Raw genomic sequence first — 61,794 nt, forward strand, 5'->3', positions numbered from 1 at the left:
GGGATCACCTTCACTACAGTAGCAATCTCAATAGGGCTTATTTTCAGGGGAGGGCTTATTTTAGAGGAATCTTACACAGTAAGGGGAGGGCTTATTTTCCAGATAGGTCTTATTATCGGGGAAACACAGGTAGAATATTTGGTGCTTGCAAGCAGAGAGTTTGTTTTGCAATGGCCTTATGGGTAACATGATTTTAAGTGGGGGAAGGGTGTCGTGGAAGAAAGGGAGTGAGGGGAAAGCTAGAAACAAAATTTTATTTCTTAGGGTCAAAAGCATGGTTTAAGGTGTATGTGGAACCTTCTTTTTAGAAAACATAGAAAGTGCTCATTGACCCTGTGGGATTGGTGCAAACAAATTTCTTCTTAGGTTCTTCTAAACTGAGTTGGAAAGGTTGTATTTAATAACATTGGGAGATTAAAGTAAATTATCCTAGCATATTAGATAACTAGAGGAAGAGGCAAATGAGCTTTTAATCTTTAAAAAAGCATTTCTAGAAAACAGACTGCTTGATTATCCAGGTGAAGAGTTCATTGTTAATGGAGGTAAGAACTAATAGGTTACAGGTGGAAAGCATGATTTTTGATCTTGAGGCTTCTCTAGAGAATACCTGTGATCTGCAAAAATTAAGGCTGTAAAAGAGGATAATAAAAATTAATGGTAATTATGAGCAGAAATTAGAGCAGATGACAAAAAAATATAAAACCTCAGGCTTCTCCTATTACTACTTATGGGTGAGTAATTTCCAGGATGGTGGAGTCAGAGTACAGCTGAATTTTGAACATTAAGGAGATTGTATAATTGCAAAAGAAATTTAGACAGTAAGCCTATGTAAAACTCGGTGATCTAATGGAAATGATTACAGGTATTTATCAATTAAATAATCTTGTCATCTGGAAGAGTTTACAGAGGTCTTGATTTTGTAAAAATCAGTTGAATCAATTGGGCTTTATATATGGATGTTGCCCTTTGTCCTTTTTTAAGTGGATTAAAGTAGGAGTTCCACATATTTGACTCACATAGATGAAGTGGTTACAGCCATTTCTTCAATGGAGGACAGTAATGGAGGAGGGTGAAATTTTTTAAAGTGATGGATCTGGTAGATCAGATTTATGCTTCTTCCCTATAATCCCCTATTTCTTATGACTAGCCTGTATCATATACAATTAGATCCAACCTTTTAGATGAACCCTTAGCTATGAATCATTATTGGCCGACTGTATAGGCCTGTGCAGATCAATTAGTGAAGTTTGAGTGGGAAATGGCGTCATCCTCAGCAGCTATTTTAAAAATTGGGTCATCCACCCAAATGGCACTTTGGGTATGATAGAAGGAGGAGAGATGCTGTTGTCATATTAGGGGGGCAGAGAATCATGATATTTTCTCCCATAAGGAACTTTGGGTATAGCCTTGAAAACATTGAATAGATAAAATGATTAGTCAGCCTATAGATCATATCATACAAGGACATCAGCATGAAGGTAGTAAGTTTTCTTTAGCTCCACCAAAATTTAGGAAATTTCTAGAAGCCTATACTCCCATGCATGAGCAAAGCAGAATTGCAGTAGCGAGACATCTTCACTCCAAATGTTTATATGGATTATTTATGCGCAACCTGTGGTAAAGTTTTCCAATATTGTATTGGTCTGATTAGCCACAGTACCTAGTAAGGTCATTTTGTTACCCTTCCAAAACAAAGGACAGCAACCATACGAAATCAAATCAGTTCTCTCCCTCCTCCCCTAATTTGGTTGTTCAGAGCCAATACATCTTTGTGTATTGATTTGAAATACTATTAGAATGAGCAATGCCTTACTAGGGCAACGATAAACATTCCTTCCAGGCTGTGGCTATTTTAGTTGGAGAAACACAAAGTGACTAGAGATCACATGTCTGAATCACTGTGGTTCAGAAAGCAGAGAGAGGATGACTTTTATATACTTGGAACCAAGTTATTATTATACCAGAAGGCCCTCAACAGCTTCATAGAGTTACAAGTATTTTCACTGTAGGCCTTGGGGAAGGGTTAAATCACTGGAGAAAAGTGTCCTTACTTAGGTGGAGGTGGATAGAAGATGCCCAGGAGGAGTGTGTTATGGATGCAGATAATATGAGTTCTTTTCAATCAGAATTTAATGGTCAGGGGTGGCCAGCTGGCGCAATAAGTAACAGCGCAGGCCTCAGAGTCAGGAGGACCTGGGATTGGTTCCAGCCTCAGATACTTAACACTCACACAAAAAAAGAAATGGCCGTGTAACCTTGGGCAAGTTACTTAACCCCACTTGCTTAAAAAAAAAAAAAAACCAAAAAACTTAATGATCAGTGTTTGTGGTAGCTTCTATACCTATTATTGTGAATAACCCATTTTATAGTTCATCTTAAACAATATCAATTCCTGAGTCAGTAAGCAAAAGCTATTTCCTTCTTGGTAATGGAGATGAAGAAAATTGTGGTATGTTGTTATACAGTGTCAAGATACTATTAGGAGACACCCTGTTTTCCAGAGCTAAGGCCCAGCAAGCAAGCTGTGCCCTGAGTTTGGAATAACAACAGTCCTTTGCAATCATCCTCTGGATTATCTCAGCCACAGAAGAATCCCAAAATTGTTTCACATAATTGACCAGCACCAGGTGTTCCCTGATCTCAGATAAGTACCTGCAGTATGGTCATGAAGCCCTGCTATGAATCAGACTTGCCTCATTGTTGCTGTTACCCCTCATTGTCAGGGATACAGCTCACTGCACAGCCATTGGTATAAGTATTGAGAATTGCCAACACTAAAGCAAGTTCTCCCATGAGGTGAGGTGGTCGCACATATGTCTAATTACCCTTCTGGCTTGTAAGCCATTTAATTCACCTGGAAATTAAACTTCTGTTTGATTCTTGACTCTCCTATCTCTAGCCTGCTTTTTTTGGTTCCAGCCATCCACAGGTTAGAGGTGGGTTCGTTCCAGTAGACAATGGATATCTCCCTACCATAACACGGGGGCTGATAGTAGTTTACTAGGAAGTCATCATGCTGACTGTTGTAATAGGTCCTGACTTTGTCAGTGAGGTGATTGAGCCCAGGCTCTGGCTGGATGAGTGGCATGGAGTTATTGATCTCAACACTGGCTTCTTCTCCATTCTCATGGCTGAAATGAATCAAGAACGGTTATCTTTTACTTTGGCAGGAAGTCAGTATATTTTCATCATCCTTACTCAGAGTTATTTGAATTCTCCTTCATATGACCACAATTGGTAGATAGAGACCTAAAAGGGGCTCCACTAGATAGATACAAAGGCAAGTGGTATTCACCATTATGTTAATGGGATTAGGTCAGAGAAGGTCACAATTAGAGAGGTTCTAAATTAAATTGTGGCTCACGTGAGACATAAGGAATGAGAGATTAAGCCTAATTAATTCAGGATTTAGGCTATTTAGTAAAATTTTCAAGAACTGATTGGGTGGAAAGATTCCAGATGACGCTGGTTGCAGTCTGTAATTGACACTGTACCTATTGACACTTGTTTCCCTTCATAGACTAAAAGAGAAACCCAGAAATGTTATGGCGAACTCCTCTTCCCCACGTGGTTATTTTGATAGTACCCTATTTACTGAGTTACTTGTAAATCTGCCTCTTCTGAATGGGGACTTTAATAGCCCATAACCTTGTTGTATAATCCTCAAGAGCTCTAAAGTGAACTGTCCAACAGTGTTTCCATTTAGAGCCATATGAAACCCTGAGAAGTCTATATTCTCACAGGTTTCTTTTCATAATGACTAAGATGAATGGAGATTTTAGCAAGCACTAAAGGGTGGCTTGCCCAAATGACCATTAGGCTTCTGGATCCAGAACCTCTTTGAATGATCATTCATAATACTATATTTGAGAAAGAATCATGTTTTGGGGCCCTGGATGCTATCAAATGGGTCGTGCCAGGTCATAGTATTGCCTTTTATCTATGATTTTATCTATACTTGTCCATTTTAAATTGAGTAATGCAATATGGACCCTATAACAAGATGGATTATGATACATCCAAAATCATGCTCTAACCTTAAGTGTTAATGCCCTTTGTGAATAAATTGTGCCATTATCAGAGGCTATATCCAGTACTAGCTCCAATGTTTTGCTTCCTCAGCTAATCAAATGGGCTTCTACCTGTGAGGATCTAGCACTTGAACTTTATTTGGTTTCCTGAAGTTTTTGCCCTCTTTGAAACAGTTATTCACCATTATACTTGAGCAACTCTTCATCTAGTAACAGGAAACATCTTAGGGGATAGAGATCTTCGTAATATCCTCCCAATGGGATGAGCTGTGAATTGCATGACTAGAGTATGTAAGAGAGCTTTAAAAGATATAACAGGCAAGACTTTTATTTATTTTGATTCCTGGGCATTGATTATGGGTTTGGCTGAGTAATTCAGGACTTGGAAAAAACAGAATTGCTTAATTAAAGGCTAGTTTGGGGTTCTTTTGATGATACTTCCTACTGCATACAGTTGTGAATGCGAATGCCCTATAGAGGCATCATACTCCATTTAACTGATTAAGTTGATTCTCACAATAAAAGACGACATTAGGAATTAGATCTATCAATCTAAGGGAGCTTGCAATGCTATGTTCTAGTGAACAGGGGACCACATGATCTCCTTAATCAAGGATGATGCAGCAGCCAATTCTGCTCAGCTATGCTCTTTGTACCAATCCAAGTGTCTACCTTTGAACAATCATTATGGAATGGCCCTACATGGTTTTCTATGCCTTCTTCTGACTGGCAGATTGATTATATGACCTTTCTTCCTCCATCAGAGGGCAAGATAACTGTTCAGGATACAACTTGAAGTGACAGTTAAGTCAACTACTATAGTAGCTACTGTCAAGGCCTTTAGAGAACACAGTCATCTTCCCTATAGGCCCTCTTTAACCACCATCTGTAAAGAGAAACTCTTTTACAGCAAAGGGGTTCAGGATCAGCCTTATTGACATCATAATGAGCAATTTTCCATCTTAGGTATCATCTTTAAACTTCTGTTATGGTGAAATGCTGGAACTAACATTTAAAAATAATAGCTTTATCATAATACTCCTTATTATTCAATCATTCCTTCTCCCAGAAGCCTCTTTTTGTATCCCCAGTGGTTATCACAGTGCCTGACATGCAGTCGCTTAATAAATATTGATTGTTACCTGATTATAATTTAGAACCCCTAGATAAAGAGTGAACCCTCAGTAGAAATCTCTAAAGGGGATAAAATTTGGTTTTATCTTCCTAATGGGCTCCCATGATGGGGAAGGGGAAATATTGCTGGTGAACTAGAGAACACCAAATGGGTGACAGAATGGGGTAAATCCCAGTATCAGCTAGGAACTGAGAGGTTGCACTCTAGAGGCCTGTAACCTCCTTGCTGTTTTAATTTTAATTCAAATATTCCAGTCCATGATATGACGCAGTGGTCTATAGGAAGTATTGATATGTTTTTTCGTGTGAATTGCATGTTTCTAGTTTTGTCCCAGCCACGATGATTGCTTTAATTCTAAAAGATTTTCAGGATGTGCTCCTGACTTTTTTTCCATTTAACTTTTTTTTTTCATAAATATATGTGTACAAAAATTTTTAACACTCCTTTTTAAAAATTTTGAGTTCCAAATTGTCTCTATCTCTCCTTCCCTTCCCTACTCCTCCTTCAGAAGGTAATTATGTGCAATCATCCATAACATTTCTAGATTAAAAAACAAAAATAATAAAATTTTAAAAGTTTGATTCAGTCTTCATTAATATGCCATCAGTTCTTTCTCTGAGGTGGAAGTTATTATTTTTCATCATAAGTCTTTCAAAATTGTTTTGGATCATTGTATTGCTGAGAATAACTAAGACATTCATAGTTGATTGTCATACAATATTATTGTCACTGTGTACAATGTTGTTCTCCTGGTTCTGCTCGATTCTCTTGCATAAGTTCATGTAAGTCTTCACAAGTCTTTTTTTTTTTCTGAAAGCATCCTGCTCAACATTTCTTATAATACAATTTCATCATAATTGTATACTGTAACTTCCTCAGCCATTCCGCAATAGATTGCTATCCCTTCAATTTCCAATTCTTTGCTACCACCAGAAGACATTTTACGTAAAGTTTTTTTTTCCTTTTATCTCTTTGTGATAGAGACCTAGTGGTGATATTGCTGGGTCAAAGAGTATACACCATTTTATAGCACTTTGAGCATAGTTTCAAATTGCTCTCCACAATGGTAGAATCAGTTTGCAACTCTGCGAACAGGGTATCAGTGTCCCAATTTTTCCACACTCCCTCCAACATTTGTCATTTTCATCTTCTATCATCTTAGCCAATCTGATAGGTGTGAAGTGGTACCTCAGAGTTGTTTTAATTTGCATTTCTCTAATTAGTAGTGATTTGGAACATTTTTCTTATGACTATAAATAGCTTTGATTTCTTCTTCTGAAAACTGCCTTTCACATTGTTTGGCCATGTATTAATTGGTGAATGATTCATATTCTTATAAATTTGATTCAGTTCTCTATATTTGAGAAATGAGGCCTTTATCAAACTTGTTATAAATATTTTTCTCCAATTCCCTGCTTCCCTTCTAATTTTGACTGCACTGCCTATGTGTGTGTATGTGTGTGTGTATGTGCTTGTGTGTGTGCACGCGCAAATGCTTTTTAATTTAATGTAGTCAAAATTATCAGTTTTATATCTCTCTTTCCTTATCCTTAAATCTGATAGATACATTTTCCCTTACTCCCCTAATTGGCTTATACTATCACCCTTTATGTTTAACTCCTGTATTCATTTTGTCCTTATCTCAGTATATGATGTGAGATGTTGTTCCATACCTAGTCTATACAAACTGCTTTCCAGTTTTCCCAGCAATTTTTGTCAAACAGTGATTTCTTGTCCCAAAATCTTGGATTGGGGATTTGTCAAAAACTGGGTTACTATGGTCATTTACCATTGTCCCTTGTATACTTTATGCCACCAATTCACCACTCTATTTCTTAGATTTTGTTTTTTCAGATTGCTTTGATGATTACCACTTTATAATATAGTTTGAGATCTGATACAGCTAAACCACATTCCTTCACATTTTCCCATTGATTCCCTTAATATTCTTTACCCTTTGTTCTTCCAGATGAACTTTATTACGATGTTTTCTATCTCTTTCTCTATTTTTTTATTTGACAGGGCACTGAATAAGTGAATTAATTTAGGTATGTGTCATTTTTATTATATTGACTTTGGCATATCCTTGAACAATTAATACTTCTCCAGTTGTTTAGCTTTGATTTTATTTGTGTCAAAAATGTAATTGTATTCATACAGTTCCTGGGTTTTTCTTGGCAGTAGACTCTGAAGTATTTTAATATTGTCTGCAAGTATTTTAAATGGAATTTCTTTCTATCTTTTCCTGCTGGATTTTGTTAGTAATATATAGACATGCTGATGATTTGTGTGGGCTTACTGTAATGTTACTGAAGTTATTGATTGTTTTAACTAATTTTTAGTTGATTCTATAGGATTCTTTAAGTATACCATCATATTGTCTGCAAAGAGTTATGGTTGTTTTTCTCCTTATTGCCTATTCTTTTGGTTGTTTGGTCATCATCAGTCATGTATGACTCCCTGTGACCCCATTTTGGGATTCTCTTGGCAAAGATTACTGGAGTGCTTTGCCATTTCTTTCTCCAACTCATTTTGCAGATGAGAAAACTGAGGCAAACAAGTTAAGTGACTTACTCAGAGTCACAAAGCTAGTAAATGTCTGAGGCCAAATTTGAATTCAAGGAAATAGGTAAGTCTTCCTTATGATAGGCCCTGGCACTCTTTCACTGCACCACTGACCTCTACCCCATTACTTATTCTAATTCCTTAAATTTCTTTTTGATTTTGCTATAGCTAGCCTCTGTAGAACAATATTGAATAATAGTGGTGGTAATGGGCGTCCTTGCTTCATTCCTGAACTTATTGGAAAGGCCTCTAGCTTATTCACTTAATAGATAAATATTTGTTCATGGTGTTAGAGAAATACTACTTATTTTAAGGAAAGCTCCATTTATTCTTCTGCTTTCTAGTGTTTTAAATAGGAATGAGTGTTGTTTGTCAAAAGCTTTTTCTGCATCTATTGAGATAATCATAAGATTTTTATTGGATTTCTTATTGATATGTTCCATTTTGCTGATAATTTTCCTAATATTGAGCCAACCCTGCATTCCTGGCATAAATCCCACCTGGTCACAATGTATGATATTTGTGATATTTTGCTATAATCTCCTTGTTAATATTTTTTTAATTGCGTCAGTATTCATTAGGGAAATTGGTCTATTGTTTTCTTTCTCTGTTTTTGCTCTTCCTGGTTTAGGTATCAGCACCATATTTGTGTTATAAAAGGAATTTGATAGCACTCCTTCTTTGCCTATTTTCCCAAATAGTTTATATAGTATTGTAATTAATTGTTCTTTTTAAATGTTTGATAGAATTCACTTGTTAATCCATCTGGTCCTGGGAATTTTTTCTTAGGGAGCTCATTTATGGCTTGTTTGCCCCTAACTTTTTAAAAGAAGACTTTATATTGGGGCGGCCAGGTGGCTCAGTGAGTAATAGCACTAGCCCCAGTGTTGGGATGACCTGGGGATAGAATCCGGCCTCAGATACTTAGCACCACACCCAGGAATAACTGGTTGTGTAACCTTGAGCAAGTTACTTAACCCCAATTGCTTAAAAAAAAAGACTTTATATTATGTTTACTATATAAATTTTATGTTTTTATGTTAGAGCATTTCCTGTTGTGCTAATTTGGGTTCAAGATTTTTGTGATGGAAGGTCTCTTAAAGCATCTTAAGGAACATCCCAAATAAGTGTGGTGTTATAGGGACAATTTCTATATTATGTGGGATTAACTAATCCTTCAAGTACAATATGGCCACTTGAACAGAGTCAGATCACCGACTTCCTACATATCTATTCCACCAAACACCTGAAGCTCACATATGTTCAAATAATCGTGAAGAAATCCAATGAAAATCAATAGTGTTTTATTTGTGCCACTCTATAACTGTATAAAAAGTCAGCCACGGGTGATACAAAAAGGACCATCACCCATGCCAGCTCAAAGAACGGGTGGCTACCCAGCAGAACCAGAGATTGTGTAGATTACAAGGATTTAAATTTAATGGAAGCCATGATGCCTCCTAGACTTCCCTAGGAAAGTCCTAGGATTGTCAGAAACCTAGGACAGGAATCTTCCTCAGAAAACTAGTGAGCTATTCCATGTGGGGAGTACTGAGAATAGGAGAGCCATCCAGGGGTTCTGAGTTCTTTAGATCTATGTTCTGAGACTTCGTATTGGTATGTGAGTATCTATCACCAAACCTCAGAGAATGAGGGTGAGACAAAGGAAGTTCAAGTACTCCAGCCAAAAATACAGAAACGGTAGAGTCTGGTGTTGACACAAAGTCTAGGTCAGGAACTAAAGCTAGAGAGATTAATAAGAAAAAGAGACACTGACTAGTATGATAAATTATTGAATATCTAGAGATCTCCCCCAAAAGAGAATGACACCATAACAACTAGTAGAAATGTGAAGGAAATGATGAATATTCCACAAGCACTGAATGTAACCGAGAGAAATGAAGCAAAAATCAAAATAAAAGCAAGAGAAATGAAGCAAAAATCAAAATAAAAGCTTTAGAGGAAAAAATTGGAAAGCGGTACTTTAGAAGAGAATGTGTTAAACCTTACCCAACAAATAACATAAAAGCTAGAATAGACCATATAGAAATCAATCATTTCATGAGATAAGAAATAATAGTAACAATGCAAAAAAACGAAAAAATAGAAGAAAATGCAAGCTATTTTGTATGTGAATATACATGTATGTACACATGAGATGGGGGGAAGGATACCTCAGAGTTATTTCTGCTTCAATTCCAGTCCACCATGAGAAAGCAAATATTGCATTAAAGTGATTCACACTTTTTTTGTTTTCTCGGTGCATATAAAAATCACACTTACACTATTCTGTAGTCTATTAATTGTGCAATAAAATTTAAAAATATGCATACCTTAATTAAAAAATGCTTCATTGCTAAAGATGCTAACCATCACCTAGCGAATCTTAATCTTTTTGCTGGTGGACATTGATGGCTGTTGACTGATTAGGGTGGTGGCTGCTGAAAGTTGGACTGGGTGTGGCAATTTCTTAAATTAAGACTATATAGAAGTATACACCATTGATTGACCCTTCCTTTCATCTGAACTTTTAGAGATCATTGTAGGTTTATTAATTGGCTTAATTTTAATACTGTGTCTTGGGAACTAGGGAGGCCCCAAGAGAGGGAGAAAGACTGTAACAATCAGAACACATATAACATTTATCAGTTAAGTTTGTTGTCAAGGAGAGAGAATTTTTAAGAATCACTGGACTTCCTGAAAGATATGAGACTTATTATCCCACCCTTGCCCCCCCCCCCCAGCAAAATCCTGGCCCTCTAGTTCAAGAAACAAAAAACGAAAACTGTCCAGATATATTAAAACCAGAGAATAACTGTAAAGATAGAATCTAACATAATATAAAAGGATAATAAGTCCCTAATAAGTCCCCAAAATGTCATAGCCAAAATTCAGAGCTACCAAGTCACTGAAAATTATTACAGGCATCCCCCAGGTCATCCTGACCTGGGGCCGGTGCTCTTACTGGCTGTGCTACCTGGCCACCCCTCAACTTCTTAAATCATGAACAGGAAGAGAAGAACTTCAAAGTGGATCATGATCTGTCTCTGATCTTATTTTCATGGGCATAATATTACATTCATTTGAAATAGTTTACTCTACCATTTACCTAGCTGTATGACCTTGGGAAAATCATGAGGCATCCAGAGTAATGCAGAGACATAAAGCTGGGGCTATGATGCCATGGCCTTAAGGGATGGAGGCTCATCATGAGGAGGGTATGGACCATAGGATGACTCCTACAACAGATTATTGCCTCTATCTGACATTGTTTTCTTTGTGAATTGATTCTTCTGAATAAGAAGCACTACAGAAAAATGGAGGAATAGGATTTAGTTACAAAGGCAGTAACATAGAAATTGGGTAGAAACAACTAAAGTCTGGTATTTCAACACTAACTGTTGAGGGACACAAAAAAATAGAGAAGGTTAATGCATCTGTATGAGCTATGAATCAGAATATTTAAAATTACAATAGACTCAAAGGGAAGAGAACTAAAAGACAACAAAAGAAAGCTCCTTGGAAAAGGGTTCAAATAAAGAAAATCATTAAAAATAGGTTGGATTGAAAAGGGGAGGAAAGTTTTTTTTTTTGTTTTTTTGCCTTTTGGAGGGCAATTGGGGTTAAGTAACTTGCCCAAGGTTACACTGCTAGGTTTTGTGTGGGTGGGTGTTAAGTGTCTAAGGCCAGAACCGAACTCAGGTCCTCCCGACTCCAGGGCCAGCACTTTACTCACGGCGCCACCTAGCTGCCCCGGGAGGAAAGGTTTTTAACTCTTCACCTAATTGGCTGAGAAAAGAGAAGGTACAAGAGTGCTAGAGAAATAACTAAATGAAAGAAGGAGAAATAATAAATTTTTAAAAGGCAGACAAACAGGAGGTAGGTAGGTGTATGAATCTTTGGGACTAGTCTAGCACCCAAGTATTATAAGGAAAACTAATTACAGGGATAAGGAATGACTTAAAATTGGAAGGGAATTTTAAAAATCAATACCAAAATAGAGGAAAACACAAAACTAATACTCATAACTTTAAATATGAATTGATTAAACAATCAATCAATATCAAAGTGGCAAAATGTAAAAAAAAAAGCAATATACACAAACTATTATATACAAGAAAAAATGTGTAAAAAAATAAACACAATGAAACAATAATACTAAGCACGCACACACAATGATAGCTAAATTCACAAAAATGAAAGTCAATTAGATTGGTAAAAATGCATACTGAATAACAGTCATAGGAAGCTTATGTTTCTCTCAGAGCTAGACATCTAAAAAAAGATAAATACAAAGAAAATATAGAAATGAAAATAAGTCTTCTAGCAATGAATTACTCAAGTGTTATCTTCTGGATAGAAACATTAAGGAATATTCACAAATCTCAGCACCATGTGGTACCATTACAAAAATAATCTGTGCCAGGACACAATGAAAGTAAAAAGAAATGTAACAACGGAAAAATGCCAAACACAGACAATAATATATTAAAATAGCAATGAATACCAAATGTGTGTGCGTGTGTGGGTGTATATACACACACACACACACACACACACACACACACACACACCTCTAAATGATACTTCCTAATAACATCATTAGTAATGAGTAGGCCAAAGAATATATTTTTAAAAAATTAAAAACGGGTGATTAGGTGGCACAGTGAGTAGAGCACCGGCCCTAGAGTCAGGAGGACCTGAGTTCAAACGCTTAACACAAAAACTAGCCTTGTGACTTAGGGTTAGTCGCTTAACCCCAATTGCCCTCCAAAAAGCAAAAAAATAAAAAAATAAAAACAATGTGAGGGAATGGTAATGCTGACAGAATAGTTTCTGGGTTACAACTAATGCTAGTCAGGGCTAGATAAATATAACCTAATATAAATAAACTATAACCTTAGAGGAAAAGCCATAGCTCTGAGATTATACATTTAAGAAAAAAATAAGATTAATTAACTTATTATGATATTTTAAAAATATGAACTACTCAAAAACAAGATAAGCATAAAAGAGGTAATTTTGAAAATTAGAGAAGAAAGATAAATTGAGAGGGGGAGGGGGAAGCAGACTTTTAAGAAGACTAGGGAGAGAATTCTTAACCAAACAAAGATAGAGGTGATCACACAATACAGAAGAAGTAATTTTGATCATAGTAAGTTGAAAAGCTTTAATGTTAACACAATCAATGTAACTAGGCAAAAAAGAGAAGTTGTTGATTGGGGAATAAAATTGTCCTGTTATGTACTTGACCTCGGATATATAGGGAATTAATGCAAATAACCAAAAGCCACTCCCTGAGACTTAAATAGTTAAAGGATATAAACAAAAACTTGCCAAAGAATTACAAACCATTAACAGCTATATGAAAAACTGTTTCAAATTACCAATGTAAATACAAATTAAAACTAACCTGAGGTGGTTCTTGACAGCCAGCAAATTGGCAAAGATGATTTTTAAAAATGGGAATAGTCAATGTTGGAGAGGCTGTGGAAAGATAGATACCCTATTGCATTTATGGTGTGAACTGCTCTAGCCTTCTGGGATGTAATTTCAAATCACACTAAGTAAATGACTGAAATGTCCATATCTTTGACCCAGAGGTCCCACTGACAGATACATATACCAAGAAGATAAAAGACAGAAAGTTCCTATATACTTAAAAATATTCATAACAGTAGTTCTGTAGCAACAAAGAATTGTAGAAAAAAAGGATACATTCAACATTTCAGCAGTGGTCTAAACAAATTGTGGTATGTGAAAGTGATTGTCCCTATGCTATAAGAAATGATGATTTTAGTGAATAAAGAAAAGCATCCTAAAATTTATATGAATTGCTCCAAAGAGAACTTAGTAGAACACATAAGACATATACAACATGATTATATCAGTGTAAATAAAACAAAAAATCCCCATAAAACACACCCTTGTATAGAAATGTAGATTGTATAAACACACACACAAAATTGATGTTAGTTTTATTGAAAGTGATCTTTTTTCCTTCTCTTTAAAAAAAAAAAATTTCTGTTGCCTCATTGTAGGAGAAAAGAAAGGGAAAGAAATGCATTCAGAAATGAAGGACATAAAAGATAATTGAATGATTAAAAATAAATTAAATAATTTTTAAAGAAATATCTATGCCTCTTTCATTGGTGCAATATTAAGGATGATTTCTATTCTGACCACTTCTTGTTGCTGTTGCTGTTATTCAGTCCTTTGAGTTCTGCTCAATTCTTTGTGACCCCCCTTAGGCTTTTCTTGACAAAGTTACTGGAGTGCTTTGCCGTTTATCTTCCAAATAATTGAAGAATGTTTAAGTTATTCTGGGATAGACCATGATGCTATTTTCCAAATGTTTGTTTTTTTCCCAATTTTATCCTGAAACTCAAAAGGGAATAGACTTTATGAGGTTAGCAACCTACTTGGTTCCACCATTAGAGACCTGGGGGACTAGAGAAAGTAGAATACGCTGTAAAACCCCATCCTGACCCCAGTCTTCCAGCCTTAGACTTAGGGAAAATTTTTGAACAAAATGTTATTCTTGGTGCATACAGTAATTATATATATATATAATACAGGAATTAGCTGGGTTGAGTTTGGGCTAAGGAGAGACAGGAGATAATTTTAGATAGGAAATATCACAGATACTAGAAGGAATCTTGCATGCATAAGGGACAAGGATCAGTTGATGTGAACAATGGTTTATCTTGGTTAGCAGTGAGAAAGTTGGAAAGTTATGCTTGAGAGGGGTTATAGAGGACCTTGGATCCCACAAGTAGTCTGGATGTGATCCCTATATAGTAGCACTAAAAAGATTTTGGATCAGATGAATTGAAGAACTTTATTTTGCATTAACAAAGAACACATAAGCAAGCTCCTCATGAAATCATTGCCTGGGGTCCAATCATGCTTCTTTAGCTAAAAACACTAAAAGGAGAATACTTTTTTAAAAAAATGCCAAGGATAAATTAGTGTGATGTATTAAAAATGGAGTAGAAATGTTACCCAAAAGAATATTGACTGCATCACAGAATCCTAGTCAGGGCTAGATAAGTCTAACCTCCTTATTTGATCAAACTTAATTATCTTATACTGGATTCCCTCCATTCAGTCACCTGAACAAGCCAAGTCTACTTCAGAGCTGAGAGTATATGGCATATGCTCAGTGGATGAAACTGCAAACCAAGCTGTACTTGGATTTCATAAAATTGTGGCTTGTATACATGGAAACATAATCATTAGAGCCAATTATCCTTGGACAGACTGCTGCTTTAAACTCTAATTACGAAGTTTTAGCCCTATTACCACATATGCTTTATTTTATATCTGTTTCAACATTTTATTGTCCTAATTCATTAAAAACAATGTGCAAAATGAGGTTAACTCTAAACTTTGTCTTATAGGCAAGGGGGAAAAAGTAGTGCCTGGGTAATAACAGCATTTTATGTTTCCTTAGATTTAATCTTTTTTTTTTCTTCTGAAGGATCTCAAAACATTTCACAAGCATGATTTCATGTATTTTGTAAGTTAGGTTGGAAAGTCTATTTACTAAATTTTAAAGCTAGAGTGATTGATGGATTGAAGGATTGCATTCTTTATTTTCCGAAGGTTGTGAATTGAGAATCATTCCATGAAGATTCAATGTAGGTAAGAGGCCAAATTTCTCTATTATTAATTATTAGGCCAGCCACAAAAATAACTTGAAGCCCTTCTTTCCAGAATCTAAAAGAAATTAGGGCAAAGCTAATGGAAAGGGCTATAAGCCAATAGAATATTGAGCAGTGAGGCTAAATGAAATTTAATAGAGCACGGCCTCATTGCTATTCCTTGTTTTTGGTTTTTGTTTCTGGATATATCTTGGAAGGCATGGGATGTGTTTTTTGTAAGAGCAAGTTTTCCATAAACAGATGATTTTGTTCTTTTCATTGGCAATATATAAGAGAAGACAGGTACAAGGTGAATGGGAGAGCATTGTATTAGTTAAGTATCAATAGAAACAATTCATTTATTTAAGGTCAGAAGTCCTGAACGTATTTTTATCATTTTTGAATCATATTTTTAAAATGTGATGACTTAATAGCAATATTTCCTGGTATGATGCTACGTGACCATGAATCACAGAAGACAACTATCTCAAAAGAACTAAAGTGTCAAGTAACCGAAAGAGCAATGAAAGGATGCTCATTTGCCAAAAGCAGAATGCAAGAAATTCCTGTTAATAATGTCAACAAGAAGTGGGGGGAAAGGTATCAGGACAAGTATGAGTAGAAAAGGAGGTGAGACAGTCAGGTACTGAACAATGAGAGACAATTTCAAGGTAATTTTTCAAGGAACTAAAAGAAAATGCCACCTTCCAACACATGGGATATAGACTCTGTCCAGGGTTTATGGAGGGGGTGGATCATGGATAGGAATTGCATAGGAAAAGAAAGCAATAAAAATAAGGTTGAAGGAAGAACCCATATTGATGAAATCACAATCAATACTACCCCTATTACCAGAACTCTTCTCATTTTGTGTAACTAAACAATCAAACACGTTTTATGAATCACCTGCTACAGAATGTGGCAGGTACTATGACAGGTAATGAGGTTTCCAAGACAAAAATTAGTCTCTGTACCCAAGGAGTTTATACTCAATCAGGGAAGACATTGTAAAAAAGTATTTATGATCTAGAACATATTGATTCAGGCATACCTCAGATATTGAAAGTTCAGTTCCAGACTACTACAATAAAGAAAATATTGCAATAAAGCAAGATGCGTGGATTGTTTTTTGTTTCCTAGTACATGTAAAAGTTATATTTTCACTATAGTCTATTAAGTGTACAATAGCATTATGTCTAAAAATCCCCAAACAATGTACATACCTTAATTTAAAAATAACTATTGCTAAAAAAAATGCTGTCATCTGAGACTTCAGCAAGTCTTTTTGCTGGTGGAACGGTCTTGCCTCTATGTTGATGGCTGCTGATTGCTCAAGGTAGTGGTTGCTAAAGTTTGGGGTGGCTGTGGCAATTTCTTAAAATATGATAACCATGAAGTCTGCTGCATTGATTGACTCTTCCTTTAGCTTGACCACTTAGATACTATTGTTGAATTATTGATTGGCATAATTTCAATATTGTTGTTTCTCTGGGAGTAGTGAAGCCTGAGGAGAGGTAGATACATGTGGAATGGCCTGTCAGTTAAGCAATAAGAACACACACAATATTTATTAAGTTACAGCCTTATATGGGCATGGTTCATGGTATGAATTGGGATATTACAGATTACAAAGCAATTGTGATAGTAACATCAAAGATCACTGATCAAGATCACTATAACAGATATAATAATGAAAAAGTTTGAAATATTGCGAGAATTAACAAAATATGACACATGTGAGTACATACGCAGGAAAAATGGCACCAATAATCTTGCTCTACAAGAAAGTAAGGGGGAAGGTGGTAAGGAGAGGGAGAGGGGGCGATATATGAGAGGGCAGACTGGGGGGAAGGAATAATCAATATGCTTGCCATCTTGGGGTAGGGGGAGGGGAAAGAGAAGGAGAAAATTTGGAACTCAAAATCTTGTGGAAATGAATGTTGAAAACCAAAAATAAATTGCAGGTAGAGTGGGGAGAATGGCACCAATAGACTTGCAGAAGGCAGGGTTGCCACAAACTTTTAATTTGTAAAAAAAAAAAAACAAAAAAAAAAAAACAAAACCAAAATGCACTATCCGTGAAGCATGATTTTTCAGAATTCTTCATATTCATCATTTCTTAGAGCACGATAATATTTCATTACATCTATGTACCAATTTGTTTAACCATTTCCCAATTAATTTGGCATTTAGTTTGTTTTGGGTTCTTTGCCCCCATAAAAATTGAGAGCCAATTTATTTGCATCAATAGTTGTGATAATTAATTTGCTTTTAAAGGTTCATAGACTTCAAACTGTAATTAATGAGCCACTGTAATGGTAATGTGATTTGAAGATCTTTCATGCCCCTTGTACTTGCTGAGTAACAGGAAGGGCTGGGGCAGGAAGGAGCTGGAGCCAGGTAGGGGCCAGGCTGGAGCCAGTGAGGAGAGGGGGATCTTTGCCTGAGGCAGCCTGTTTTGTTTTGTTTTGTTTTTGGAGGGCAATTGGGATTAAGTGACTTGCCCAGTGGCTAGTTTTTGTGTTAAGTGTCTGAGGCCGGATTTGAACTCGGGTCCTCCTGACTCCAGGGCCGGTGCTGTATTCACTGTGACACCTAGCCACCCCAAGCCTGTTTTGTTTTGAAGGCTTGAGAATGTAGGTGTTTACTGCATTAAGTATCTGTGCCAACTCTATACCTATTGTGATGGCTTTGACTTTCTGGTTTGGGGACTCAGCTTTCTGGTATTTAAATAAATATTCTATCTATGCCCTCCATGCAGAGAGCCTGTTACATTTTGTGATTAATAACTATACCAGCATATTTATAGTCACTGTAGGCATTGTGAATATTTCATTGTTGTTACAGCCACCTACTCAGACCCCCTCCTTTTGCAGAGAATTCTGCAGTATGACACAGAAGTTGTAAAAAAAAAAAAGCTAATTTGACCTTGGGGTACATTAAAAGAGGCATAGCTTCTAGAAATAGAGAGATTATGGTTCCACTGTACTATGGCCTCATCTTATATCATCTGGAGTAGTATTCTATTAAGTTCTGAGCACAAAACTGGAACTATTTAAGAAAGTTGAGCAGAAAAATGTCCAGGGAAGGACAATGTTTGGTGAAGATTGTGTCTTTTGAGGATCTTGCTTAAGTAACTGGACATGTTTCATCTGAACAAGAGAACATTTGGGATGGGGTATGGGGATTATAGCTGTGCTCAAATATTTGAAGGGATATCACATGGAGGAGGGATTTGACTTTTTTTATATGACCCCAGAAAAAAGAACAATGGGCAGAAGTTGCAAAGAACAGAATTTAAGTCTGATATCAGGAAAAAAAGTTCCTGATTAGAATTGTCAAATTTGGGGTGGTCAGGTAGCACAGCGAGTAAGAGCACCGGCCCCAGAGTTGGAATCACCGGGGATCGAATCCGGGCTCAGATACTTAGCACCACACCCAGAAATAACTGGCTGTGTAACCTTGAGCAAGTTACTTAACCCCAATTGCTTTAAAAAAAAAAAAAGGAATTGTCAAATCTAATTAAAGTTGGATACAGTTAGAGCTGTTCAAAGTTGAAATGTCCTGACTTAAGAGGTGGTGGGTTTTCCTTCTCCTTGGAGATGTTCCAGCAGAGGTTAGCTGCCTCCTTATATAGGATGCTACAGTGCTATCTCCTTTCATTGACAGATTGAATTAGGGGGACATTTAGGTTCCTTCAAACTCTCAAAATCTGTTTTTTCATAATTCTATGAAACAAAAGCCCAGAGAACAGTGATTTTCCCCAAGGTCAAGCAGCTAGTAAGTGGCATAGCAACCATTTCTTAGTAGGCATTATAAAGTAAATTTGAACCCATGCAAAAGTAAACAATACCTTCCTGATCATAAAGGGGATCGAATTGAAATCTTCACAGATCATTCCTTTTAGGGTTTACTTAGTTGTATGACTTTCTCTTCTAATCACTTTTTTCATTTTTTCTTTTTTCATTTTTCTCTCCAAACCTTCCCCTGTAAGACTCCCCCTCTTCTCCATGTCCAATGATCAAAATAATTGAGATGTGTATTAGTGAGATTTTAATGAAATTATCTTCTGTGAATTACCCATTTTTAAAAAGTTAATGTGCCATTCTGCAATTGGAAACTTAAAATATACTAAGCATCATAACTACAAATCTTTATGCTTAGGACAAGTACCTCAAATCACTTTCTAGTTATGAGGTACAAAACATGCATTTTGATAGGTGTGTGTAATATAGAAGTGTAGGAACACAGAAGTGAGGCCACTTCTAAGGGCACAGCCGCAGGGAGGTGACAATTGGAGTATCTTATTTCACCTCCCATCTAGTAGCTTCCTATTTTAATTATTCATCCTTACTAATTGCTAAACTCAATTCTGTGCTGCTGAAGAACTGCATGTATTTTCATTATTTTCTAAACTTTGCCAGCCTGGGACAAGGTTCTACTTGTCCTGCCCTAGTTATAATTCTGAATATACCTGAATCTTCTAAGTTGGGGGTATTTGATCCTGAAGGTAATGTCTGCAGAGTGACATTACTTCAAGGCTTTGGAAAGAAGACCTCCATTTCACAGCTTGAGGATCAAAAGGAAGCGATAATCATAATGTTTCCTCTAGGATTTTACTATGTAAATCATAACATAGGTAAATCCTAACTTATTGATTCAACCAAAGTAAACTGAATTAGCTTTTATTCAGTATGTAATTAACCCAAGCTACATGAAGTCTTCATACTTACTTTCTACATTAAGTTTTGGTCTAAGGATTTCCTATTTGCCTCTAGAGAAAATGAGTAGATAATCATAAATTTCCTTTAATTGCATTCATTTATATTCATTTGAGAAAGTGTTGTGTAGAACATGGTGCTCATTTCATTTGCTCATTTCCAGAACAAATAGTAGAACATTTAAATCTCTCTTTTGGCTGAACTCCAATTTTTTTTTCTCCCTTTTAAAAAAAATACATTAATTTATTTATTTTTAGTTTTCAACATTCACTTCCATAAGTTTTAAATTTTCTTTACCTCCCTTCTCCCCTCCCTCCCCAAAACAGAGTGCAATCTGATATAGGCTCTACATATACATTCTTATTAAAACTATTTTCACTTTAGTCATGTTGTTTAGAAGCATTATAATGAATGGGAGGAACCATGAGAAAGAAAAAAACAAAACAGAAAAAATAGGATGCTTTGATCTACATTCAGTCTCCATATTTTTCTCTCAATGTGGATGGCATTTTCCATTATGAATCTTTTGGAACTGTTTTAGGTACTTGCTTTGCTGAGAAGAGCTACCTCTATCAAAGTCAGTCATTGCACACTGTGGCTGTTACTATGTACAATATTTTCCTAGTTCTGCTCACTTCACTTAGCATCAATTCATATAAGTCTTTCCAGGTTTTTCTGAAGTCCACCTGTTCATCATTTCTCATAGCATAATAGTATTCCATTACATCCATATGCCACAGCTTGAACTCCAATATTTAAAAATATAAATATATTTTCACAATGTTTTTTTTTTCTAGGAAGTTATGAAAAAGTTGTCTTTATGCCCATCTGATAAATGATAACTGAAGCACAAATTTGGAATTATTTTTTTAAAGTCTATGGATCAGCAACATGTCACTGGATTTAGGGATGATATGTTTTAGAACTACAAGGGACTTCAGTAATTATTTAGTATAGTCCCTGTCTTCATAAGCTAGATAACCAAGGCCTAGGGAAAAACCCAAGGTCACACAGTTGGTCTGTAGCAGAAGCAGATTTGAGGGCCCTGTTCATCTGATTCCAAATCTAGTGTTCTTTCCATTTCCCCAGTTAGCCCTTTCAGTTCTCTCTCAGAAGGGCCAACCTGATCCCTTTTCCTCTTCAACTACTGACAGAAAAATAACTGATGACCACTTTTTAAAAACTATTGTTGAAGAGATAGTATGGAAAAGTGGATAGAAAGTTGACCTTGAAGTCAGGAAGACCTGTTCAAAAAAAAAAAAGTGTTCAAATCCTCCCATGGGACCCATGCTACTAGATCTCTGACCCTAGGCAAGTTACTTGGTTTCTCAAAGCCACAAGGAAATCTCTAAACCATAGACTGCATAGCTAACCTGCATTGGCAGAGGGACTTCTATCACTGGGAATTCCCTGTGCTAATGAAAGGATGAGTTCATTTTCTTCAGAGGCCATTTGCAGAAATATCACCATAGTTCACAGAATTGGAGAACATAGAATAAGTAAAATCAACAAATACTTATGAGGCATCTCCTATATGCTAGAGCTGGAAGGATATTTAGAGATCATCTAATTCACTTTCCTAAGTTTATAGATGAGAAAACTAAAGTGATAGGCCTACAGCCAAAACACCAGTTAGAAACAAGAGTTAGGATTGGAACTCTGTTTTTCTGATGTAGGGAGATCATGGTTAAGGACCTGAGAAGAAACACAAGAGCTCAAAGGATGATGATTCAAGTGGTGGCATGTTCATACTGTGAGATGCAAACCCTGACTGAAAGCCTGGATCGCTGGGTCTCTGCCCTTAAATCAGATGTTTGTGGGATATTTACAGAAACTCACTTAACTTAATTGCCCTGCCTTCCCCTCCCTCAAAAAAAAAAGTGGGGGATATTTACATAAACTAAGAGACATTAGGATTGGCTTATAAACATGTTGATGTAGCTACGTGGCACAGAGGATCCAGTGCCATCTTCCTGAATTGAAATCTGGCCTCAGATATTTACTAGCTATGTGACCCTGTGTAAGTTATTTAACCCTGCTTGCCTCAGTTTCCTCATCCATAAAATGGACTGAAGAAGGAAATAGCAAACTGCTCCAGTATCTTTGCCAAGAAAACCCCTAATGGGGTCATAAAGAGACCAGACTGAAATGATTAAATAACCACAGGAACCACCACCAACTACTGCCTGGTCTGCCCCCACTCTATACCACAAGATCATTGTGTCTAGGAATATTTGCTAACTTGGCATACATGATCCAGATGAGGTTTGTCTTTCCTTCCCTCCCTCCCTTCTTTTCCCTCCCTTCCATCCATCCATCTCCCTTTCTCAAGGGTAGAGGTTCATGGGCTACTCACAGAACTTATTTCAAAGTTGATTAATAAAAAAGCTTTAATTGGATCCATTTTTCTGATATGGGCCATTTGTCCCTCCTTAGATGGCATGGTAGCCCTTTACTCTTTGGAAGTTCATCATATTGGTTCTAGACAGTACACTTATTAGCCCCATCATTAGCAGAACCAGGCCACCATGTCTTGCACTCCCTTCCTGCATTTCCACTTTCTTACACTTTACTTCCTTCTGAGTACTTTTTGATCCAGAGCCACTGGCCTTCTTACTGTTCTCACTTACATCTTTCCATCTTTCTTTACTCCTCTGGTTGTCTTCTAGTTCATGGGATGCATTTCTTGTTCACCTCTGCCTCCTAACTTCATTTAAGACTTGGTTTAGATCCTACTTTCTGCAAGAGGCCTTTCTTATCCCCAACTCTATTCCCACCTCCATGGGTCTCTTCTCAGTGACTTCCTCCCACTTAAATTGTAGCTTATATAGATATTGTAGTTTGTATGTTGTTTTCTCCATTAGAATATAATCTCCTTGAGAGCAAAGACTATGTTTTTGCCTTTCTTTGAATTCCTAGCTATTAGAGTGCCTGGCACAAAGTATATGCTTAAGGAATACTTGTTTTTGATGATTAATTGTGATGATGGTATTTGTATTCACCATAATTCCAGCCTTTTATACTTTCTTTCTTTGACAGCTAAGTAGCACAATGGATAGAGGGCCAGGCCCAGAGTCAGGAAGATACATCTCCCTGAGTTTGTATCAAGCCTCAGACACTACCTGTGTGACCCTGGACAAGTCACTTAACCCCATTTCCCTCAGTTTCCTCATCTGTAGAATGACCTGGAGAAGAAAATAGCAAACCACTTCAGAATCTTTGCCAAGAAAACCCCAAATGGGATCATGAAAAGTCTGACAGGACTGAAAAGACTGAATAGCAACAACAAAGAACAGATCTTCTTTGTTCTAGAAAACACAAAATTTTTAAAAAGTACATTGTGAAGCAGTGTTTACATTATGAATAAAAACTGCACTTGGAGTCAGGGCTCAACTAGAAAATTTGAGTTCGTATCCTGCCTTTGATAGTTATGGGATGCTGGGCAAGATATTTAACCTTTCTGTGCCTCAGTTTCATCATCTGTAAAATTGAGACTGCACTATATAACCACTAAGGCCTTTTTTAGCTCTGAATCTGTGGTTTTATGTTTTCATTTAAAAAAAATGGCAGCAGAAAAGAATTCCTGAGACTCTCAATTTCTTCTTCTCTTCCTTTCTACCCTTTTCTTTATTTCTTCCCAGGTACTTAAAGCACACTCTCATAATTACAGATTGCAAGAAGAAAGAATTGATTAAAGAAAAACAATGCAAGGGAAAAAGGAAATCAGAAGGTGCTTAGCTAAATTTGATTGACTAACAAGATGAATTTACAAGCTGTCTTCAAGGCTGTGGGGACAGATTATAGGTTCCATTTAGGGGGTGGGTTTTTTTTTAAGTTCAACTCTTCTTTGTTTTCAATAATTTCTCCAGAATTTGTATTTTCTCCTTAGAAAGGCAGGAAACTGAAGAAGAAAGAAAAGAAACAAGAGGTGGAGGGGAGCCATTTTCCTGCCTTTGATTCATCTGTACTTTGGGAAGCAGTAGAATTTTGGGAGAATGGGTCTTGTTTTTTTGGGAATTTCTAACATTGACAAAAAATAAAATAAAATAATACTGTCCAGCTTTAATTTTCTACTAACCATTGTAGGGGAAATTCTCGTAAACTCCAGAGAATATTAACATTTTTTTCCCCTCCCTGTGGCTGAATTTAGTGTTTTTTTTCCCCACTTAGTATTCCCCACTGCACCCAGGAAGAGTTGTTAATTGCATAGAAATGCTTTCAAGGCTTTAATTTACAAGACTGGTTTGTCTAATGCAGAATTAATTAAGCAAGGGAGACACTGATCAAGTCTCCTCCATAGAAGCAATAAGCAAGAGAATGTGAAGAATACAGTTTGAAAAGTTTTATTTGGCTAGCTTGGGAAGAGAAAGAGGACTGGAGGCAGGGGAGGCCTTGTGTCAACAAGGGTTTATCCTACATTGGCCTTTACCATCTCATCAAGTGTAATTTATTTATCCAAAATATTTCCTTAATTGGTCCCAAAATAACATTTTAATAAAAAGTTCAGTAATAATTCATGTTCTTACTGATAACCTAGCCTCCTTAGGACCATTTTAACACATATATTGTAATTATGTTTTTAATCACACAATCACATTTAGATTCGAATTGGTGAGCAATTTCTATCTCTGTACTCATACATTTGCTTCTGCATACAAAATAAAGGAAAGCAACTTTTAAGAGGAAAAAGCAATCTTTCCAAGATATGTTATTGATATTTTATTTCTCTATATCTTTTGTACTAACTTTGGAATCCCCCCTTTTAGCAAAGAGAAACTTTTCAGCACAACCAATGTGTCACCAATATCTGATAATGCATAATGCATTCCACTTCCATACTTCACTATGTTTCTGTTGAGGAAAGGAAAATGTTTCAATCTTTTGGAATCAAGATTTATCATTTCATTCATCTGGATTCTACTTTTTATGTATTATTTTCATTTATTTTATTGTAGTCTTTGTGCATATTATTTCCTGAGTTCAGTGCAGCATGAATCACGCATGTCTTCCAACTTTCTCTGATTTCTGCATGGTCATTGTTTGTTACCCCATCTTTGTTTCCATTTTTTTTTTTGTTTCCATTGCTTTGAGTGTTTTGGTTGCTATAGGATTCTTCTTAAACCTTCTTTTTTGATCATATACACTCCCCTAGTACTGGTAATTCTAAGTCCGAGTATGAGCATTTTAGTTATTTTTCTCACATAGTCTCTAATTAGATAATCAATCTCTTCATCTTTAATATCTGAATATATTGGGGTGGCTAGGTGGTGCAGTGAATAGAACACCGGCCCTGGAATCAGGAGAACCTGAGTTCAAATCTGGCCTCAGACACTTAACATTTACTAGCCATGTGACCTTGGGCAAGTCACTTAACCCCAATTGCCCTACTGTCCCCCCTCCAAAAAGCAAAAAAAAAACCTGAATATATCAGAGGCAGTATGGAATAGTACATAGTAGGTCAGGCATAGCCAGGAGGTCTTAAACCCAAATCCCACTTTTGCCAGGGTCTAATTACTCAACCTTTGAAGAACCTGCCTCACTGGATTTTGTGAGGCTTAAATGAGATATATTATTTAAAAAAAAACATGTCAAAAGTTTGTCAGGTCTCATGATAAAAATATTCTAAATAAGCAATTAGGCTAAGAATACAGGGAAGTAAAACCATTGTGTAGGAGCCAGGGTTCTAGAGTAATTCCATAATTTTAGAACTATATGTAAGCATAAAGTCAATTAATCCTGAAAAATAGGAAAGCTCTTTTTAGTTCTGATTACTGATGGAAATAATTTCAAGGATGTAGATTTGTATACTTTGCCACCTTGTGGCTGTTGTAGACATGTGCATGACTAACTCCATATATGCTGCAGCTAGAATTTACAAATTTTCTAATGTAGTATTCGGGCATATACCTCCCTTCTGACACATCAGTTAAATAGGAGGGACTTCTGTGGTTGTTGTGGTTGGTGTTATTTTTATTTGGTATGGTTTTGCTTTGTTTTTTAAATTGTCATGTTGGAGATGGTGGCTTTGCTGATCTCCCTGTTGACTAACTTGTTGATTAACTTGAATTTCTCCTAGATTTGACAGCAGATTTTCCAAAAAAAATGTTTGCCATTTTCCTATTCTGTGATACTGAAAATTTTGGCATGGGAGAAATGTTAGTAAAAATAAGGAACCTCATCCCCTCATTGAAGCCATGAATAATCAAATTCATTCTCTCTCTCTCCCTCTCTTCCTCTGTCTCTCCCTTTCCTTACATTTTTTCAGGAAAAAAAAACCCTGATGTTAATTATAGGGAAGTAAAGTCTACACATTGGAATATTACAAGATATTTTCTTTTATAAAATCCAGATACCAAACTATTCTCTGGGCTTCACATACAATTGGAGAGTTTTGTAACTACATCTATGGGAAATATGGTGCTACAGTAAATGAATTCTGAAAAATTACTTTCAGACTTTTGGGAGCTACAATCAGATTACTGACACAATTCAGCTGTGTTTTTTAGTAGGCAGGATAATACTCTTCCCATGGAATTATGATTAACTGCATTTTTATTAGAAGTTTTCAAATTGCATTTCCGGCTCTTGTCTTTTAACTCTGCTTCTTCCTTGAATGGGAATGGATGTCAGTATACTTATGAGTTTACAAAATACCCCCAGTGTGTATCCCTGAAGACATGCTGAAAATAGTCTTATTTTTTTTACTTGTTTTCCCCAGAAGAAATATCAGTTCTTTGCCATTCAAAATCGCATCCCAAGACACCAAACTGTGTTTTGCTCTCTGGAGGGTTCAGACAACGGGGTAACTGGAACTAGCTATTGCCTGTGTCGTTCCTAAGCAGAAGTGGCTCATGATATAGGAGACGCTATTAGTCGTTAGCAAACTGAGCAGCTGTGCTAGATTTTCTTTTAGACTGCATTTGGAAAATCTAGCTGCCTTATGAGTGTATTTAGACTTTGATGGTGTTTCTGAAAGGTTGCATGTTAATGCATGGCTTTCTCACAATTAACTCCTGCTTTCAGTTTCCTGTTCATTGCCTATGAAAAATTTGCTCTTAGGATCTGCTGCATTCCATTTCAGTAATTCCTTCATTTTGAAAACAAAACAAATAACTAGAGGCCAGGATCCTTACCTGTAATTAAACAGAATAAAAACTGTGCTGACTCAAGATGCAAATTATGCCAGCATATGAATATGTTTTCTTATTCTGTCTCAGAGATAGCAGGAGGACTTAAGAATAATGTCCTATAATCTTGAATACTGGTTTGTATACTTCTTTCTTGATCTCTCTCCAAATACTTAATTTATAGCCAAGATAATAAGAGAAGCCAAAATATATGTACCATCAGTGGGGATAAGGAGAAGAAAGGCAAAATAATGCTAGAGTTTCAAAAACATACAAACTCTTCACATTAGTATTAGGCATCATAGAAAGAACATGATAGTTTTTGTCTAAGAGATATTGCGTTGGTTTCACTTTGTTATTGGCCTTGTCAGTTTTTCCTCTTGATCTAGTCATTTCACTCAGAAACTTTTTCATGATTCTGTAGCAATACAATATAATTGTGTCAAACAAATAGAAACTGATCCCTGTAGGCTTCAAATTGATGCAAAAACCCCACAAATTAGCATTATCTATGTTGTATTGTATTTTTATTTATTGTGTTAAATATTTCCCAATTGTAATATGGTTCAGGCTGTACTTGGGGGTTTTGCCAGGGAAGCAGGAGTTTGATGCCTCTGATATAACACATGGTAGCTTGGGAAGATTTATGGAAGGAGAGTTAATTCAATTGGTTCAAATACAAGAATAATGTGGTGATGTAACACATGGTAGCACAGAAAGGTTGATGGAAGGAAGGTTAATTGATTCAAGCACTAGAATGATGTGGTAAAGTAACACATGGTAACTTGGAGAGGTTGATGGAGGGAAGGTTAATTCAGATGGTTCAAGTACCAGACTAATGAGGCCAAGGTCAAGGGTTCAATCCCCATGTGGGCTGATTAGCTGCTGTCTTTTCCAAGGCCACAGACAATAGCCCTAACCCAGACCTGCCATCTTACAAATACCTGACCTTGGTCACCAGAGGGAAACCATGTAGCTGTATCATTGTAATTCCATCCTCACTACTGGAAAAAAAAAAACAAACCCCAAGAATGTTTGGTGATGATAGGTCAGTGGTATCATCTTCTATATGAAGGGTTTTATACTATTCTCAGAGAGTACTTTGATTTCCCTTTGAGAGGATCAAGTTGTACCAGTATCAAAACCCTACAGGGACATGGCCTTCTTCTATATGTTCTCCCAATTTCCTATTGCCTTCAGTAGGAATTCTCATATAGAAGAAGAAATAATTGTCCTAAGGCAGAATAATTCAAAGGAATCAGATAAATTATTATATTTTTAAATAAACAGCAGTATCATTCTAATAATATAACTTTATTTAGGGAAATACTATATACATGTATTGTTTTTCTTATACAGAGTAGGGTGAGGATTACAGGAAGCTATTCTCGTCACCATAAAACCATGCTGGATGAGTAAAGCAGGATTACATTGTGGTAGAATTCTCCCATGGATAGAGCAACTACACAGGCTTATTGGTAGAGCTGTATAGTAGGCCTCAACTGAGTAAACAAGTGCTATTCAGGAAGAAGCTATGGAGATTTTGATTTAACTTGTACCTATTTAAGTTTGCCTGAAAGAATGGAGAAGTTCAGGGGAGGATAATTAATGTAACAGACTCCACATGAAAGACAGAACCAAAACATTTATTCAAACACCAGAAAGCCAAAGCATCATAGCAGCCAACAAGTTGGTACACATAACCAATCCAGCAAGCACCAGAATCCCCAAGCCTTCCCTCTGTCAGGCCTTCAAGACAGGTTTCCTTGAGCAAAAATGCCCCTCTTTCACTCAGGCTAGCTGCTCTGCCCCTTCTCTGCTTGCTCCCGGCTCTTCTAGTGCTCTCTCTGCTCCTTCCTGCTCCACCCTTCTGTTTCATCCTTTTAGCAAGCTCTTTCCACTGTGGGCTCCAAGTGATTGATTACATTTGGCCTATTAAGGGACAGGGAAGATCTTCAAATTTCTATTACTATTACAAATGGAGATACCCCAGAGCAAGGAACATAGTACATTCAGTGGTTAGTGTACTCCCTCACTGAATAATCATGGGGAAAAATCCGAGAAGGGTTCCATATGGAGGATTTATGAGAGAAAACAAGAGATGCACAGGACAAAAAGGTGTGAACAGGTTGTGATCTGCATTATTAGAGAGAATGCATACAAGGATGAGATCATGGAATTAAATATAAACTGAAAGACCATAAGAACTTAAATGACATCTTATGCCCCTTTAAACAGAAATTGTCTTTCCTTGAATGAAATTTTGATGGCTAGTAACTCTTCTAGATACCATCATTCCATTTTTCTGATATTGATAAGAGCTCATCCATTAGTACATACGTATTGGACAGATATTGCTAATGGACAATGGACTGGGTTTAGAATTGAACAAGAGGAGAATGAACTGGCCTCTCCTTGGAAAGCTGCTTGGTTCCTTTAATGAACCCCCTCCCCCCAGTTTCTCTCATAAACTAAGGTCCATACTTTTAAACTCCTGTGTCCTGCCAGTGATGTTGAATGGCTAAGTGTTATGGAATACATGAAGAACTGAAGTTTGAGATAATTCACAAGGGGGGGCGGCTAGGTGGCACAGTGAGTAAGAGTGCCGGCCCCAGAGTCCGGAGGACCCGGGATCAGTTCTGGCCTCAGATACTTAACACCCACGCAAAAAAACTGGCTGTGTAACCTTGGGCAAGTTACTTAACCCCAACTGCTTTTAAAAAAAGAAAAGGTAATTCACAAGGCAAAGGAAAAACACATTGTGGGCATAAGCAGGATGTAAAACATTTAAAAAGAGGAATTACCTAGAAGTACAAAAAAAAGGATGTCATCAATAATATACTATTGGAAAAAGATATGAGGCTAGTCACATGACAAGAAGGAAGGATAAATTATTGTCAGACCTCATGTTCCATTGATGTCCAATGATATCAAGGTAATGTGAGGAAGGTCCCCTGAATGCTGGTTACAATTACCATTTTATGGGAGTGCTTGAATGAGAATCACATAGGATTGGCAGTCATGGAAAGGATTCTGAGCTTTCTCGTTAAAGAGAATACCCACATTGATGAGTTTGCAGATGAAGTAGTGTATTTGAATGTTTAGTGTTCTTTATTGGGTACTAATTGAAAATGGTGCAAGGTGCAAGGCTATAGTAATTTTTTTATATGTTGTCTCTATAATAATGCACTTTAGAATTTTTCCAGGAATTGAAGTGTGGTTCACAGGCCTATTGTCTTCAGTATTCCCTTTCCTTATTTGAAAACCAAGACACCATTTTTTCCCCTTTTAATTGCTCCTTATTTATCTTTGTATTAACCTTATAGCCATTTTTTTTGCTTTGGGGGAGGGGCAATTGGGGTTGAGTGACTTGCCCAAGGTCACAGAGCTAGTTTTGTGTTAAGTGTTTGAGGCTGAATTTGAACTCAGGTCCTCCTGACTCCAGAACCGGTGCTCTCTTCACTGTGCCACCTAGCCGCCCCCACCTTAGAGCCATTTTTATACTGTCCTCTCAAGGTCAAAGGTCATTCCCCTGGGAAGGAAAAAAATATTACAAAATAAGAATTCACTGACTTTGCCTTCTCCATGTATTCTGTTAGTTGCATTCTGTCTTCCTTGAGCAGTAAGTGGTTCTGTGTCTTCTTTTATCCTCCTCTTTTTCCCAGCATAACCTAAATTAAATCCCATTTTGTCCTTAATTTTCTTTGCCAGTTTTGGCACGTTTTGTACTTTAAGACTCCTGACCCAATTTTTAAAGTACTGTCTTTTTTTTTTTTTTTCATTTACTCTCTGTTCCTTGGCCTTGCCTCTGTCTTACGAATATTTCTTTTAAAAATTTGTCAGGGAGGTGGAGTGGCAGCAGCACTGAGCAGTGGAGGCAGCAGTCCGAAGGGGGCAGGCACCATGACTGGTACCGACTACGAGCCGATGAAGTGCAAGCTTCAGATTCTGCAGCAGCAGGCCAGCGAGGCCCAGGAGAGGTCCACAAGTCTCCAGAAGGAGGTGGAGGGGGAGAAGCTGGCTTGGGAACAAGCTGAGGCTGAGGTGGCTTCCTTGAAACGTTGGATCCAGGGGGTTGAGAAGGAGCTGGATCATTCCCAGGACTGTCTGGAGACCACTCTGCATAAGCTAGAAAGGGCAGAGAAGGCAGCTAATGAGAATGAGAGAGGTATGAAGATTATTGAAGATCGGGTCGTGAAGGATGAAGAGAAGACAGACCTGCAAGAAATCCAGCTGAAACAGGCCAGGCTCATGGCGGTGGAAACAGACAGGAGGTTCGAGGAGACCGTCCGCAAGTTGATGATTGAGCGGAACGCGGAGCTCCCAGTGGAGCAGCTCAAGCTGGCTGAGGCCCGTTGCCTGGAGACAGATGAGCAGGTCGGACTGATGGACCCGAACCCGACGAGTCTGCACGCTGCCGAAGAAAAGGATTTTCCGAAAGAAAATAATTATGAGGAGGAGATAAAGATTCTTACCAATAAACTCAAGGTGGCAGAGACCCGTGCTGAGTTTGCTGAGAACTTGACAGCCAAGATGGAAAAGACAATCGATGACTTGGAAAAGAAGCTGAAATGCAGCAAAGAAGAGCACCTCTCCACACAAAAAATGCTGGCCCAGACTCTGCTTGACCTGAGTGAAATGTAGAAACCCTTTTTCTCCCCAGCACCACCCTGTCGCTGTTTCCACTGACCCTGCCTTCACTGGATCCCAGCTTGATCTTAAAACTGAAGGCTGATCTTTAACCTGAAGGCTGCTTTCTTCTCTGGGTCCTTGCTTACCCTCTCACCCCGTCCCCCACCAACTCACCATGTCACTTGCACCAAACTGTCTGGACCTCTACCCAGAGATCCCACCTGAGCTAAGGACCGAGCACTTTGGGGAACAACGTTTAAGGGAACACAGGGGCAATGTAATCGTATCTTTAAAAGCATGTTATATGATGTATACATTTTGTAATTACCTTTTTTTGTTGTCGTAGCAACCATTTGTAAGACATTCCAGATAATTCCACAGATCCTAGGGCTGCATCTAATCACTTTTCTTCCTTTTGGATGATAAATCTTTCTACCTAAACAATGCCCCTTCTCCATAGAAGATGGAAAGAGGTGTTAGCCTGCCCTACTGAGAGCTGAACATAGCCCAAGAAAAGACTCCACCATGGGAAACCTCAGTGTTCTGTACCAAGTACCAGCCAAACCAGAAAGGTCATTCCGGGAGGTGTTTGTCAAAAAAGAGTGCTGTTCAGGTTTTCAGCTCTAAGGTATCTTGGGGTGTTTTTTTTTCTTTTCCCCATTAAAAACAAACAAATATTTGTATCGGCGGGAAACAAACAAATTACACAGACAAGACCAAGACCTCTCTGAAACCAAATTGTCTTTCCTTTCCTCCTTTGCTCACAGAATAGATCATGCATCCCAGAATTAGAGTGGCTACTCTTATCCCCAGTTTTTCTTTGAAAAATGTTTTTGCCACTGATTAGCCAAGTGAAATTCATCTCATTACCCTCATTACCCATTCCTGAGCCTGAAGCTCCTCTCTCTAAAAGTGTCATCTCATTGTGCTTTGTATCACTCAGTGCTGGAGAAATCGTGAATAACTTGTGTATAAAATTTTTTTGATAATTATATATATATATGCATATATATGTTATTTTTGATGCTTTATTTCTCTTATGTGGGGACCACCTCCACTATCATCTGACTGTGAATGCTCTTTGTCTGCAGTTCATGAGCTGGCAGTGTGCTGATCTTTTTAATACCTTTTTTTTTTTTTAATTTTTTGAGAGGTTTCTGTGAGGTCTGTTAGGTTTGTATCATACAGCTTATTGGCTTAAATGTACTCTCCTTTGGTGTGATCTATTTGGAAACCAATCTGGAGAAAGAAGAACTTAATAGTACAAGTGTTTTGATACCGAAAATTGACAAAATGTTTTTTGGAATAAAGGACAAGTCCCTCCACTTTCAGGAAAAATGAAATAAAATAAAAATTTGTTTTCTGTGCATCCACATTGATTTGTTTCTTTAGAAAACAACTCCATTTCCCCCTATATCAGAATTCCTTTTCTTTGGGTCTTTGGAATTTAAATCTTGAGAGTTTCTCATCCTAACTAGGATGACTCCCTCCATCTAGAATTTTAGTCTATGAGGTTTAGTCTATCTATACTTTCAACCATTTGAAATCTGTTTTCCACAAATCTAGGATATGTTATTTTTGTTTCTTCCTTTATTAATCTTCAAAAAATACTCTCCACCATACTTCCCCTTCCTGTTCTTGAATTCCAAAACATGAATATAGCTTTTAAATATAGGATGCTACTTCTCCCCAACTTTACCAATCCTCTTTCTTTTAAACAAGGTATGCCCATGCAGAACCATGTTCTAATTATTTGTCACAGCCAACCAAATATCAGTGATAACTATAAGGTCAATTTCCCCACCTTACATTGACCTTCTATTCCACCTTGTTCACTGCCTAAATTTTGCACAGACATTTGAAGCCATGCACTTCCATTTGGCTTCTTTTTTTGGATTCTGTCTCTTGAATTCCTAAATGCTTCAAATGCAATTTTTCCTAGGTCATAGAAAAGCTCCTTATAATTTGTCCCTGAATTCTAGTCAGTTGGTAGCCACTCCTTCATGGGGGGCTGATTTGAAGTTCTCTGGTGGAGACTATATGCAAGATACCATCTCTTTCCTGAAAACAAGTAGATTAGCCAATATTATCTCTAGGTTCTTTCTAACTCTAAGGTATTTGAATGAGTAAGTGAAAAGGGGGTATAAGTTCCCAGCACCAAACTTCATAAGATCATAGATCTATAATAAGAAGAATCTTAAGAAATCATCTATTCTTTCTAAATGCTTCATAATTAAGTACAGCTGCAACCCACTATCCTCTTTTCATATAAAACCAGTGGGTATTTGCTAGAGAGACACAATGCCTTATTCAAGTTCATTAGTTATATATTCTATTAGGATCTTGAGTTTAAAGGCTGCAAGTAAATATGGATGAAAGTTATCTGACCCCTGATATGGATCTTATGGCATAATGGAGAGAGTGCTGGACTTAGGAGGACCTGCATTCATATCATAACTTAGATGCTGCTACGTGTGACAAAGGGTAAGTTACACAACCTGAGTCTGTTTCTTCCTACAGAAAATAGGGATAATCTTATCTCACAGAGTTGTTATGAAGAGTAGATAAGACAATGTATGTAAAGAACTTGATGTGAGCTATTGAGCTGTTATTAGGATTGTAGGTTTGTTCAATAAATATTTAGCACTTTGTGCAAAATGCTGTGGGAATAAAAAAGATGAACAGGATAGGACTAGTCCTTCTAGAGATAATATGGTCCCAAGGGAGATCAACCCTTTCTGGCTCTGATTTTGGGCTGCAGTCTCACTGAAGCGCTGTTCCTATCATTGTTAGGAGTTGCAGTTGGGGGGGGGGGGACATCATGTGGGACTGAGGAGATTGGAAATGGACAAATTGCTGATTCTAGAAGATGATGAGTTATGAAGCGTGGGATCAGGACAAGGGCAAAATAGAATTAGAGTATTGTCATAAAGCCATAGCATGAGTAGAAAGGTCTCCTATCATTCTTTGAGTCAGGTTGAAGCTAAGTATATGAGAGGCAGAGTGCTGTAGTGAGAAAGACTACTGGTTTTGAAATCAGAGGAACTGGGTTTGAATCCTGGCCCTGACACTACCTATGGGACTTTGGCACTAAGGAATGAGAGTGTTCTGAAAATGAGACCTTAAATGATGAGTTTAGGCTGGAGCATATGTAACTGCTTGAGTTATAAATTACAGAAAATAGCACTTCTTATGAAAGCATAAATCTTATGTATAGTAGCATTTCCAAGCACGATTCCAATAAGATTTTTCAAAGAAAATGATACGATAAATGATAGAAAAATGGGTGCAGTGGTACAAAAGGTTAATGCAATGGCCTTGCTTTTTGCTCCTCTGGATTTCACACATATTCAGATTGAAACTCAACAGTCTTTTCAACAGGCAGGATCCTTGGTCTTTTTAAAAGACACCAAAGAGACCCCGGTAATCTTTCCTATATTTACTTACAACTTTCCTCTGCCCTTCTACTTTCTCCAGAACCAATGATATGATCCATAACTGCTGCTTCTGCTACTTAAAGACAAGAGTCATAGAAATAACCGAACAATGGGTCTTTTCACTTATTCTTCCCGTGGTCACAGAATTCCAAATTGTTCACTATTTTCCTTGGGCCTTTGAGAAGTTCTAGGACATGAGGTCCCCAATGGCCCTGTCTAACCCATTTTCCCCCATTCATGTCAGAACTTTAAAATTGTTCCCTTGGCTTAAAGAAAACCTCAGTGGTTAAGCACAATAAAATTATTTCTTAAAAATGCCTGCCTTCTAAAAAAATACTTCCCAACAGGTGGCACCAATTGTGCAGTACAGAACTATTAACTGCTTCAAAGTGTAGTCTCAGTTTATAACGACTGCAGAGAGAAAAGTTTAGGCTTTATAGCTCTAGATTATGCCAAAGGTTTTTAACTGTGAACTTTGTTTAATTTTTTTCATACTTTATTTCAATATTGTTAGTTTCCTTTGTAATCCTATGTGTTTTATGCATTTAAAAATATTATTCTGAGAAGGGATCTATAGGCTTCACCTTCATTACATAAGCAAAAAAGGTTAAGAATCCCTGGATTAGTTCAACATAAATAGTCTTGAGCCCATAATCACCATAGTGGCTCAAACCTCATAAATATGAATGCATCTTTATAAAATAAAAAAAACACATTATGAGGAGATAAAGATGAAGCCTTGTGATTATCCTTTACAAACCCTCGGTAGAAATTATGATATTAGATTTTTCTTTTCATGAATATAATAACAAAAGCTTAAATCATCTCTCTATTTCATATGGTTAATCATTGGCTGTTATTTAATTATTGATAAGGCATTGACATTGGTTTGCTAAGACAAAGAGAAAAGATGAATGGATGAAAGCATTTATGGTTGTTCTTTTAAAAATAATAGTCCATACCAACATATAGCTTTATGCTTTATAAATATTGTACGTACCCAGTCTCATTTTCTCTTCATGATAACTTGATGAGATTGGTTCCTGAAATTGTTTTATTTACCCTTAATCACACACTAGTTGTGTGATTCTGGGCAAGTCACAACCTCTGCGTGCTTCAGTTTCCTCATAAATTATAAAATTGGGATAATAGTAGTGCCTACCTTCCAGAATTGTTACGAGGATTCACTGAGATGATAATTGTAAAATCCTTAACATAGTGCCTGGCTCATAGTAAGCACTATGTAAATGTTAGCTAATATTATTATTATTACTTTGAATATACTTTCAATTCATTTCTCTGTGGGTATGTTGTATTCTACGCCTTCCACTCCCCCATACCCCTTCTTTTCTTGTCTTTATAAGCCAATACAGTGCTCTGCCCCTTTGTAGGGCCCTTAAAAATGTTTTAGTTCAGTAATTTTTCAGTTGTGTCCAACTCTTCATAACCCCATTTAGGGTTTTCTTGACAAAGATACTGGAGTGGTTTGCCATTTCCTTTTCCAACTCATTTAAAAATGAGGGAATTAAGGCAAACAGAATTAAATGACTTGCCCAGGGTCACACAGAAAGTAAGTGTCTGAGGCCAGATCTGAACTCAGGAAGGTAAGTATTACTGACTCTAGGTGTTCTATTCACCGCACTGCCTAGCTGCCATTAATAAATGTTGGCTGAATTGAATTCAATTGAATCATCTTTTTACAGATGAAAATACTGAAGTTCAGAAAAGTTAAATAAATGACTTGCCCACAGTCCCATAGCTAGTTTAAATTACAGAGCTAGAATTCAAAGCCAGGTCTCTGAATTCCATTGTGTTTTTTCACTATCATACTTGTTCCTGAAATAAACTAGAGAAGCGATATTTCATGTTTTAGAATAGAAATGAGCACCAACCTTCAGTGCATAAAGATTTTTATTCTGATACCTTCTATTTCCCACTTCTCCCTTCCCCTCAAAAAAACAGACAAGAAAATAAAGGCAAAGATACTAGGTATTTGTGGGCTTAAAGCATTGTTTTCCAATGGTATATTACCAAGGATTGCCTAGTTATGTTCCTCTGTTGATTTCATAAATAGGATAAACAAATTTCCATAATAATAATAATCATAATAATTGTTAGCATTTATATAGCACTTTAAGGTTTTCAAAACACTTTACAAATATTATTTCATTTTATCCTCACAACAACCCTGGGAAGTAGATGGTGATGATGTTGTGATTATTCCTGTTTTACAGATGAGGAAAGTGAGGCAGAGGTTAAAGTGACTTGCCCAGGGCCACACATTTAGTCAATATCTGAGGCTGGATTTGGACTTGGGTTTTTATGACTCCAGATCCAGTACTACACCATCTAACTCCCTTCCTTTGGCATTGAAGAGTTCAAAGAAACTGTTTTTTCTTCTCTACTTCCTCTATAGGAAGGTAAATCAGTCTAGGAAGAAGTAGAACACTGAAATCAATAACCATGATTGAACATAAATGACAAGTATTATCAAATAAGTCTGGTTTCAAGAGGGGAAGATGGTTGACCGTTGCACCATGGGATAATGAGCTAGAATTCTGTTGGCTTGTACCTAGATATGAACTAATTAGGTGTTTCTATTCTCTTCCTGTTTTGAGGGGAAACAAGACAAAGTTCTTCCGTTTCCCTACATATTTAAAATCTTGTATGCCATAGAAATTAGAGGATGTATTCATATTTCAAATTAGAGTACCTTAAATCTAAACAGGTCAGGAACAAATAGGTTCCAACATTATCATCAATTATTTGGATAAAGGCATAGATGGTGTGCTTGTCAAATTTGCATGACATGAAGCTAATTTCCAATTTGTTTGAAGCTAAGAAGAGGAAGACCTGACACATGGGATGACAGAATTGAGATTCCAAAGATCTCATCAGGCTTCAGCTATGGGCCCAAAATAATAAAATGACACTTAAATAAAAAATATAAAGTCCTTCATTTCACTTAAAGTACATTAAATACACAACTACAGAATCGGGGATAAATGGATAAACAATAGTTTATATGGAAAAGACAGAGGGGTTTTGGTTGACTGCAGCCTTGATATGGAACAACAGCATGACATGGCAGGCAAGAAAATTTGATGTAATCTATGGGGAACTCCCAGGTGAGGAAAATGTCACTTCCGATGGAGTTTGGGACTTTCTTTACAATTTATACTCTTAGGTGTCTAAAGTACTGATAATGAATTAACAAGCCCAGAGATCACACAGGGTGACACACTATGTCAGAGATAGGACTAAAACTCAGGTTTTCTTGTCTCCAAGGTCAGCTCTTTAATAAAAGCTTGCTTTTATGTAGTGTTTTAAATTTTGCTAATGCTTTGCAATTATCTTATTTGATTTACACAACAAGGGGAGATAGGTATTATCCCCACTTTATAGATAAGGAAACTGAGGCCAGGAGAAGTTAAGTTACTTGCTGAGGGCCTCATCTAGTGAGTAAATGCCAGAGGAAGTATTTGAACCAGGTCTTCCTGACTGCAGCTTCTCTTTTCTTACACTCCACCACATTTTGTTTCTGTTTTCTAGTTTTTAAAATGAAGTTTGCATTTGACATTTCCTTCAATGGGTTATGTGAAAATTATTGCATCTGTTAATTTATAAACTAGACAATACTTTTGTGTAGAGGGAGAAATCAGCACCATAATTTTCGGATATAGAATATTCATACTTTTGCAAAATGATGCCTAAGAGAAATTGTGCTTTTGTAGTGTCCAGCTTACTGATACTGCATCAGAAGAATATGAATGCTTAGGAAGGATTATTATGCTTATAATGTTCAGGAATAATATTATAATGCTCAGGAATGTTCTTTAAAATCATTGATAAAAAGATTGCTGAATATGGTGATATGTGAGTGACTGCAAAGGTTGTGGCATAGTAGATAGTTTGCTGAATTTGGAGTAAGGAAATCTGATTTCTGATCTTGTCTCTAACACTAACTTGCATGGTATTTGGCAAGTTATGAAAATTCCACGTGCTTTAAGCAGTTCTTAGGACCTAGGTGAGTCTGTAGATTTTTTTTGCTGGAAGTTCTGCCTTCATTTATCTATTACTTGGTCTTGCCCTTCGAAGTGTAGCATGCCTCAGAAATACTTTTCATTGAGTTTTTCATGTCTAAAAAAATTTCAATAGACACCAAAATAGAATCATATTTGAAGATAATTATTACATAAAGAAATCATAAAACAAAGGTATGCATTTAGGCATAAATAACGTCTTTAGTATTTCACCACAATAGCTATTTCCTTAATATCACTGACTCTCACAAGGAGGTGTGCCATAAAATTCCTCCCTGTAACCCAAGAATTCTACATTCCCAGCCCCTGTCCCCCGTGCTTCTTCCCAGCTTGGCATCAGGCATGTCTTAAGAGCAGTTCTCTCTACCAAGCAACCTCCTCTGCTTTGAGTCCTGATAAAGTATAGAAAGAGGAAGGTGAAGGATAGGAATCACGGAAGGGAAAGAGAGGCTGAGGAATCCCAAAGCCCAATAATGGAACTGGAGGCCTGAATGCCCAGGGAGCCTTCTTTGTCGGCCACAGAAAAGGTTGTACTCTCACAGCAGAGCATAGTGTGAACAAAATTATTTGAGAACCACTGCTCAGTCACATAGATTAAAGTCTTTTCAGTCTTCATGGCATCATATGTCTAGAGGTAGAAGGGACCTCAGATCTCATCAGATCTTCATTTTATACATGAGGAGACTCAGACCCATGGAAGTCAACATCATGTAAGTAGTTATGATAGGTGAAATTTGAACTCAGATCCTTTTCTTCAAATGACAGACCTCTTTCCACTGGACAATGATGCTAAAACTTGCCTTTCTTCTAAACTTTATGTTTGATGAAGATAGAAAATGGGGCCAGATTGTGGAGGGCTTTAAAAGCTAAACAGAATGGCTTATGTTGGATCCTAGAGGCAATAGGAAGCACTGGAATTGGTTGAATATGGGAGTCACATGGTCAGATCTCTGCTTAAGCAAAATAACTTTGTCAGCAATTTGTATAATGGACTGGAACAGTAAGCTATTTGAGGCAAGGAGACCAAATAGGAGGCTGTTGCAATGATCTAAGCAAAAGGTGATGAGGGCTTGACCTAGGGTGATTAAGTGCTAGTGGAGAAAAGGGGTGAGATGCAAGAAATATTCATAGCACCTATCCCAATGCCTGGTACTGTGCTGTGCTTAATAAATAACTTGGATTCAGAAGTTCTACTTTTGAATCTTATCTGTGCTATTTATTACTTGGGTGATGTTGGGCAAGTCCTTCGACCTCAAAGGGTCTCAGTTTCTTCATCTGTAAAATGAAGGGATTGAAGTAGACGACCTTGAAGGTTCTTTCTGACTCTAAATCTATGATCCTTTGGTTCTTTGGTCTTTGTGAACTGATGATGCCCCAGAATTCCATCCACTGGTGAAGAACTCTGTAATAGAGATCTTCTGTGAATTGACCTAAGTTGGTTTTCACCCAGCAAAACAGGACTTTATTCAAAGCCTTTCTAGCCTGGTAGGAATTTGTGCTCTGGAGGCATAGGAATCAGAAATCCAGGTTCCCTTCCATCCCATAACGAAGCATCAGTATAACACTTTATGGAGGATCTAGAGAAGTAAACAATAGAAAATTTAAGACTGAATTTGGTCAAAGTGTAATAACTTCCATGCTTTTCTCCTTTTCTTATCCGGGTCCTGCTAAGAATGAAAGAGAAAAGCTTAGCAGTTTGCTACCAGGAGGTGGCAGCCTAACAAAATAATTAGACTGCCCTAAATGAGTTCTTTGCAGCCATCTGTATATTTGAATACCTTGGCAAGCCCAGGTGTTCCCTGTATCAGGATGTTCAGTGTGGGGAGGAGAACAAGCAAAAACAAATCTTGCTCTTTTCAAATCAGCAATTTGTTATCTGGGGGGGAAAATTGTATAAAAAAAAAACTTTTTCTTTCCTTTTTTTTTTTTTTAGTTTTGTGAATTTAACTGGCTTCAGTCATTATTACAAGAAAGCACGCATAAGTCCTCAGAAAAAATACCCAATTATATGAAGTAGGGAGATTACAATAAGAGGAATAGAATGGAATGGTCCAATATATTTGCTGCAGCAGAAAAAGAGAATTTAGAGAAATAAACATTCCTTCTGGTGTCGGTTTTATGATTCAAATGTCAGATAAGTAACTGCAGAATGTGTTTTTTTTTCTTTTTTCTCTTCACAGTTTAATTGAGAAGAACTCAAACACCAGGTCCACACTGAAGTAAAAGCTTAACACGTTACTCATTTCAATTTCAGAGCTATTCAGTTTTGAATTGTTCAGATTAGGTAATTGGTGTTTGAATGCCCCCTTTGGTATTCATGTGTTAACTGTTATTTTTAAAGTAAATCCAGGATATGGTGCAGAGACCATGAATAAAAGCAGTTTCTAGGGATGAGAATATTCTTGTTTGGGAGAAAGTCAGGGTTACAGTTTTCTTTCTTTCTTTTTCCCTCCGCCAGCCTGTTGCTTAATTCTAGGTATTTCATTCAAAGAATCGAATAGATTTGGGGTTTGCCTTTTATTTTCTTGTCTTGGCAAAGAGCTATAAAAACAAACAGACCCATGCTACTGATCTCTGTAGCTAAACTAACATTTCTCACCTGCCTCAGTCTCCTTGAAAACAATGCCTTTGTCTCCTACAAAGTTATCAATTAAAAATGACTTAGCAAAGATTGCAAGAAGCTGTTCCAGAGAAAATTAAACATGGTTAAAGGAAGCCCTCAAGGTTTATTTAAGGGCATCCAGATCCCAAGCTTATATTTATCCATGAAATCTACTTGAAACATTACTGACTTTAGCAGTCTGGTGAAGTTAGGATTTCTGAATGACTGTTCAGATCAACATACAATTCAGGCAATCAACACACATTTATTAAGTGTTTTCTATGTGTCAAGCATAAGCATGTATTAAGTGCCTACTGTTTGCAAGGCTCTGTGTACCAGACTGCTCCCAATTCTATTGATACTAGTTATATAACCTTCTTAGGTGAAGTCTGTAAAGAGAATGGAAGGGATCAGTAGCATTAATGAATGCTACATACAAATGGGATATGACAGGATGGAAAACACTGAAGATAAGAAAGCAAGTAGTTTTTGCCTTCACTTCTTGTTCAGTGATAAGGAATAAGTTCCTTGACAGCAAAAGCTTTATTGTTTCTTTATATCAGCAGGCCCTAGTTTGGTGACTGGCCCATAGTAGTGGCTAATAAATTCTTATTGAACTAAACTGAAATGAAAAATGCAATCATATTCCCTATAATAAGATTGTATAAAAGAGGAGAAGATGGAAATGTGTTTACATGTTATATGTATGCAGAATGGAATGGGCCAGGGAAAGAGTTCCTAACTTTTGTTGTCTTTTTTTCTATGTTGGAAAAAGAAAACCCTTCCAAATAGATATACAAATAATCATCAACACAAAGTGACTTAAGTCCTACTTAATGTCCTTGACATCACCCTAGATACTGGGAACACATACACAAAAGTGAAAGTTCTTGATTCTACTAAGGGAATACTACAACATATTCTAGCTTGGTGCAGTTGACAGAATGCTTGACTTGGAATCAGGAAGTATGATGAGCCAGGTTCTTATATCTACTCAGACACTAGATAGCTGTATGACTCTGGGCAGGTCAGTTGACCTGGTCAGTGGCACAAGTCCTCGGTTGTAAAATGAAGAGATTGGACAAGATGAGCTCTAAGGAAATTCCCATCCAGCTCTAACTCTGTGAATTCTTTGAGCCGATGAAGTAAATGCATGGTATGGGGCTAGGGTCAATATTTGTGGTTTTCCTGCTACAAGGAACTACAACATAAGGACAACTCCCTTTACTAATGCTTTCAGCACCTTCATTGTAACTTGCCCAAAGGCAAATAGATAATATGATATGTGCTTAACTAGGTAAATGAACCCAATTAATAAATGTTTCAGCAGCATGATTATCAACCTTGACTTCAAGTCAAGTCTTTTATGATGACATGATACTGCAATCTGGGGACAAGTCATATCCCCTTAGAAGAATGTAAGTTCCATGGCAGCAAGATTCTCTCAGTTTTTTATTTGAATCCTTCATCCCTAGAACAATTCTTAGTAAACAGTAGGTACTAAATAAATGTATTTTGATGGTTGGTTGATTTTTATGTTTAATCCTAACAGTTCCTTCTCCCTTTCCTTCTCCATCATTGAAAACTTTCAGTGGAAGATGATTTTTCCTTATGCCACAGACCTATTTCCTCAAAAGCCATCTTGTTTGTTCATTAATGGACCTCTCTTACACTGTTCCCTTTTCCATGAAAAAGAAATCTTTTACCCTACCCATTCCCCACACATATAATGTATGCACACACATTCTTACCACCAAAAGCATGTCTTTAGGGAAATCCACTAATTTCTCCTGACATTTCCAAATCATGCACACCACTCAGTGTCCTCCCCCTCCTCTTCCTATCAGACCCTTGGCCTCTGACTCTGGAATCATCCTGGGCTTTGATGGGTAAGCTTTCACTTCCCAGGTGATCAGACCTCCAAGTCATTTCCTGGCAGATCTTCTATTCTCCCCTTTTTATTGCTTCCTTTTATCTGTTATCTTTCTCCATTAGAATATAAGCTCATTGAGGTAAAAGATTGTTTTGGTTTCTTATACTTATATCCCTAGCACTTAGTATAGAGCTTTGCACATAACGAATGTTTAATATTTTTTTTCATTCACTTGCATAGTAAGTACTTAATAAATGCTTCATCATTATGATGGTCATTGATCAGGAAAGACCTTTAAAGGAGGTGGAATGGTTACTGAGACTTGAGGGGAGATGAGGGTTCCCAGAGATGAAGGTGGAGAGGGAGAACATTCTAGGTAGATACCCTATAGAAGAACACATGGAGGTGAGAAAAAAATATTGTGTATGGAGACTAGCACTGACAACAGTCTGGCTGGAATTTAGAATACTTCAAGGGAAGAAATGTGTGAACAGGCTGGACTGGTAGGCTAGAGCCAAATTATGAAGGACTTTGAATGCCAAACAGAGGGGTTTGTATTTTTTTTCCATAAAGGTAATGGGGATGCACTGAAGCTTCTAAAACAGAGAAATATGGTCTTACCTATACTTTAGGAATATTTTTTGACAGCTGTGTGGAGGTTGGATTATAGAGGAGGAAAGATTGGATTTAGGGACACCAATTAGAAAGAATCAGTACAGGTGAAAGGGATATTAGAACCTGGACTACGGTGGTTGTGGTAGAAAGGAGAGAAGGGGACCGATATGAGAGGTACTGAAGAGATGAGATTGTTAGGACGACGTGGGATATGGAGATGGGAGTTGTGGGGTGAGGGAGAATGAAGAATAGTTGCTATGTTGTGAACCTGTTGCCTGGAAAAAGCAGTAAAGTTTTGGTGAACTGACATATTTCCTTTGGAACCTCACCCAACCCCTGCCCTGGAAACCTTTTAACAAGTATTGAATTACCTAGAGAGAATTACCTAAATAGAGAAGCTTTCTTTCCTATGTGGAGTTGAAGTTTTTATTGGTCTCTATGGTTTAAAACTACTTTTTTTTCATCCATGTATCCATGCCCTCCACTATATACCCACAGTCACTTCTAATCACTGCTAGGCCACAGACTGACAAAGTGTCATGATTCTCTCTCCCTCGAAGGTCCCATCCAAATTGCAACTGCAGTGCTTCAACCTTAACCCTATCCTTAGCTATCTAAGATAAAAAAAATAACAACAAAAAACTTCAACCATATTTAAGTGTCAAGGAACTCCAGAGCTCTCCAGGCTTGTCTAGGCTGCAAATCTCGCAATCTGCCAGAAGTGAAAGTGTTCTCACTCAGATGGGACAGTGATATCACAAATCAAAATCTGGGAAGGCCAATGGCAGTAACCCCAAAGGAAAATTAAACCCTGAATAGAGGCTAAAATTCTTTAAAAGGTGCTTCTTCATAATGGCAGGAGCAGGGGTGACTGCAAGATTAGAGATGGAAGAAACATTACTGGTTGCAAGGGAAAGAAGATAGAAACTTATGTTAATAACATACAAAAAAAAATTCAGAGATCCTCTCATCTGAGAGACATCTTTATCATCATCATTATTATTGCTACCGTTTAAGTGTGATTAGAGACCAACAAGCTTGAGTCAGTCATTTTGGGGGCACTTCCATATCTAGGGGACTCCTAATCTGAAGGCCAATCTACCCGTGTCAATATTCTCTACCAAATGAGGTCAGGGTCTCAGGTCCTTCCAGTAGCTGGCCCCTAAGACAAAGAAGCATCAATCTCAGGTCTTTTCTGTCCATCTTTCACTTCCCTCCTCTCCTCCCCCAATGGGAAGTCAAGTGGAGAATTATACCTGATTTTGGTTCCTCTCACCAAAGACTATTTCTCATACACCCTTTCCCTCAGAACCATTTGTTTTCTCCACTTTACCCTAAAGAACTTCAAGTGAGGGAAGCTAATAAAACCCATTAAAGGCAGTAGTTGGGTAACTACAGTCATTAGCATCTCCGAATTTTTTTTCTTTCTGTGTATTAGCACCATCAATGCTAGGCTGATGTTTAGCAAAGAGCACCTGTCAAAACAAAAGAAGAGTTTCGCACCTCGCAATTTTAAGCCCCAGGTAAGAAACTCAGCCTGGTGGATCGGCTAAGAGGGAGATGTGAAACCTGAAACTCCAAGACTTAGAGCAGAGTTAAATGAGATCCCTCTGGGTACCAATAGGCTTTTGTTTAACACGATTAAATCCTCTTTGTTTCATTACAGACATCAATGGGAAAACAAACAGTGTGATCAAGATAAAGTCTCAGAGCAGAGTTCTGTTGCTTATTTTTCCTTCTTCCTTTTCTTGGAGAGTCATTGCCACCTCTCAGTGGACAAGCTTAAAGAAGGAAATTGATGGGGTGAGCAGCCCAGGTGTACAGGAAAGCTCTGGGCTTCAGGGTGTGCGGTGGGGGGCAGGGGTACGGGGGAAGTGTGAAATACTTATGTCAATAGCTAGATGAAATGATAAGGAGGATAGCTTCCTTTCCTACCTAATTAATTGTCTCTGATTTTGAAATAGTCTGATTTCCAGAAAGCACACACAGGAGATCAGATGCAGCCCTAATGAAATAGAGAGAGTTCTTTGGTTTTGGGACAGAGAGAAGGTGGGCTGTGGAAAGGGTGAGAGAGACAGCTAAATATTGTGCACTGAACAGGCAGCAACCATCTGAAGCCCATCAGGAATGCAAAGATGTTGCAACAACTTTGCTTTTCTAAGGCAAACCTTTCTCTTTTTTTGTATTATTAAATCGCTTATTTTATTGTTGTTGGACAACATTAACTCCCTTTCCTAAACAAAACATGGATATTGTCAGTGTAACAGCTACACTGAACTGACAGAAGCTGGGGTCATCCACATACACATTTTAATTACCTCTTTTCAGTCAGGAACATCATTAGAAGTTTATTATTACCAGCTACTATCTTGTGATCTTAATTGGCTTCCTTCACCAACACTAAGAAGCCGGTGCTGGAACTCTGCCAGGCTCCCAGAGATAGTGACCAGATCAGTGACACTTTATACAGATACTGTCTTCTGTGGAATAACAGAGATCAGCATAGGTTTGCATGCTAGACCGCGGGGGTAGGAGTTTCCCCTAACACCTGTATAGAGAGATCCTAATTCAGTTCAGTGTCTGTCACAGGAACTATTGGGAGTCTGTGACTTCTCATGTTTTAGGGGAACAGAGAATTCTCCTTATACAGAAAAGCAACACTTTAAAACACATTTTTTAAAAATGTTTGCCAAACAAATGCCTCTTGAAAACTTTCCTCTTAGATTCTAATGATAATAAAAATAAAAATCCACTTACCAAATGGAAATATCCACACACTGGCACTCAGCTGAAAAATACAACCTGGGCCATGGTTACCTGGCAAAATCATTGTTATTATTTAGAAAGTGTGGGAAAAACCTGCATTGACAGTTTGCACTGGCAACTTTGCCTCTGAATCAATAATTGTTATAAATTAGCTTCTATCTCCAGAGCAAATACAATCATGCTGGGGGTGATGGGAAACCTGGTTAAATTAGAAGGGAAGGAAAAATGAGAGAGAAGATTATAATACAGGCAGATATTAGAGTGTCAACTTTTCAGGTGAGTGAAACAAAAAGGGAATGCTCTCCTGGTTTGTCTGTGACTTTGCTTATAGGGATAGTGTCTATTTGTTGAATGATCATTAATTCAGACACTTTGAGGCATAGGTTTCTTATTCTCTGGTTTCTGAAATATGTCTGATAACTTGGGGCAAGGTGCTATTATTCTATTTGGGCGGGGGGGTTGGTTTGATTTTATAAACAAGCATTTATAGTTTTAGGCATAATAGATCTGGCACTGGTCTTGGAGGCCAAAAGACTGGATTTGAATTGCACCTCAGACACTTAATAGCTGTAATCTTGGATAAGTGAAGGTCTTTGGGCCTCAGTTTTCTCATCTGAAAAATGGAGATAATAGATCCTACCTCCAAGAGTTATCAGGCTAAAATGAGATTATATGAGGGAAGCAATTTGAAAATCTCCAAGACTATGTAAATGTCAAATATAATTACTATTATGTCTGTCCATCCTTTATGAAGGGCTCAGAAATCTGGCAAAGCCAAAACATTTCTAAATCCCAATATTCCAGAAAATTCAATATTTTGCCTTTCATCTGAAAAGGAAAGAATTAAAAAGGCCTGAGTATGTAATCATTGGGTTAATTTTTAGAGGCAAATCAGATAATAAAGTTTGATTGTTTCTATCATAAATATCCAAACATTTGGATTAATTGCATTTACCTACATCCAATAATATTCTGAAAAGATTTTGCTGTCATACACTATGATTTCTAGAGTTAATGATGGCTCTCCAGTCATTCTTACAGTAAGGTTCTAATAAATGAGTAGAATTCCAGGAGCTACATTTTTATACTGTGGTTCACATGGATTGAAGTGGTGCTTTCCATCTGATTTGAAGTCTTTGTGAACAATTGGCAATGTGTCTTGCTACCTACCTCGGAATTTTGGTGGTAGTAGAGTGAAAAGCCTGTATGTTTCTTAACAGTTTTCCCATGGTTATGTGCTCAGTAATTTACATCCTATTCTGGTATTGCTTCATTAGGTAAAATTGATTTATTTGAACACCATGAACTATAAACATATCATTTCATGGGACTTCTTGAATCTGAAAATGAAATATTATACATACTTGCTATTAAGGGGTTGAGTTCTTATGCTCCATGGGAGAAGGTATTTGAGACCCAAGGCTCATCTTTCAACAACAACAAAATTACCTCTTAAGTCAATGCTTTGTTGATGGTTTTTCTACCTGGGTATCACTGAACTGCCAGTGATTAAAGGAACTATGAGTGTGTCTTGGGAGGGGGTGAGTGGAGGGGAAGAGAAGTGGCTGAAGAAAATGGAATGACCATAATTAATAGAAACCATGAAAACAAAATGCTTATCTGGATTGGAAGAGGGTCTTTGTCTTCTTCACTACTGCTCTTAACCTCTTGGTGGCTCCACTGCTTTCTGATGTGGTCATCTCCAGGCTGGGGAAAATCGATGGTTTGTTTCCTTCTCACCCTAGTTTCTTGTTTATGTTTACCTGATGGATTTCCTTTTTGAGGAGGAAGTGGAAAAATTGCTTTCTATTCAGCCGACTTCCCTGTCTCAAAACAGTATGATGAAAATACAGCTGTTTAAAACATACTGTGAGAGGGGAAAAAAGGCATAGCCACATTATTTTTTAAGAAGAGTTATCAAATCCAGAGTGCCAATCACTCTCCTAAGCAGGGTAAAAATTACTTGCACTTCAATATTTATATTTATATTTATTACGAGGGAAAAAAAGTTTCTTTTTTTGTGGAAAGAAGGTGCAGAAAAGGGCACTGAATTAGCTAAATATTGTACCTTAGAACATCAGTCATTTCCTTCTCAATAGTACTGAAAGGGTCTAATTTATAAGTTTTTCCATTTCCCTGTTAGGCTGGTTTGTAAGTTCTGACACTGCTACTGGTATGTTAATGAGAAGCTAGTGTTCCATTAAGAGTAAACCATATGCTCTGCTGCATACTGTGAAACAGAAAGCGGGTAATGTGACTGTTGCCTTAGTAACACATTAATTCATTTTGTCAGTGTTGGCACAGATCATTTCATTTATAAGAAAACAAGTATAATAGTTTACCACATCTATAATATTTACAGTGTTTCTGTTACAAAACAGTGACAAAATGAGTTTAAAAAATAGAGTTGGTATAATATCATTAAAATATGGAATTTGTGGTAAAAATTCCACTGTAAAAATGAAAAAAAAAGATTGGTGTAAAATTTCTTTTTCACAATCCTTCTTAAGACATTTTAACACCAAACTGTTTGCTTTTTAGCATATTTGTATTATACTAATAATGTGCGTCTGCTGCAAAAAAAAAATTAGTCCATGGGAAACACAAGTGCATTAACAGTTTTTAATGAATGCTAAACAAAATATTTCATACAACAGTTTTGTTAAATTACAACCATATAAACCTAATCGTATGCTAGTGTGTTACTCATAACAAGGCTAAACATTTATCTAGTTTTATCTGTTCTTCCAGATGTTTATTAGTATTCTAGCTCTCCTAAAATATTTAAATTAAGCTACTCCATTTCCTCATGTGAATGCATTTTGTGTTTTATTCACAGAAGATCCAGTCACATGTATATCTAAATAAATATAGTACCCTCTATATGCTTTATGCACAAGTGATACTAAATGTGAATTGAGATAATCCAAAGGCAGGAAAAAAGGAGAGAAGAGATGGGAGGAAAGGCAAGTTCCTGTTTATTAAAGGCTGCACCTGCAGCAGGATATCAGTTCTACCCATCCATAGGGTATTCCACACCTGTAAACACACATTCTTAACAACAATCATTTTGCATCTGTGATGTACTCACCTCTCTGCACCATTATCAAGACCCAGGAGAGACCTAGTAACTAACACCGACTAGTACACATACAGATTCAAATTGTATGTGCTCTCAGATAAAGCATAGACATTTCCCTAGGTTGTACTAATGAATTCTGGTCTTTAAAGAGTAGACCAACTAGTAGTGGCTGCCCTAGTATCTTTGACTGATTACAAAATCCCTTCTTGTAATATCAAAGCTCGCATGTCGGTGCTGCTACCATCTGCATCTGGTTTCAGCAATGGCATTATGAATCAAAAGGTATGTGATTATTGATTTGGCATAGTTGCTTTTCTTCTTGTTGCCTTCCCCAACAATATCCTTAAGTCTGATGAACTTGTTCCTGATGAGAATACAAGACTGGGAAGGTATTTGGGGACCTTCCTTAGTAGGTTCACATTGCAGTGGCTGCCCAGGAAACCATTAACAAGATAATATTCATGACAAACTTTGATGGAAATGTCTGATTTTAACTCCACAATATTTTCTTTTTGATGAGAATGAAATACTTTCAATGACTGCATCACCAGATGAGTAAATATAACCAAACATCAGTGTGATTTTTTTCTAACGTCAGGGAATTAAACAGCTCTGATGTGTAATCACATCACATTGAATCACCCAATAAAAGTAACCTAATGAAGTATTTTGTCTAATTCATATGATTTTGCTTATTACTTGGTGAGGCTCAAAAGGAAAAAGCTGTAAACTTTTCAGGATTCCTATTTCAACTGAAGATCTTTCTGTTAGAAAAACTTATTTGTCAGCATTAAAATGACAGACTTATTCATTAAGTGGACGATAACAGTAGATGTGTTTTGATTATATTTTATGTGATTTCACAGGTTAGGCATATTGCAAATATTTTATTATGAGTCAATTGTGACTTTCATGCTATTGTTAAGACAAGACAATTACTAGAAGTAAGTTTGTGAAGTCTGGAACCACATATGGATTCTTCATCTCTGTGTTCCTCCCAGTGCTTTGTACACAGTAGTATTTCTTGAGTGGAGAATCTATTTAACATATTCACTTCCTTAAAAGTTAATTCAGATTTTAACAGTGATATTGTCAACAAAAATAAGTTCCACAGATATTTGACTGGAAACCATTTGCACTAATTACTGTTAAAAAGCCCTCTAATCTCTAAATATACACAGGGTATCCCAAAAGTTTTAGAGCAATTTAAAGTTTTAAGCTATATTTTTGCATATTTTGGTACATGGTTTCTTATTCTATAAATTCACAAATTAATCTAAAGTAAAAGTTTTCATAACTCTATGTTTAATATGGCCAGTAAAGAAAACCAAATTGTGACTATACAACCCAAAATAACAGGTCGAAAAGTGAAAGACATACAAATAACCATTCTTCCTTAGGAGTGATGCTAACAAATAATCAGGCTAATACTTTCTTCCCCATCAGATCCATCAATGAATTGGCTATTGTGTTGACTTGCTCTATATGATAATGGCCAGCAGAGTTCAGTATTATTACTCTTTTCTACCCATATTTGATTTTATTACAGCTAGCACTCCTTTTGATCAACATTAAAGTACTCTGTGGCAGAGACAGCTATATATAGTACAATAAAGTAAAGGCAGGGTCCCATTAATTTCATAAACAAGACATACTGGTTACTTATAAAATACTTTTTGAAATTGAGTCACATTTTAGTGCCTTTATTTGAAGAAACAAACTAAATAGTCCATATTGCTTATCTGTATACAGATACACATTAAGTTATTAAAATATATGCAAATTCTAAGTATATGTATACATATTTACAATGGCATATATTATTTGCAAATATATTAACATGCATATGCAGTTGCATGATATCAGCCATCCAGTCACAAGCTTACTAAGAGCAAGATTATAAATGTGTAAATTTATGAATATTTTTATTTGAGCATGGCTACATCAAAAATAAGCATATAAAGTTTAATGTTTTGCAAATAAATTTTGTTATTATTTTCTGGGGGTTGAAATAATGGATTCCTTAACAAATGAGTATTGTAGGAAAGTTGGTCCAGATAACCTCTGAAGTTTGTTTTAACTTAAATTCGGCAAATGATGTAGACAAATATAAAACCCAGTATTGTTATGAAAGGATCAAAATCATTGTGACTTCAAATTTATGCTTCCTCAATATTTATCTTTCTCATTGTGGAAGAGCATTTTATTAGTTAACTGAACATAAAGTCAGTTCTGATAGCATCTTAGGTACATGAGCAAAACTCAAGTTTGTGACATTGAAGCACCAAGAAAGAAAAAAGAATCTGGAATGTAAGGTCCACATTCTCTTGAGTGACAATCATTTGTGCAGTTCAGTATCTTTCTCACAAAATATTTTTAACATCAATATGTAAATAATTAAATGTAATATGAAACTACAATACAAATTACGTGGATCATGATAGAAATTCTGTAAGAACTACCAAATTTCCAGTCAGTCGATTACTTTGATCAAATTGATGCTGTTGAAATGTATATTTCAATCCAAGGTACAATGTTATTGTCTTAACTTATAGAACATATAAATTACGTAATATAAGAACAATAAACCTCAATTAGGTAATGTAAAGTTGTCATTTGCCTGAAATAACTTTGCTGACATTATCAATCATGAAAATGGAACCAAATCCATGTCAATGTCTGGGTACTGATGGGATTTTTTTTTTTATTTTCTTAAGCTCTGTCTGTTATTCTTTGGGAAATCTCAGAACCTTGCCTTATTGCTTGTCTCCATTATTCATTATAAGATATTGATACCTGGTAGTCCTATAAGAGATTCATTATTTTATATGATTTAGTATTTTTAAAGAGAAGGAATTACAGTAAGAAGGTTCTTCAGTGCATTTGCATTAAATAATAAACAACTATGCCTCCAATTTATTTGAACATAGTTCAGAGCTTCAGATTGTATATGAATTAGTATACATTTTGGCTTTAGAATATTATTTTATAAGCCTAAAAAGGTCATATGAAAACCTATCTATGCACATATTTTCCATTTCTTCGTAGCTATTGTTAATAAAAAGAAGTAGAAGTTTGCTTTCTCTGGGTCATAAATAATGGAAGACCAAGTAACTGCCCAAAGGAATATGCTCCAAAGAAATGGGTAAAAATAAAAAGAGAAATATAGATATAGCTTACTTTAAGACTGTCTACACATGCCATGGCATAGCCATTTGGCAAACTGTTCCATCAGTAGTTTTGATTGCCAATCATCACATTCCATCCACATAGGAGCTAATTACCACTGAAATAGTCATATCTTTATTTTTACTTCTATGTTCTAATGATGGCTAGCCAATCAGAAACACTTATTTGCTTTTTAAAGATATGGGAAGTGTGGAATTAGGCTAAAACAGTGGGGAAAGCTGTCTGATTACTGATAAAACCTATTAATCATCATTGTTCAAATTTTATTTCACATGGAAATTGAAGTAAGAAAAAATGTCAGTTTTTCAGGGTTTTACAAGTATTTTTGAATAGCTTATTTCTTTTTCTTTAAGGAAAAAGTTCAGTTCATACCAAGGCAATTTTTTTCTGTCTGTAACAATATCACCATAAATTCTGTAGATGCCTTCTGAGCACATATTTTTATGAGACAGTTCAAAAAGGAAACATGCAAACCAGGCATGTCCATCTTCAATATACAAATGTGATTTGAGGCACATTTACCTTGATAAAATTTTCAATCAACAAAGACACATGTAATTTTTCTGGAGAGCTCACCTGCACTCTCCCTAGTTATAAAACACCTATGCTATCTGTATTATTTGTTCAATTGAATACAGGGCAGATCACACACAATAGCTTTTACCATTCCACTATTTTCTTTTACAACCTGTTGTTTATAGCATTCAAGTTGGAGGAAAAAAAGAAACCTCCGTGTACTACTGGTGGAATTTAGGAAGGATTTTACATTTATCACGAGGGCAGCAAATAGAGTGACAGCCTAACTCCAGTTTCTTAATTAAAACCTTAGTTCTTTAATAAGATCTTTGGTGCTGAATCCTCTGTGATTGGTGTAAGATGGAAGTGTCCCAAATGGAATAAAATCTACTTTTCCTTTATATTTCTCTTTTGGAGGCCTGCGCTTTTTAAGCTTGTATTATTTTCGTGGAACAAAACATGTGACGGATACATTTTAACGTGTCCAGAAAAAGTCAATTCTTAATATGTAAAAATGTTTACTGAAATTTTAGAAAAATACTTAATTACTATCCTCACATGGGAGTAATCTAGAAATCTTCCTTACCTATGTGACCAAGTTACATAAAATTTGATGGCTGTGATTATTTTTGTGTTCAGTTTTAGCATCATTAAGTGATATTACTCAACTGATGTTATCTATTAAAGGCTCCAGAAAACACTATTTTTATATTAATGTGGTATTTATGTAGTATATAATGCCCAAGTCGCTAAGTAACATTCAAAAATCCTAAAACATCAATTTACTAAAATTATTCTCAACCATTTCTCTTTTTTCCTGTTCTTTAGCATATCTTTCCTTATTTGAGATTTTGATTATGTCTGCAAAACACCAAAACGTTTAGTCAATTCAGTTGATTCCGGTGTTTACAGGACCATACAATCAAGAGACTTTAGAGGTCATCTTGTTTACCCTATATCTGGACAAGGATCCCTTCTGTGACATGCCATACAAGTTGTTATTATTAAGCTTCTTTTTGAAAATAGATTTAAAAAAAAAAATACCGAGATGACTGCCGTCCGACCTTTTTTTTCCTTTTCCTTCTTTTTTAAAAACTAAATTGGTTAATTGTTATGTAGACACAACTGCATAGAGGTTAAGTAACTTGTTCAATTTTACAAAACAATTTAGTTTCTCATAGATCTCAAGTACAAGTTCTTCCTAGTTCCACTTCAGTTTACTTTTCTTTTGAAAATGTGAAAAGGTATTAATGTAGTTTTGACAGTGGTAGAAGCATTTTTATTGTGGACTCAAAACTGATAATTGCACAGCAAAGATTTTTATCCTCTTTACCTTCTTAAAAGTTATGTTTTAAGTCTAAGGATAACTTCTTTTGATATACTCGGTACCAGCAACGTGGAATTGTGGTTAGCTATTAATTATTTTGTTCACAGAATATTTCATTGATATTGATATAGAGAGTGGCCATATAATCACTTTCAAAATGGTTGCATAGATGCTCAGTAATATAGTGTTTCAGGTTGTACAATAAGCCAACTGGAGAGTTTGATATAAGAATGATGGAAGGAAGACAAGTGCAGATCAGTCAATTGTGGCATTCTAGAATTCTTCAGCATACCAGATTGTTCAAGCAACAAATGGTAGTGCTCATTATTTCATCACCTCATCTTTGGAATCCAAGGTCTTGATATGCAGTATGAAAGTTACAAATGGGCTGTTATCCCAAATTTCATTAAATGTCAGTTGTTTCAAATGGGAACACCCAATAGAAGCAGTCATAAAATGGCTAATTTCCAAGTCAAGTCCACATAAGCCTCTTTAAAATATAGTCTAGCAAAAATACTACAACAGCAAGAAATTAAACCTCTTATATTCAATCAAAAAGGGAGACAATGTGCATAAGAGAGTTTTACTGTTTGCTTGAGTTTTATTGGTGCTTCTGGAAAAGCAGCTTTGATTAGGTAAGGTTAAGAATATAGGGGGATGTTTGTTGAAATTCCTAATGAATTTCTGGGAATTTTCCAGGTTCATGGCACTATTTATTATATCTGATTTCACTTAAAAACTTTTGACTTTCTTTTGCCTTGATAGAGGTATATCATTAGTATTACTCTTAATGCTTGCCAAATATGATTGTTTGGCTTTTGCTATGTAAATCAAAACAAAAAGAAAGAAATCAAGAAAGAGATGATCCAGAAAAAAAGTTTCAGAAATTGCTTAACAAAAGTCATAAGAGACAAGGAAAAGATGAACAGGATGAACATGGAAGTGTGAGGTATTTGCCAGAGATGGAATTAACTTAACTAGAGTACCTTAAAGGTTAAGTGAAAGGTCTAAGGAAGGATCAACATATGTCCAGAATACTTCTAAAGAAAGGAGTGGGTAAGAAATATATGGGGAGGCAAACAGTTTTATATAGTGTCCACCAAGTCATATTGTTTTCTTGGAATACCTTAGTTGCTGTACATGCCAAAGTAGATGGAGTAGGAGGGGGAGAAGAACAAGAGTGAAGAGGAGAATACAAATCTCCATTCCAAGTACAGGATGTCCCCGTATCTGATGGTTATAACTTAGAGAATGCTAGTAAATCTGGCAGGATTAAAAACCAAACTGGGTCATTTTGTAGCAGAGATCAAAATAGCAAAATCATGAGTAATGCCTATAGTACAACCTTGCTGCATTATGTGAGAGTATTGGCTAAATCTCCTGAATTCGTGCTTTCAGTTGATCAACAAATAGCTATTAAATGCCAGTCACTGTCACTATGTGTTTAGGTATTTTGCTAAGCAGAGACAAAAATTGAATAGTTCCTGCCCCCCCAGGAGAGACAATATGTTATACTATACAAATATATGGTATAGTACATTATAGTATAGTTATCCTATACAAATATGTAGTAGATATAGGGTGATTTGGGGAGACACTAGGAGCTGTGAAGATAAGGAGAGGTCTCATGTAGAAGGCAGCACTTGAGTATTGACAAAGAACAGAGATGAAGATAAGGACAATTCTAGGCCTAGAAAACAGCCTGTGGAAAAATATGGAGAGAGAATATAGGGTATTATGTATGAAGAGCATTAAGAAAGTCAATTTGACTAGACCAGGAGTGGGGAACCTGTAGCCTAAAGGTCATATGTGACCCTCTAGGTCCCCAAGTGCAACCCTTTGACTCAATCCAAACCCCACAGAACAAATCCCCTTAAGAAAAGTATTTGTTCTGTAAAACTTGGACTCAGTCAGAAGGTCTCACCCAGGGACCTAGAAAGCCACATGTCAAGGCCTTGGGTTCCTCTGCCCTGGACTAGACAGTGCCATTGAAGGGGAGTAATGTGCAATTGGTGGGTTAGATGGCACAGTGGATAGAGTGCATGTCAGTCAAGAAGACCTGAGTTCAAATATGCTCTCAGACTAGCTTGTGTGGTATAGGCAAGTCACTTAGCCCTGTTTGTCTCAGTTTCCTCATCTGTAAAATGAGCTGGAGAAGGAAATGGTAAATCACACTAATATCTCTGCCAAGAAAACCTCAAATCAGGTCACAGAGTCAGAAACAACTGAAATGAAATGACAATGATGTGGGGTTAGGCAGGAAAAGTAGGTTGGGGAAAAGTTGCAAAGGCCTTTAAAGGTTAAACAGTTTTTTATATACTTGATCCTAGAAGCAATAAGGAGTCAAATGAGGTTATTGAGAAGAGGGATGACATAGTCAGACCTGTGCTTTTGGAAGAACAGCATCTGTGAGGACAGATAGAACTAAGAAGGCAGGGAGGACAATTAAGGACAATTAGGAGACAGACTGTTGTAATAATATTGGCTAGAGGTGAGGAGGGGCTGAAATAGCATTGTGGAATAGGGGTGGAGAGAAGGATAACAAGTCAAGATTTGGTAATTGATTGGGTCTTGGGGTGTGAGTAAAGAGTTGAAGAATGATACTAAGACGGCAAACATAAGTGCCTGCAAGAAGGTGTCCTCAATAAAAATAGGAAAGTTCTGGAAAGGGGTGGGTTTGGGGAGTGAGATAAAATGTTTAAAATATCCATTTTAGATATCTTAAGTTAGTAATGCCTCCAGAACGTAGAGTTTGAAATATCCAAAAGATAAATAGCGATGAGGGAACAAAGCTCTGGAGAGACACCAGGCTTCTAGGTTCTTGAGAATATGTAAAATTTAAATCTATTATCATTTACTTGGTTCCTAAATTGGAAAAAATTCAAGATATTAACAAATCTTGAATATCTACCTCATCAATCTCCAAGGCAGTTGTTGGCCCTAGGTTCCTGAGGAGTGCTGCTTGACCCTGTCATCATCAACTTGAACTTTTAGTACCTCTCTCCTTAATGAGTCATCATAAGACCTCAGAAAAAATTGGGAACCCCTGCCACTTAACAATGGATGGGAAATGATCCTGATAAATGCAAGAGACTTTCGTTCAGACAAACATATGATTTTAATTGCAATAGAAGTATAAACAAGATCTAAGATATTGAATTTACCAATCATCAGGCATACAATTTTGCTGTATTTTTATTTAAATTCCTGGAAATGAACAAGCATAATATTGGAAGGTTGTTTATAGACTTCTGCTCCCCAAATTTCCAAGTAATAAGTTTAACTATATTTGCCTCTCATCCTAGGTCAAAAACTCATTTTTTTCTAATCAATCCTGATAACTTTTCATAATAAAATATGTTTCTAGAAAAAAAATCTGGAAAACTCATAATTTTTCTTTTCTTTTATTTGCTTTTTTAAGGGGAATATAGTTATGTACTCCTAATAGGAAAAAATATATGCTGGTGATACAAATCGTGGCAAATGTGCATTAATTATCTGGTGAGAAAGCTCTTAGATTTTACTTGTGAATCCATATGGCATCAAAATTTAATATAAAGTCACACTGATCCAGTTTAAAGATTGGCATTCCAATTGTGGTTCTCTCATTTAGTCACCGTGAGGTGGAAGGCAAAGGATTTAACCTTTCTGTATTTTATTTTATGTCTTTAATTAAATAGCAATGATAGTTGCCCCTGGGAATTCAATTTAAATCAGTTGGCTTCAACCAACATGTCATAAGTGCCTGCTAAATGATGGGGACATAGAGGCAACAAAAAAAAAGTCCTTCTCTCCAGGAGGTTACTATATACTTGGCCCTAGGTGTCTTCCAAAGATAAATGAGGTGATAGCCACACACACACACACACACACACACACACACACACGAACAAAATAAAGTAAAACCAACCACCTTTCTGATTTCAGAAGAAAAGCAACTATCTAAATGAATCATACTAATTATGTTTCTTTTTAATTCCAATATTAGGAGCCATTTCCTAGTGGAATCTCATTAAGCTAAAATTGGAGATCACAATTTAGCTTCTAGAAATACACTCACCCAGAGGGGAGGGTGAGGTACTTCCCTTTTCCAGGGATACACATGTGCCATGTGCTGCTTGGACAATAGTTGTTCCTAAGACTCATTCACTTTCCACTTTAAGCTCTAGCTTCACTATTATTATTCTGAACTGATAATAGCAGCACAGAAGTTAATGTTCACCCAAATCACAGATCACCAAATAGCTCAGTGCTCTAAGAACACAGAAATAAGTGGATCTGATCAGCTAATCTGTAGAATTTATCATTTCTTTTCCTTCTCAGCATGTGGTACCTCATGGCTTATTGAATTTTTCTGAAGGAGAAGAGCAAGTGCAAGGTAAGAAGGGGGAAAAAAAACTCGACAAAATCAGTTGCACTTCTAGAGACTGTCACCAGAGGGCATTTATGGATTAAGTCAGCACTGGTTTTCTGTACTTGGAAACACTGAGAAGCTTTTCAACTCTCTTGTGGAAACTTAAGAGTATTTGATGCATAAAAATGGAGAAGGGAAAATGGGAGCCTTTAGTATAATTACATGTTAATTCTGTATGAAAGAAACTGGAGTATTAGATTTACTTTTTCCAGGATCTCTGCAAATTCTTTCAGAGATGAAAAGGTGTAGTCATTTAGAAATTTTGTTCCAAAACATTGAAATCTAAAAAATATTGTGTCAGATTCTGCAGAAAAAAAAATTCATCCATATTTTGTTTCTAACATTTGTTTACACAGTATCACAAAAACAAATATGTAAAATAAATTTTATTGCTACCACTCAATAAAATGTAATTACTTTCTTAAAAAAAGATAGCTTCATCTTTTGTGCTGAGAAACAAGCTAATTAATATTCCTGAGGAATTTTGAAAACAGGTGCCTTTCAGACAATACAATCATAAATGCTTTAATAAAATAATGAAATGCTTAGATGGATTATTAGAGAACAGGCAAATTGACAGACGAAGAAATTCAGAGCTGGTGGGAGAAACAGCAAATATGAAACACCTCTTCTCAAGAAGAGCATCTTAAATGGAAAAGTGCTAATATGTTTTAAAAAAGGACAAGGGAAAAGTCTATGGGGTTTGTGAATTATAAATTCTAACTGAGTCATTGGCTGTGCCTACTTAGCATCATGCTTATAGAACTGTATGGTACTGTAGAGGTCATTTAGTTTCTCTTATGATGGAATGAGGTCCAAAGGAATTAAGTGACTTATCTAAGGGTCACACTGGTAGCAGGGCCAAGGGTTGTAGGCCATGTCCTCTGACCCCAAAGATCGCATTCTTTCCACTGCATAGCCCACTGTTTCCTTACCCTACTAAACCTCAAAGAAAATGTGCAAAGTTCTGTCAGTCATCTAGATATTTCCAGATATCAGTACCATGTAAACACAACATAGGCATAGTTGAACAAAGGGCATCTTGATATGGGTTTTGAGCTTGGAATAGAACAGAGAGGCAGTGAAGTCCAACTTTGTAATTTTGGTTGTTGTTCAGTCATTTCAGTCCTGTCTGTTTCTTCATGACCTGATTTGAGGTTTTATTGGCAAAATATTAGAGTAGTTTGCTATTTCTTTCAACTCATTTGACAGATGAAGAACTGAGGCAAACAAGGTTAAGGGACTTGCCTAGGGTCACACAGCTAATGAAGAAAGACCAAGTGATGTTAAGTGGCTTGCCCCAGGCCACGTAGGCAGCCAAAGATAGGAATAACGTCCCCTTAGTACAAACCCAGTGCTTAGTCCACAATGCCTCACTGTCTCCCTAAGATATGTCTTGGTGGCAAAAATGTTTCTGACTCTGAGGTCTACAAGTTCATGAAGGGATTGATTTGGGATAAAAATCTTCTGACGAAGGTTTGACCAACAGACTGACGTTTTAAAGCTCCATATTACAGCTACAGAAGGATCCTATTTTAATAGTGACTTAATCTAAACTCTTTAGTTTGTAGATGAAAATATTAAGACCTGAAGAGTTAAGTGAGTTGTGTTAGGCAAAGATGTCAACCGTGCATACCATAGCATTAAGAGTGTGGTCAAATCAGATTAAAATTTAAGTGGAAAATATTAGGCAAACAATAAAAACAGTAAAATGTAGATAACATTAATATGTTTTTGTAAGAGCCCCACAGGAATCCTTATAATGGTGTAGTGGTCCCCTTTCTATTTGAGTTTGGCATCACTGCTCTAAGAGATAATACAGTTACTTAATATTTTTAAAAAGATTTTTATTGACATCTTTTAAAATTTACCTCACCTAGATTTTCCTGTCTCTCCTTTTCCCTCTTCGAGAGATTTTCCTTATTTTTTAAAAAGGTATTTTTTTATATAAAGATGAAGAGAAAGTTCAGCAAAACCAATCAACACATCTAAAAGCTGTGCAGTGTTTCAAATCCATATATCCCCATTTCTTTTTTTTATTTTTAAAAAATTAATCTTTTAGTTATTTTTTTT

The 61,794-nt window shown here is 36.6% G+C and overlaps 1 pseudogene; it reads left to right on the forward strand.

Moving 5' to 3' along the window:
• The first annotated feature begins 31,152 nt into the window (after positions 1–31,152).
• Positions 31,153–32,009, forward strand: LOC138175336 (tropomyosin alpha-3 chain pseudogene; annotated as a pseudogene).
• The last annotated feature ends 29,785 nt before the right edge of the window (positions 32,010–61,794 follow it).

Source organism: Petaurus breviceps, unplaced genomic scaffold, assembly GCF_028583685.1.
Source record: "Petaurus breviceps papuanus isolate PSGF00001 unplaced genomic scaffold, PetGlider_PUasm1.0 77, whole genome shotgun sequence".
Lineage (NCBI taxonomy): Eukaryota > Metazoa > Chordata > Mammalia > Diprotodontia > Petauridae > Petaurus > Petaurus breviceps.